Source organism: Acinonyx jubatus, chromosome A1 (genome assembly GCF_027475565.1).
Source record: "Acinonyx jubatus isolate Ajub_Pintada_27869175 chromosome A1, VMU_Ajub_asm_v1.0, whole genome shotgun sequence".
Classification (NCBI taxonomy): domain Eukaryota; kingdom Metazoa; phylum Chordata; class Mammalia; order Carnivora; family Felidae; genus Acinonyx; species Acinonyx jubatus.
In genome coordinates this window covers 231,124,938-231,186,714 of record NC_069380.1, presented here as the reverse complement: position 1 = coordinate 231,186,714, position 61,777 = coordinate 231,124,938, and the positions used below count along the sequence as shown (strand labels likewise).

Genomic DNA, 61,777 nt, shown 5'->3' with positions numbered 1-61,777 from the left:
TTTTGTCCTTTCTCTAAAAGAGCGGCCTATCCGCGGTCCTTGCTGGCCTGGCCCACACGCACGGCCAGCGGGCAGCCCCAGGGCATGGCACGGGGCGGGATCCCCGACCCCGCCCGGCGGCGCGGAAACTTCCACCCAGCCGCGGCGGCGGCGGCGGCGGCGGCGGCGGCGTCTCGTCCTTGCGCACGCGCAACGTGACCGGGCGGCTGCCGGGGACCCCGGCCACATCGCGCATGTCTCCACGCCTCGGCCTTCTCGCGGCGGCGGGAGGTGGGGCCGGCAGACGTAGCCCGGCCAAAGGCGACGCAGCGACCTCCTCGTTTCTCCCTCGCTCACCGCAGCCAAGTCTAGTCTAGGGAGACCCACGCCACCGCCGCCACCGCCCGTTCAGCCCCTCCCAGTCGCGTCTCCTTCCGATGCGTTGCTCTCCCCACCCTCACGGAGGAGCGCCCTCGTGCGCAGGCGCGGTAACCAAGGCGGCGGTGTCTAGTGAGGATTTGAAATCAGCCGCGCGTGCGCACTGACGTCTCGGCCCCGACGAGGGAGGCCGCGCTTCCTCCCCGCCCCGCTCCCTCCCCGCCCCTCATTGGAGCGGAGGCGGCGGCGCCCCCTCCTTCCCCCGCGCCCTGTCGCCGCCGAGAGTGTCTTTTCGCCGCCGCCGCCACCGCTGCAGGAGCACGGAGCGAGCGGCGCGAGCGTGACCGAGGGCCCGGCGCACGGCGGCGGCCCTCCCGCGGGTCCCGGGCCGCGCGGCGCCTGGGCCCGCCCCCTCGGCCCGGCCGCCCGCCCCTCTCCGATGGCCTCTCCCCCCGGCCCGAGTGGAACGCCGCCGCCGCCGCGGCCCCCGCGCCCGCCCCGCGCCGCGTGAAGGGAGCCCGACAGGCCCGAGCCGCCCGCCGCGGCCTGCCCGGGCCCGCCCCGCGCCGCGCCGGGACCCCGACGGGAGACGCCGCCGCCGCCGCCGCCGCCGCGAGCCGGCCGGAACCGGGGCACAGGCCCGCGCGCCCGTCTTCCCGTCCGCCCGCGGCCCGTCCGTCCGTCCGTGCGCGGCCGGGGCTCGGGGCGCGGCGGGGGCGGGGCCGCGGCGGGGCGGGCGGGCGCGCGGGCCCGCGGGGCGGCGCGTGGATGGATCCGCGCGTGGCCTGGATCCAGCCCGAGCAGAAGGGGCCGGCCAATGCCCTGTGGATGCAGATCTGGGAGACCTCGCAGGGCGTGGGCCGCGGCGGCTCGGGCTTCGCGTCCTACTTCTGCCTCAACTCGCCCGCGCTGGACACGGCGGCCGCGGCGGGGGCGGCGGGGCTGGGCGGCGGCGGCGGCCTGGCCGGGCCCGCGCTGCCCGCCGCGTCGCCCCCGTCGCCCGTGCCCGGCCCCACCGCACTGCCCCCCGCGTTGCTGACGGCGCTGGGGCCCGCGGCCGAGGGCGCCCGGCGCCTGCACAAGTCGCCGTCGCTGTCGTCGTCGTCGTCGTCCTCGTCCAACGCCGAGTCGGGCACCGAGAGCCCCGGCTGCTCGTCGTCGTCCTCGAGCAGCGCCTCGCTCGGCCGGGCGGGCGGCGGCCGCGGCGGCGGCGCCTTCTTCCACTTCGCCGACGGCCCGCCGAGCGCCCCGGGCGCGGCCAACGGGCACCCGGGGCCGCGCGGTCCCGCGCCCGCCGGCTCCCCGCCGCAGCACCAGTTCCACCCGGGCCGCCGGAAACGCGAGAACAAGGCCAGCACCTACGGCCTCAACTACCTGCTGTCGGGCAGCCGCGCGGCCGCACTGAGCGGAGGGGGCGGCCCCGGGCCCCAGGCGCCGCGGCCCGGCACGCCGTGGAAGAGCCGCGCGTACAGCCCGGGCATCCAGGGGTGAGTGCGGAGCCGGCGGGGACCGGGACCGGGGCTGGGGGGGGGGGGAGGGGAGAGGAGGGGAGGGGGGCCCGCTTTGTCCGGAGGGTGGCTGTGGGAGGCCCGGGTTCCACTCTGTGCCCCGAGGTGTTTAGTTCTATTAACAATTAAATTCCTCTTGTAAACGAGGGCTCTGCTCGGGCCCTAAAACTGACAAGCGCGAGGAAGGGGCCCCCGAACCCGACTTGTGCAGAGGTTTTCCTTTTCAGCCTCTTGAGTGCCCCTGGAAGGGGGTACGGATACTTCTTTCGTCCTCTCCCCAACGCATGTTAGGTACTCTTGGTCAAAGCGGCGTGCATGCAGATAGCTGTGGAGTTTTACGTCAGTTGCAGACGGTGTCAGCATTGCCAGGAACTTGAATCAAGTTGAAGGCAAATACTGGTTAAATACTAACTTTTTTTCCTGAGAAAATCTTTTTGAGGGATGATTGGTTTCTTTGGTAGTGATACAATGTAACCAACAGTGAGTTTACAAGTGACTTTTTTGGATAAGGACTTGCCTGTTGTGATTTAATTTTATGCAGAAAATAACATAAAAGTTCTTTTGTAGTTTTTAAAAGCCAGTTAATAGCATTTGAGGGGAATAAAAACATTTGTAGCACATATTCTTTGGAAGATGCCATCTTTTCTTGAAATATTTTCTTCTCAACTTGGAGAGGAGGAGAAGTTCTAAGTTTAGTGCAATTACAGATGGCAAGGTCTGGTTAAAAACAAACAAACAAGCAAAAAACAAAAAACAGCGTGGGCGGGGGTGGGAGTGTGGGTTGAAGCAGTCCCAGGTGAGGCTGCTCAGGTGGAAACACCACTTACCCTGCTCCTTTGCCTTTCTGTGCTCTTCTGAGCACCTAGAAATGAGGTATTTGTACCCAGGTTTTATGTCAGTATTTCAAGACTTAACTCATCAACTTTCCTTGCATATCGCATCCTGATTTAAAAAGGCGCTCAGTCAAGGATCTTCTAGGCTGTTAGGGTATTCACAGATATTAGAGTTCTATAAATCTTGCAATGGCTAGATACTGAGGCTACTTCTTAAGAAATTCTCTTTTTTCTTGCTGCTGCTTTTTTTAACAAATCTGTTCATTCAAGTTGGAAAACACTTAAGCTGGTGCTCGTTTAAAGCTGTGAGGTGCCCACGGTAAAAGCTCCATGCCCAGCAGCCTGTTTCACCTGGTTGGGGTTAGAAGTGTTACTTTCGTAAATTGGCCGAAGCCGGAGCATGCGCCTCAGCCCCGAGTAGGAGCCCTTGTGGAGCTGTCCAAGAAGAGGTGTCGCGCAGTGGGTTCTTGATGTTGGCGTTTGACCTGAGTTGTTGGGGTGGGGTTGGGGACAGGAACCACAGGTTTCCAGCCTGTCCTGTCGCTGGAACCGACTCCGACTCTGTGTCTTAGCCCCAGGAAAGTAGGAAGACACGTGTTTTTCACTGGGAGAGCATTTGGGGGCCCAGACAGTCCCAAGTCCCACGTCTTCCTTCCGTGAGCTTCTAGTGCTGGTGGCGCCAGGCCCTTCTGCAAATTTTTCAGGCCCCAGAACCCCTTTCCTCACCCCTAGGTTTCCAGTGAGCTGCAGTATGTACGTTGGTGTTGCTTTTCTTTACAAACGAGCCCACTGTGTACCGGGTTCTTTGCTAGGATCTGGGGGCAGGGTCGGCCTGGGAGACCCCCGTCTCTAGATCCTGACTCTGAAACCAGGCCCTCCGTGAGTGCCGCTGGCCAGCACACAGCAGTACGGGCTGTCCAGGCGTGCGGGTCCTCCTTCTCGTCTGTGTCCCCAGTGTTGTCTTTCAGTAGATCCTCTGCGCCTTCTTCTCTGTACCCTTTGCAGAGTGGTCCCCTCTCCTCGAGATTGCTCCAGCAGCCCGTGGCCATCTGACACGCACTTGCTGGCCTCTGGGCCTCTCCCAGAACTGCCAGTGGGATAATGGCCTCTGTCAGCAGCTTTGGTCAGCTCCCATCCGCGTAGAACCGGGTGATGGCACCTCCCGCGTCCTCAGCCTGAGCCCTCAGCATGCCTCCCGGGCCCTGCTGCTCGGTGCCCTGTCTGGGGGCCTGCTGACGGTCCTGCCCCTTCACCCCTGCTGGCCCTGTTGGACCTGTGCAGAGGCCACGTGTAGGGTTGAAGAGTAGGCCCCGGGGCCCCCGGGAACTCTGCATTCTAACTTGCTTAAACGGGAGCCACTGCAGCAACGTGTGGGGTCACGCTCCCGTTTTCTGTTTTGCTGGCCCCCCTTCCTTGCCTGCCTCTGTGGGTCGCGTGCCCCACTCTGGGTCTCCCCACTTCCTGCCATCTGTGCCTGGAGGGAGGACCCTGTGGGATTGCCTGCCAGGCGCCTGGAAGGGCCGGTGCCCCTGCTTGCTCTGCTACTCTGCACGCTTCCAGCAGACCCCGTTTCAGGAGGGACAGAGGAGAGGAATGGGAAACCTTGGGAGCACTTGAGCTGTGCCTGCAGTGAGGTTTCCGCCGAGGCCCGCTGGGCCTACGCGACAGAACTTTTTGGCATCGAGAAGTAGCGCTGGTCGAGAACTTGGCTCTGGGAGCCGGCTTCCTCCAAGCGACGATGAAGGTCACCACGACGTGGTTCTTCTGTAGCTCAGAAAGAGAGCCCTTGGCCTAGTCAGTAGCAAGGAGCCTTGGTGATGAGGAGCTGCTCAGGCTTCCTGTGAGTACCCAGGACAGGCATTGCTGGAAAGATCGTGTCTGCGGCCCCGAGAACGGGTGAGCAGGAGCCCGGTGCTGCAGGAGCCAGAGTAGCATCAGCCAAGGCTGTTCGGGCCTTTGCGTGGTAGCCCGTGTGGCAGGCAGCCTGCACTGCTCGTTCCTTTCTGGGGAGGGGGCTCTGCCCTTAGGAACCTGACCTGGTGGCCCAGCACTGGGGGCGTTTCCGGTCTGCTTTCCTCCTGGAGTGAGGTGAAGAAAGAGAGTGGAGGAGGGCACGGGGATCAGTACAGGAACTTCCGAAGTGGGGAAGGCAAAACGCTGGTTCCGGAGAGCTCCGGATCGCTCTAGTTTGTGTTCTGCGTTTTGGTTGAACCGTCCAGCTTTTTGTTTTGGGAGCGGTGTGAGTTGTGCCCTCTACCCAGGCTTCTGACTCGGAGATGTGGGTGGTGGACAGGCTCACGGGCCCTGCGCATCCCAGCCTCTGCCCCTGCCCCTTCCTTTTCCCCATGCCCTCCCCTCCTCACCCCCGGCCCAGCAGTGCGTTGTTACTTTGCCTGGCTTGGTCCTGAATCCTTCAGAAACCTCCTTGAAGGCAAAGAGAAGGCCCGGGTGAGAGGGCGGGAGCGTGGATCGCAGAACTTGGCCATGTCCTGACAGGTGCCCTGGGAAGTCCCGGGAAGAGCGCAGGGGAACGAGGCAAAGCCTCCAGCTCCTGGCAGGCACCTGCAGGCCTGCGCCCCGCCCAGGCTTCCCAAGGGCTTTGGCCCTCGGCAGGTCTTCTCTGGCGTGCCTCGCTCGGGCCACATCCTCTCTGCGGGGTACTCGGCAATGTTTAATTTTTTGACATCTATTCACTCAGAGAAAGACCGCTCTCGATCTGAAGTTGGTGAGAGACGGACACATGTCGCTCAGAGGACGTGGTCAGCCACGCTGGCCTTGTTACTCTACGTGTGCTCTCTTCGCTCTGTTCTGAGAGCCAGCCTGGAGGCACGCCCGGCATCCCTCGTCCCCCTCTGTGCTTGCAGCCTGACTTGGCATGCCGAACGTAGTGCCCGGCACTCCCTCCCACAGCATGGCCCTGTGGGGACCCGGTGGGAGGGCACAGGTGAGACCCGCGGGGCCGCCGCAGACCCCAGCGTGCCTTGCCCGCACACCCCGAGCGATGCATGGCAGAGCTTAGTGCAAGACCTTCCTCAGAAGGTGATGGGTGCGTGGGGGGGGCCTCAGTGGCTCAGTTGGTTAAGCATTTGATTTTGATTTGATTTTCTTGATTTTGGCTCAGGTCATGATCTCAGGGTTCCTGGGTTCCAGCCCCATGTCAGGCTGTGCGCTGACAGCGTGGAGCCTGCTTGGGATTCTCTCGCGTGCCCTCTGCCCCGCCCCCCCATAAATAAAGTTAACAAAAATTTTTAGAAGGTGATGGGGGTGCACATGGGCCTCCCTTCCTCATGCTTGTCCCCTGTGACCCCAAAAGTGTAGGGCCATAGATGGAAATAGGAGCGACCACATGGTGCACACGTTCCTGCTGCACCGGCCACATGAGATGAGCCCCCACCCCGGGATTCCTCCCCGCTTGCTAATAGCATTGCCTGGTCCAGCCCATCCTGCTGGCGGCTGTCACTGCACAGTGATGTCGGGAAGCTCGTGCAGGGTGCCGCTCTGGTGAGGTTAGACACACTTCCACCTGCTCCCTGATAAATGCCCATGGGCAGGGTGAGGACTGCGGACACGGGAGAGGGGCACCCAGGAGGAGGTGGAGGGCAGGACGGGTGCCCCCAGGGAAGGATGGGGCAGTCTTGTGGGAAGATCGAGCCCACAAATGCTTTCTGCAAAAACTGGCCTTGGTAATGCTCCTGCTGAGGACGTCTGAGTGGGGAAACGGGGACCCCGTGTTGCTGCTGTGAGCTTGTGACCAGAAAGCAATGACACAGTGCCGTTCGTGCCTTAGAAATAATGTGGCCTGGACCGAATGCCTTCAATGATGGTTTGTAAGTCAGTGTTTTAAAGTATTGGGTTCTCATAATTTTAAGATTTGTACTTCAAGGTTAGGCCTCAAACCTCCTTTTGGTTGCTATTTGATAGGAAATTTGGGTTCCTGTTTTAAAGAGAGTCCCATACCTCCGATGGAAGGAGGGATGATCGTTATCCTTGGGAAATGAGGATTTTCTATACCTTGGTATACTCTGGTATTGTTTAGGATCTAGGTTTTGAGTTATGCAATGAAAGCGGGTTGTGAAAAATACAACAAACCGAAACACCCTGTGATGCAGAGGTTGGGAAACCGGATTTCGACGCTGCCGTCACAACACAGGCTAACAGGTGAGGGGTAACTGCCTCGTGCTAACTACGTCCATAGGACATTGTGTAGCTACAGTGCCACCTGGAAGTTGCTGCTGGCTGTGGCTCTGGAGGGGCCCCTCCAGAAGGCTCTGGGCAGCCCGTCAGGGGGTTCTCTTTTCCTAAGGCTGCTGAGGGAGCGGGGCGGCCGAATAAAGGCAGACAGGTGATCTTGGTAACGGGGACAGTTGCCCCCCGTGCAGGTATACGTCTCAAGCGGGGTGGTCAGGGGCGCATCGTCCCTACGGTGTGGGATTTGCCCTGCAAAGTAAGTGTCTTATTTTAAGAATCCTGTGCGCAGGGTTGTTTTTTTTCCTGCGTAACAAATGACCACAGACTTAGCGGCTTACACCAGTACTCGTTTGCTGTGCCTCAGACTCTGCGTGTCAGAGGTTGGGATGGCTGGGCTGGGTTCTTGCTCAGGCTCTGCCCAGGCTGAAGGCAGACTGCTGTATTCTCAGCTGGAGCGCAGGGACCTCTTGCAGACTTATTCCTGATACAGGCAGAATTCAGTTCCTTGCTGTTGTAGGACAGAGGTCCCCGATTCCTTACTAGCTGCCAGCTGGGGACCTATCTCAGCTCCTTGAAGCCATCTGCCTTCCTTGACTCGAGGTCCCTCCGTCTTCCAACTGGCAACAGTGCCTTGAATCTCTCTGGCCAGGTCTCTGCCTGCCGGAGGAAGCCCTGTGCTTCAAGGGCTCGTGTGCTCAGATCAGGCCCACCCAGGCTATTGTCTCTTTTCAGGGCATGTACTAATACAGTGGGACCACGGGAGTGATGGCGATGTCGTCTTAGCCACGGGTTCTGGGGGTTGGGGTCCGGAATCTTCTGGAGGCCGACTGCCACGTGTGGAGGCGTGCTCCTGTAGGTAGACTTCCCTGCCTTAGGTGACAAGGAGGTTGTGGTTTTCTTTGCCAGCTCTTCTCTCCCTTAACTGGACTCCAGCCCATCATGATGACTCTGGTAGATTTCTGGTCCCTGTCCTCAGGCTTGGTTGTCACAACTGAACTCGGACAACCAGAGTGACTAGCTCTGAGTGCCTTTCTGTGCCTCTCTCACGTGAACTTCTCTTAAAATCTGTCATCAGAGAAAAGTGTACGTGGAAGCCGTGTGACTGAACACACGAGAGCTGTAGTGACTGACGGACCATTCAGGAGGCATCCTGCGTGGGCCCGCTTAGGAAGGCTGTCCTTCCTGCGGTGGGGTCGGTGGGGGGGAGGTCAGGGGTGCTAGGTCATCCATCAAGCTGTCTCCGGAACTTCTAAATACATAGCAGTCCGTCTTTGCTTTGAGAAGACGCCACACCACTTAGACGGCGGCCCAAGTTCGTGGGGGTGACCCTGGCTTCAGAGCCCTGTGCCGCCTCCAGGCGGAGCATGAAAACCCCACACGGTGCTTCCCTGGTCCCTTCCTGCGATTCCCTCTGCTCTGACACTGCTGACCTCTGTCCTCCTGCAGCCCCGGGTCTCAGCCTGCCTTCCCAGTGCCAGTACCCGCTGGCGGCCACCTCCCAGTGAGCGCCTGGTGACCGAGGGAGGGAATGAATGGTAGGATCTGCCCGCTTAGGTGAACAGATGAGGAGGGGCAGGGCTGTATAGTTGAAGTCAAATGCTGAAGGTAACTCGTATGGTTTGTCTTAGAACTTTTGAAGATTTGATGGCCAACCTGAAGTTATATTAATGCAGAACATTAAAATAAAATTGATTGCAGTTTATCCGCTCATCATCCCAAAGAGCGTGGTTAAACCAGTTTAATACCTTGCAACGTAGAACACAAAGCAGAAAGCTTTAAAAAAAAATCCTGTATTTGAAAGGCATCCATTTAGATTTAGCCAGTTTCTCTTTGTCATTGTAAAGTTAATACCTAACCCTGAAAAGTTAGGAAACACTAAGAGTATAAAGACAGCTTGCCCATCCTTTGGCCACCTGTCGCGTGCCCGGTGATCAACGTAGGGGGTCCTGAGCTCCCGAGGCCTGCTTCCCGTGTGTCGGTGGCCGGTGGCAAGGCGGGGCTGGGTCTCCAGGCTCAGCAGGCCTCTGCACAGGTTAGCCACTGACAGGGAAGCCTCGATGGCAGTGTCTTGGAGGTGCCCAGGTTCCCGTTGGCAAGGAACGTCTTTCACTGTCAGCGACGTGCCCTTTTATGGTGGGTCTGTGCTCGTTTTTAATTCCTAAACCAGCCGCTCCGTGGAACCGTTTAGGCTCCCCTGTGGTTTAAGACTGGAGTTCATTTCCTAAGTGATAACATGTGGATGTAGGTAGTTTTTATCTTTCCGTGTGTGATCCTCCTGTTTCTGCGGTCCCGTGGATCCGAAGGAGTGTCTGGGATGCAGGAGTCCAAGGGAAATGCAGAATCACATCGTTTCCTTCTTGCTTTGAACCCTTTGGCGGGAGTCTGTCTCCCACCGCTGAGGCGGGCCTGTGGCCTGGAGCTCGGTTAGCCTGCGTCCCGCACCCCAGGGCCTCGTTCCCAGGTTGGGTTTTGACCTCTGAGCCTCAGTTTCCCCATCTCTGGAGTGCAGTCTGCCACATCGCCCTCGCAGGACGGACCGAATAAAGGGGACTTGGAAGAGCCATGTGAGCTGTCACGTGGAGGACGGGGACGGCCGCTCCTTCCCTCCCCTTTTCTTCTCTCTGAGGAAATGGAAACCAAAAATTAGGCGGTGCTTGTTGCCAACTGGACAGAAAAAGCCTTTCGCTCCGGGTTTGAGAATACAAGTTTCCCCCTCCGGCCAAAGCTTTTCTCGGAGAAATTGCTAAAGCCTGAAGTTCCAAGTCCTCTGGGGCCCCTGCCATGCTGTGAAGATGCTTCTCCCTTTGAAGGAATTCTTCTCCGAGCTTAAAAATTTAAACTGTGCCTAAGTAATGCGTTCTGCAGTTGTTAAATAAGCGTCTTTCCGGAGCTTTAAGGGCACTCCTGATCTCTTAGGTCTGTCTCCGCATGTCACCTGTTTGAAGTCCTTGAGGGTTTTTTGTCCTGTGTGCATGGTAGGAGTGGCTGTTGTGTTATTTCTGTGAGCTCCTTGCAGCTTCTAACTTCCGTTCTGGTGTGGTGGTGCACACAGCAGGAAGGGGCAGGGAACTTGCGACTTAGAGCAGACTGTCCGGCGGAATGTTCTGGGGAGATGGAGGAGTTCTGTGTCTGTGTGGTCCAGTACGGTAGCCACCAGCCACACGTGACCCTCGAGCGCTTGCAATGTGGCTGATGGAACTGTGGGACTGAGTTTTAGTTGCATTTAATTTTAATGAAAACTTAGATAGCCTTGTGTTTGGACGGCACCGAACTAGGGTAACTTTAGATTCTTTATTCGAAACACAAAGTTTGATTCAGTAGCTGCTGCCTAAACGAGCCCAAACCTGAACAACAGCAAAAGCTGTGGTGCTCGGCCGGTCCCCACTGGGAAAGCTCTAGAAATTGCGTTTTGGAATTCCTAGCGTATATCCTCTTCAAAGGGCTGCTGTTTCGGTGGCACACGAAGCCTGGGCTCCGTCCGTGGCAGGGTACCAGACGGAACGACTGCGTGTGGCTCAGAGCATCCAGTCTGGCCCGTGGGCGGTGGTGTCAAACCCCCTCTGCCGGGCGCGTGCCGGAACCTGGACGGTCCCGTCTTCCCTGTCACGCAGCGGCCACGGAGGCTCCGTGGGGCTCGGCTCTCTGCGCGAGCCTCCTCCCAGTGTTCTGAGAGCAGGCCCAGGAAATGGGAAATACCACCCCTGTCTTGCAGACAGAAAAGTAACTAACGCCTAGACAGGCGAACACGATCGTTCCAGTGTCGACGTCAGGAGCTCCAAGCAACGCTGAATGACGGAGACGTCTTTGTCTTCGCGGGCGACGGTTCGCAGCTCACCCTGCAGATCTGGCTCCAATGTGTTTGCTTTCCTGAAGAGCGAGATGGCACGGGGGAGAGGGAGGGTGAGGTCCTCCTGTGGGGGCTGTGAGACACGGCAGATGATGACAAAGATGCTGTGGGGGAGGCTCGGGGACAGGGAGCCAGTCCTGCGGCCCTGGGAGCTGCAGTGCCTGCCTTCTGCAGACATTCCAGAACCGACCTGGAGGGAGCAGGGCTCCTCCCATCTGGAGCTTCCTTACGAGCTGCCGTCTAGGAAAAGTGGAGCCTGTGATGAGTTGCTGTTTTAGCTGAACACAACTGAAGGCCAAGAGCAGGACCCGTGAGCGTTTTGGGACTGCCTCCTCCCGGTTCTTCTTGACAAGAGCTCGTTTTAAAGAGAGAATAAGCTTTAGTAGATGAGGCACCTTGTCCAGGGTGCACCTAGAAAACCAGAAGAGCTGCAGCCCCATGGCGGGCCCGCTTGACCACAGAGCCCCCGGGCCTCGCCCCTGCCCCTCCGGGAGCAGAACTGGTGTGCTCGGGTTAGGAGCAAGACGTGAAGACTTGGTGAATTGGCAGAGAAGGGAGCCATAGGGCAACGCAGTGGAGTATCTTGGTTGTAGACATTGTCTCTAAGTTTAAGCAGAGATTTCTAAAACTTGAAGGACAACTCTGAGTGATCCAAAATACAGAAGAGGATACCTTACATGGTTTGTGAAATGCAGACATCCCGAGGTCTTGCTATAAGTGAGCTCCTGGGAAAAAGCTGATGATGAGTCTGTCTAGAGAGTTTGTGGCTCTATCAGAGACCGACTCACAAGAGATGCGAGGTCTGCATACAAGCACAACGTAAACGAGCATGGAACGGAGACCAATTCCAGGTGAGAATTTGTCACAGGTTAAAGTTTGGAATGAACTGAAGCTTGCAAAATTGGTAAGAGTGAAAATGGCCTTTTAGGATTGTGTTTGGGTAAAGATGGGCAGAAGTGAGAAGCTTGTGGTTGGGGAAGATGGCTCACTGTTCTCCAGTCTTCCTTCACAGGCGAGCACTCCAGTCTTCCCTTTGCTCCCGTCTAGCCAATGGCCTACCGCACCTGTCACTGTAATGATTATCACTGGCCCTGCTGACTCTCACCCCTTTGTGTAGCGGCTCCTGTGGCCCTCGGCCAGGAGAGGAGGAGGGTATGGCTCCGGGCAGGGCGGCCCCTGGCTCACACAGCTGGCAGGTGCCATGCTGCTTTTGGGTCCCAGGCAGTCTGAGTCCACAGTGCGTCGTGTCAACCGCGAGACGTGCAGAGCAAAGAGGGAATTGTTCGAAGAGGTACAGCAATAGGAAGAAAATGATTGCGTTGAATTCCGGTCTCTCGGCTTGCAGGTGGCAGCGTGAAGTTCTGCCCAGGCTCCGAACGAGGCAGGGACCCCGAAGGTGGGCTTCTGTGCCTTGATCTCCCCAGAAGGAGCCCAAAGTAGTTTCGGACAAACCCAAGTGTGAGGTCCTGGTGCCGTCACCCGGCATTTTGAAGTGACTCCTGTAAGCGGCCATTGAAGCCACTGCCACATGTGATGCTGTGCCTCTTACAGTTCTGTGTGCTGATTGCTTTTTTTTCTTTTTGATATTTTTTTAACATGTATTTTTGAGAGAGACAGAGCACGAGTTGGGTAGGGGCAGAGAGAGAGAGAGAGAGAGAGAGAGAGAGACACAGAATCCGAAGCAGGCTCCAGGCTCAGCTGTCAGCACAGAGCCCGGCACAGGGCTTGAACTCAGGGACCATGAGATCATGAGCTGAGCGGAAGTTGGATGCCCAACCGACTGAGCCACCCAGGTGCCCCTGTGCCCTAATTGCTTTAGAGAGCATTTCCAAGAGTGCTTTCTGCTGATTTTTAAATAAGTGTATTATTTTATTAAACGGATTTGTGTGTGTTTGTGTTTTCTTAAAAAAAAGAAAGCTTGAAAAGCATTCCTTTCACCACCTGGAGAAAAGCAAAGTGCAATTAGGTGACTGCCATTGGGGACCTCTCTCTCTCTCTCAGCCCACGCACAGGTGGACACGTGGATTGACCAACAGAAGTAGTTGCATTACCACTCACGTCTCTTTAAATACACTCACTACATTATTAATTTTGCCTGAAAGTGAAAGTAATATTGAGCATCAGATAGAAATACTAGCTTCTGAGAGGTATTGTGAAGACCAAGAACATAAAAAAAAGATGGAAACCTTAAGTGGCTAAGTGCAAAAAGATCAGAGTAAAACTTTTAATGAAATCATAGCAGTTTGCTTCCTGCTTAACATAGAGATGTTAAGCCCCTGCTTTGGACTGAATCACGTCCCCCTTGAATTCCTACATTGTCGAAGCTCCAAGCTCCAAACCCCAGTGTGGTGGTATTTGGGGAAGGGGCCCTTGAGGGGGTGATTAGGTTTAGATGAGGTCATGAGGGTGGGGGTCTCACCCTGGGATTAGTGCCTGTGAGACAAGAGGCCAGAGAGCTCCGAGGCCCTGTCCGTGAGAAGGCAGCCGTGTGCACCCCGGGAAAAGGGCTCTCGCCGGAACCTGCCCACGCCGGCGCCCTGATCTTGGACTTGCAGCCTCCAGAACTGTGAGAAATACATTTCTCTTGTTGAAATTGCCTGGTCTGTGGTGCCCTGTTACCGCAGCCTGAGCAGACTAAAAGAGCCCTTTTATAATCTTTACCTCCTGATTTGCATTACATTATTTGTCATCATGAGTTAAGCGTTTGTATTTTGTTCTGTAATTAGAATCGCTACCATTTACTGAGCCTGTACTGAGTGCCAGATCCTATTCTAAGTGCTTCGTCTGGATTCATTAAATCTTCATGACAGTGACGTGGGGGGGGGGGGGTGGGCACCGTGCGCATCCTCGTGTCTCACGTGGAACAGCGCAGGGCCCCGCGAGGTCTCCCAGCCGGAAAGCAGCAGGGCCTCTGACCCCAGGCCTTCTGGATGCCTGGTGACTCTGCAGTGCTGCCTGGACACCGGAAACCACAGTTTACAATCGATTAGTCTTGGTTTTGTGTTTATGTCAACTCGGTGCTCACCACCAGGACTCTTACGGGGTTCCTGAAGATTTCCGAGTTCTCGGCGGGGTCGCTGTTTCCAGTGGGCCTCACCGAGGGTGCGGCTTCGCTGGCAGAGCTCTCAGGAGCCGTGCCTTCTTGCCTTCAGGTGCTGTCGTCGGCGTCGCAGGAGCAGATCCTGCTCCTCTGGCCGTGACCCTGGCCTTGCTCTGCTCTGGCCGGGGCGCCCCTGGTCCTCGCAGCGAGCTCCGCTTGAGCACCGGGGGCCCCCGGCAGCCCTTGTGCGTACTCAGCAGCTCTGCATGCAGAAGCCTCTGGTGTCTCTCGGGTATGTGCCTGCACTCAGGTCTCTAAAGGGGAGCTAACTGGGGCCACGTTCCCGGAGGCCCGCTGCGGGCCCCGGTGCCAGTCTCCCTGCCTCAACCTGGCCGTGTGTCTGGCTGTGGATGCTGTCCGAGATCGGAGGCAGTTCGGACTCCCCCGTGGGTGAGGGTGGTTCGCATTGGTCGGTTTGTCAGTCGCCTGTCCCAAGCCTTCCCCTCGCCTAGGCACGGTCCTCTGTGCCGCGGCTGTCCCAGCGTCAGTCGCACCCGCACAGCGGGCTCTGCCCTCACTTTAGGGAGACCGGCTGTGCCGCGAACGCCTTGTCCTCCTGTTAATGGGGTGTCTTTTCCCTCCGGAACCTTTTCCCCTCGGATGACTGCAGTCATTTCCTTCTATCCTGTGCTCGTTTTGTGGAACGAGGCTCCCGTTGCTTCGGCTCCCAGTCTGTGTGCTTAGCACTGACCACTCCCTCCCCTCACTCTGCTGTTTGTCAGCAGAAGTCGGGTAACCCCGACTTCCTGGGCACGTTCTTACCGAGGTTTCTTCTCTGTAGAACAAGGCTCCAGAGCACACTTGTCCTGATCTCCGCTTGTGCCTGCCTCCCGACTGACTTCCTTGCTTCCGTTGCGTACTGGGTTCCTCTCTTTTCTTTGTGTTGTGTTTCATTTCGTTTCTTTTAGCTTTTCTTTTCGCTGTGTTCTGTTTCTTTTCTCTTTTCTCTTTTCTCTTCCTCCCCCCCCCCCCCCCCTCCTCACAGGCCACCTTTGTGCCCACGTGGCACAAGTGTGTTCCTGCTGTACCCTTCCCACCTCACTGAGAAGCTTCAGCTCAGGCTTGAAAGGCCGTGTCCGAGGCCGGCCTCTCCGGGACCTAGCAGCCCTGCGGGTCTAGAGGAGAGGCTTGGGGGACTCGGCGGGCACCCTTGTGGGGGCTGGAGTCTTCCTGAATGACTCCGGCTTCTGCAGGCCTCTTGGGCCCTCTTCCTTCTGGCCATGGGGTGTCTTCACATGCCCACAGTCTGGTTTGCTCGGGAGTCAGCCCAGGGGAGCTGCCCCTGTGTCCCGGGCTTGGGCTTCCTCCGCTTCCCCAGGCCTCCCGAGTTCACCCTTGCCGCGGGGACCCTGCCGCACGTCCTTCTCCCGGAACGTTTCCCCCTGAGCTGTGGGGTCTGGCTGCTGCTGGCCCTGCGAGCCCAGCACCAGCCCCGGCCCCTCGGCACCCAGCCTCCGGCAGGACGGGCACGGCCGGGCTGTGCGTGTGGTTATTGCCTCCCCTCTCCGCGCTGCCCTCTCTGCTCTCCCAGACTTTGAGCAAGGGCCTTACTTACTTCGTTGTGCTCCCTACTCAGAGCCAGCAGCAGGGTAGTGCCTGCTGTCTCGTAGGTCTACGGGAGGAAACTGGAGAGAGAGGACTTGTGTCTGCTTTCTGCACTTCGTGTTGCCTTAAACCTTTGGATCCGTTAAGCCCTCCCCCTCCTCCTCTCCCCTCCCCAACAATTTTCCAGTCCTGTTGTGCTTTTTCTTTCTTTTTTTTTTTTAATTTTTTTTAATGTTTATTTTTGAGACAGGGACAGAGCATGAGCGGGGGAGGGTCAGAGAGAGAGGGAGACACAGAATCCGAAGCAGGCTCCAGGCTCTGAGCTGTCAGCACAGAGCCCGACGCGGGGCTCGAACTCACGGACCCGTCAGATCATGCATGACCTGAGCCGGAGTCGGACGCTTAACCGACTGAGCCCCCCGGGCGCCCCTTGTTGTGCTTTTTCTTAAAAACATTTTCAGTCCTCTTGGAGGGACCTTGGGAGGTTGCTGAGTGCTGAACCCTCTCCCGAGCCTTAAAGAGGCTGTGGTGTCCCGTGTGAGCCCCTGACAGTCGGTCCTGTAAACTGGATGGGAGCAGTCGTGGCTGGCTGAAGAGTACGCATATGGTAAGTGAAAGTCCCGGGAGCTTTTCTCCTTTGGGGAACGGACGTTGAACTGTGACACATGTGGTACCGGACGTGGCCAGGTCCCGGGGAGGCGAACGCGCCAGCGTGTGGGGTGGATGGGGGCTCGCGGCCCTGGCGCCGGGCAGGTGATGAGCGCCTGCCGTGTGCCTGTCTGGGGGGGCCACTTGGAACCGGATGTAGGCCTTACCCAGTGCCTTTCCGGTCTTGGTGACAGGGAAGGTGACCTCACGTCCTCCGTCAGGGGCGTCGGGACGACTTGTCTCCTTAGAACAGCACCGGCAGTGAGACTGTGCGTGCCTCTGGTCCTGCTGAGTGGTCAAGGCCAGGCAAGCAGCGGGTGGGGGTGGAGGTGGAGGGTGGGGGTCCCAGATTCTGCAGGAAGCACACGGGAGGGCGGCTGAGTGGGAGGCTCCAGGGAGCACTTTGCGCAGCGGGAGCAGAGGCCACCGGGGCGCTGACCGGCCTCAGCTCTTTGTGCAGGAGCACACCCCCGGTGCGGTGTTGAACTGCCGAGCCTCCCGTCGGACGGGGTGATGCTGGTGGTTACCCGGGTCGCGCTCAGGAAGCGTGTCCCGCGGTGCCTGCACAGAGCAAGCCGGTGGTACATGTCAGCTGATGATACGCGTGTGGCCGGGGAGTTGTGGGGTTTTTCTCGCGAGTCCACGTGTAGCCTTCAGACCTCCCTCCACACGCAGCCCTTGGGCAGCAGTACCTTTGATGAGCTGGCCCAGCAGAGCGGGCCTGTCAGCCGTGCCTGGTGTGGGGTGGCCAGAGAGCCTCGCACACGTCTCCTCTGGGTTCATCCTTCCACACCTGCGGAGGATTTTCTGGGAACGTGAGGGTAGTGTTTCCAGGAGCCCTGTCCTTGGGTGGGCATTGCGGAGGCGGGGGGTGAACGCGGTAGCTTCCTGAACCAGTGGCTTGGCTGGCTCCAGAACCAGAACGTTAGCGATGAAGGGGCCTCGGAGCTGAGTGGGCGTGGAGTCTCCTCGAGAGTCGCGGTGCTGGGCACGGCTCTCTCGTGGGCTGACAGGGCCAGAGGACGCGCCCTTGCTGGTGTGCCTGAGATGTAGGGGCAGGAGACCAGGGTCTTAGAGAAGACTTACCACAGGTACAGGGATGTCTGCCCTGGAACCTTCGGAGGTAGAGAGGTGTCAGTTCACGAAGCTGATGGGATGGTTTTTTGGTGGGTTATGGTTATGAGAGCAGTAATGTACTTGTTGAAGAGGCCTGGACAATAGGGAAGAGGAGTCACCCATGATTTTCCTGCTGGCACTCAAGTGTGTTTCTCTGCTGTTTTTAGTGCTACTTTAAATACACTGCACAGGTGTCATTTTGTATTTGTTCAAATCTAATTCGCGATCAGTGCTTCCTCGGTCATTGGAAAGAAAGCTCTTTTAAACAATTTAAAAACGTTATGTGGATGTACGTTACTCCCCGAGTAGAGTTATAGTCATGACTTTGCATTCTTTATAAAGGGACCCACGTTGCAGAAGTTTCTGCACAGGTTTCTGTATGTCGGGTCACCTCCTGAGTGTGGCTTCCCAGCTTTGTGGCTAAATGCTGAAGTTCAAATTACACAGCTCTGGGTCTGAGTCTTGGTTGCATGATCCTGGGCTGGCTACCACCTGCCTAACGAATAGTTTTCTCATTTGTAAAGAGAAGACAGTATTTGCTTTCAGGACTGGGAGGCTCATGAAAATGCTGGTAACGTAGACGATACTGTGTAGCATTCCGGAATATTAACGTTTTCAGACTCTTACTAATCTTCCTCAAACGATGATTGTCTTCATGGAGGGTCGGGATCTCTGGAAAGAGGACAGAACGTGTAGCTGTGTTCATTTCAAAAATGGTGCAGCAACTCGAGCTGGCAAACAGGGCTCGGGATCTGGGCTTTTAGACGCAGCCATACGGTTCCCCCTGAGCACCCTACAGGTGGCCACGGTGCTTCCTGATTGTGCCGTGGCTGCTGTGCAAGTCTTGGTGGCAATGGCCTGAGCCAGCGCAGGAGAAAGCCAGCATATGTGGCTCAGCAGGGTACCTTCTTAGCTTGTCCTTGCCCCCCAGCAGCTCTCCTGGCTGTGAGCTAGTCCTTAGACTTGTAGGTCGTGGATTGCACTGTGGGCTCTGTAGGGCACCAGTGTCAGGAGACTGAGCCCTTTGGTCATTTTTGCCCCTGATGGATTGTGGACGTGCTAATAAGCAAACGGGTTTTCTCCAGCTGGTACCCGTGGCATGGGATAGGTTCTCGGGGGTAATAATACAAAATGGTTCTGAGTAGCACTAACCCCACCACTGGACTTTCTATTGACTCAGCTTGTGAAATGCTGGGTTAGATTCACTCTGGTCTGTAGGAAGCTCCCGGGTGCCTCACTAGAGTTCTCTTTCTAGAAGCCATGTCAGAATATCCTTTTTCTCTAGCAGTGAGTTCAGGAGAAATGCGTTAAATTAAGTACTTTTGTCATGGATTAGTTATGAGCTTCTGGTATCTGAGTTCTTGCTTTCTGTTGTGAGGGGCAGAGAAGACTGCTGTGGATCTGTGGTGTCTGAGTGGCCCCAGGGCCTTTGCTTGGCATGTGCAGTGTGCTTGGGTTTGCTTTGCTAAGGTAGAAGAGTGTCATTTCCTTTGCTGGCCTTCAGCTTAGGTTCTGAAAGGCCCTCAGACATCTGCCTGCACCAGGACTCACTGTCGGCCGAACAATCCCAGGAGGGGTCTTGGACGGAAGGGGATAGAAAGCGCACTTTTGTTGGGAGCTGAATGTGCATGGGACCAGAGTTACAGCATTGATGATTCCAAAGCTGCAGCGCCCTTCTGACCTGGCTGTTTTGTGAATGCTAGCTGGGTTTAGCCTCTTCAACCTGGGTTGGCCGTGGCCTGCCCCACGGCAGCTGTGCCCTCCCAGCCCATCCTGCCTGCCCTCCCCCAGGGAGGTACCTCCTCTTCCTCTCTGTTGCTCTCAACCCCCTCCCTTTGTAGCAGCTTCCCAAGGGCCTCGCTCTTCTACTCACATGTTACACCACGTGCAGGTCAGCTTTGTTCAAAGCCCTTCTGCGGAGAGACGGGGACGCAGGTGGGTCTCTGGAGCAGGAGTGCTGGGGTGCAGGCCCTTCACGCAGGCTGACGGGAGCCTGGCGTGGAGCTGCCGCGCCAACAGCAGAAGTAGAGGAACGCCCTGGAAGCACTGGGTTCTGATCTGCAGTTCCGGTGGTTTTCCTTTCACTTCTGAGCTTGTGTTTTTATTTTATTCTATTTTTATTCTATTTTATTTATCTTATTTTATTTTATCTTATTTTGTCTTGTTTTATCTTATTTATTTTTTTAAATTTTTTAATGTTTATTTCTGAGACAGCAACAGAGCATGGTGGGGGAGGGGCAGAGAGAGAGAGGGAGACCCGGAATCCGAAGCAGGCTCCCGGCTCCGAGCTGTCAGCACAGAGCCCGACGCGGGGCTCGAACCCACGGACCGTGAGATCGTGACCTGAGCCAAGGTCAGTCACTCAACTGACTGAGCCCCCCGGGCACCCCAGTGAGCTTGTATTTTAAAAAACAAATAAATTTTTGAAAGCCTTCTTCAAGGTTTTCTAAATACTTGGTGCAGATGTTAATTGCCTTGTAATATAATTAAGAATAAATAAAAATGATTCATAATTAGTTCATTAACCGTATCCGTACATGGGTAATTTAAAGAGGATCATTCACCCCCGAAAATAGAAATGATTCAGCCTTTCCCTCGTGGAAGTCTGCACTTGCCATTGGCTTAGCAGCCCATTCTTTTCGGTTCGGATCTGAGTCAGCACCTCCCTCTCTGCCGTCTGTGCAGTGGGGTGGAGTCTGAGTCCTTCGTCCCCCTGCAGGTTCATTGGCGCGTGCTTCAAAATGGACAGACTCCAGTGGTTAACTCCAGATAGTTTCATCAAGGCAGTGGTTTTGGCAAAAGTGTCGACAGTGAACATGTGGAGTCAAGGGGAAGGAGCTCCAGTTTATGAGAAACCACTGGCTTTTTAAGGCTTTTGAAAGGTTTTTTGTTTTGCTACAGTTTAAGTTTATGTATTTATTTTGAGAGAGAGCATTTGCTGGTGCACAGTGGGGGGGGGGGGGGCGGCAGAGAGTCCCACGCGGGCTCCGCGCTCAGCGCAGAGCCTGATGCAGGACTTGAGCCCAGGAGCTGTGAGATCATGATCTGAGCCAAAATCAAGATTCAGACGCTTAACCGATGGAGCCACTCAGGTGCTCTGACGCTTTTGAAAGGTTTTAAGAAGAGTTGGAGGAAGTGGGGGAGAGGAGGGAATAAGTTAACAGTCGAACGCAATTTCTGGTGTTTTCTATTGCATTTTCCTTTGTAATGGAAAGCGTGCTTCTCCCCCAGCATTTGGAATTGACCAGGCTCGTGGGGCATATGGTGAAGGTGTACTGGAACGCGTGGCTAACAGGACTGACAGGGACCATGGGGACCAGGGAGGGGTCTGGGGACCAGTGTTTAGGGTTTGAGACTTCAGTGAGCCAGGAACATCCACCCTGGTGGCCCTGTGGAGCACAGCTCGTATTTAGGGAGGCGGGTGCTTAAATCGGGGCTGCGTCCGAGGCCCTGTGCACGTTCGTTGGCATCCCTTTTCCCTTAAGGAGATGGTGACCAAACCCTCACCTCTGGCCATCGCTTTCCTTGGAAGAAACCGCGGGATTTGAAATCTAGGGGGGACAGGCAAACCCACCTGTGCTTCCCGCCTCCCGGGCCAGCATCGTTACCTGTTCAGCACGTTTCCTTTGCCACTTTTCTTCCCGTGTGTCTTGCTTGCAATACGTTTGATCGTCTTCGCTTCTGGCCCCTGTGTCTTTGTGTCCGTTACCTGCTGAAGCACCCCTACCTGTCCTGCGTGGTGGGTACAGAGAAGCCACCTTTGGGTCACTTGGCAGAGGGTGCCGGGGCTGGGAGGGGGGTAAGAGCTGGCTCTGCCTGGGGCTGGGCACCAAGTCGCGCCCCCCCCCCCCCCCGGGGGAGGGGGGTGCTCGCCCTGCAGCACCTTCGGGACCAGCCAGCCCTCCTCGCTGGCTTCGGTGCAGATTAGACGAAGTTGGGAACCGTGTAAGCCCGCCAGCTCAGCTTCTAAAATCAGACGTCCTCCCGCAGTGGTCGTCTGTGTTCATCAGTAGCCCCAGGAGCTGCTACATCAGATGGTTGGGTTTGCTAACCAAATAGTACATTTCACCCTCCAAGTAGCTCACGGAGTTGGGCTTCATAGATATTTACAGCAACCATACACCAGGTGCTAAGATAGATACTGAAACATTACTCATCTTCATATTTGGTACTAAAAGCAGAATTTGCAAAACCGACTAGAAATTGAGCAGTCATTACCTTTTGAATGGGGTTGGACTCTTGGAAGAGAGCAAACTGTGGATGAAAAGTGTCTTGTTTTTGAAAGAACTGTATTTTCTAATCCTTAGTTTAAGAGTACGCTGGGAAATGGTGCTTCAGGAAGTCGAGTACTTTCATGATTAAAACTGAAATTTACTGAAAACTCTGCTCTCACCATTCCCGTCTTTCTTAAAATACCAGAAAATGCATCGTTCAGGGCTCTCTGCAGCGAGTGCCACATGCAAAGGTGAGATCTTCCACATGGGACCTCAGAGCGCACCCGACCCGAATGGGCCGGGCGCCTTGCTGGAGCACCTGCGTTCCACCGCCCAGAGACGCACACGCTGCTCGCGGCCTCCTTTCCCACCGCGCCTGCCCAAATTGGTGATCCGCTTCCGATGAGGCTGCGACACCACCACTGAGCAGTCAGAAGAGCAGTGTCACGGCCCCCAGCAGCACGTACACCTGGCTTCTCTGCTTAGTAGGAAGTTTGCGCTGCGCAGAGGCTCCAGGGTTTGCGCACGGCTCTGAGGCTGGAGAGTGTGGCGGGGAAGGCGTCACGTTCCCGGGGGTCCTTGCTGTTACTCTTGTTGCCTCCCCGGGACTGGACGCCTTGTGGTCAGCTTCTAGTTCCTGCATTTCTTTGGGTCCTGGTGCCATTGTATGCAAAACCCTGACCCATTTGAAGTTGTTTTCGTGGGTCAGAAATATAAACTTCATATAGACAACTTCCTGGAGAGATCAGCTGACCCGAAAAAGATGCACCATTGTGAAATGTACCATGAAGGAAGAAAAGTGTTTAATTTTAAAATTGATCTGATGCCCGGGCATTGATTGAAAACTGCATCCCAGTTCCAGGCATGTTAGAACGTTGGGGGAAAAGAGTGCCTTCCAGTGAGACTGGAAGAATAGTCTGCCCAGTTCTGTAATTAGATCAGCGTCTTTGGAAAATGCCATAATCAGGCACCATTGTTACTAACATCTTGTTAAGTCGTTAAACCACAGTTTTGTAAATGTAACGGTAAGTATGTGTCTAAATTCTATCAAGAACTGTAATGTTTAGTTTTGACGGACATGACTCTCTCTTACCCACTTTTAGCCCTGAGATTTAAGAACATCTGTTTTGGAGAAAGTTGGGAAAAGAGAGTCCCAAGACCTGTTAGAAGTTGCCTTGTCTTGTTTGTTTTTAATTGAGGTAGAGTGGGTATGCAGTGTTAGTTTCAGGTGCACAACATTGGTTCACCAGTTCCCTACATTACTCAGATGTGGCCACCATCTGTCACCGTGCAGTTATTACGGTACCGTTGACTCTGGTCCCGTGGTGTACTGTTCCTTTATCTCCGTGACCAATTTTATAATTGGAAGTCTTCCTCTTTTCATCCTTTTCACTTATCTGCCCATCCCCGCACCCCCCTCCCTTCTGGCAACCACCGGGTTTTTCTGTGTGTTTATGAGTCCACTTCTGTTTTTTGCTTGCTTGCTTGTTTTATTTTTTAGATTCTACATATAAGTGAAATCATATGCTGTTTGTCTTTATCTGACTCACTTCACATAACATGCCCTTCAGGTCCATCCTGTGGTCACAGATGGCAAGATGTCGCTCTTTTCTGTGGCCGAGTAATATTCCGTTGTGTAGGTCCGCCACATGTTTGTCCATTGGTCTGTCAGAGGACACTTGAGCTGCCTCCACGTGTTGTCTGTACAGACGGCCAACAGACATGCGAAGAGGTGCCCAAATGCAAATCAAAACCATGATGAGATACCACGTGTCAGAATGGCTGGTACCAAAAGCACAAGAAATAACCAGTGTTGGCGCGAACGTGGAGGGAAGGGAACCCTGTGCACCGTCGCTGGGAACGTCAGTTGGTGCAGCCACTGTGGAGAGCAGCGTGGGGGCTCCTTAAATGCGTACAGAACTACCCTCTGATCCAGCAATCCCTCTGCCGGGTATTTGCCCAAAGGAAACGAGGACGGTGCTGTGAAAAGATCTGTGCCTCCCTGTGTTCTTTTGCAGCATTATTTACCACAGTGTGTTTTTGTCCACTTGGGCTCTGGTTGGAGGGTTGTGTGCGCCTGGTGGAGCCCCGCAAGCAAGACCGATCCTTGGGTGGGGGGGTCACTTCTGCTTTCGGGGGCTGCCAGGTCCTCCAAGGGCGAGAAGAGGGAGGATCTGGGGGATGAGACGGAGCCCGTGCGTGCAGTTCTGGGAAAGCTCGACAAGTGTGCCCTAAGTGGGGCTGCCCCTGCCTGCCCCGTGTCTCATTTAGCCTGTCTTGGGGGGAGTCAGGAAGCGGCCGCCAGGGCCGCGCAAGAGGCCCTCTAGTTCGCGTGTGGCTGTTTAGATTTACATTCAGGCAGATTAGAGCCCCGGGTCCGCGGTTGTGCACGTGCAGTACTACGTCCCGGGTGCTCAGTGGCCCTCGCACAGCACGTGCCATCCCCACGGCCAACCGTGTGGGGAGCAGGTACCCCTCCTTCCCTGGAGGCGGCCTTGGTACCTGTGCGCCCCTCGCCGGTCTGCTCTGGGAGACCTCTCCCGGAGTCCACTGCCTCGTGTGGGGCAGATGGGAGGCTTGACTCGATACCCTCTTTTTTTTTCAGGGCATCTATATTCATCGTTAGAAAATGCACAAGGCAAAGAGAACTTAAAAATCACACTCTGGTCATCTAAAATGCAGTTGACTCTTTTGTGTTCATTTTTTAATTTGTATGATGAGCACGTTCTTGAAAAAAAAAAAAAAACCCAATCTGCATAGAAGTCTTGAGATTCAAAAGTGGACTGTTCTCAGGCCAGCCCATCTGAGTCTCCTGGGTGGGAAACGCTGTGAGCGTCAGCAGGTGGCCTTTTAGACCTTGTCCTGTGCTTAGTGCTGCACACAGGGAGGGGCCGGGCACTCAGACGCAAGTGGGGCCGGGTCTGTTATCAGTCTTTGTACCAGCAGGCTGTCGTGGGATCTTCCTCACCGGGGCACTCACGTCTTGTCTTCCGTGTTCTTAATGAGTGGACAGCGTCTCCTGTGGGACCAGACCTGATGGCCCCAGTCCTGCACTGAGCAGGCCCTGCAGATTCTGGGGGTGGTTCAGGGTCTCAGCACAGGTTTCCGGAAGTGGAGTGACTGGGCTCAGCCTTTTGATAAATTGTCAGCTTACCCCAGAGTATGCCAGGGCCTGGTCTTTCTGCAGAGTCGATTCGTCCTATTTCTGCCATGTGCAGTTGCCGGTCGCTTTTTAATTTGTTTACTGTCAGCATGTTTTTGGAGAGAAGTTCTTCAGTCTCTGTGTTGTGATTGTTGTCGTTTTGTATGAGGGCGTAGAAAGGCCGTCTTCAAGTCCAAGCTGCTGATGGTTCCTTGTGGGTTTTTCCTTCTCATGTTTGGCTTTTTTCACTTAAAAAGTTCCACTCTGCATCTGTATTACATTCTCAAGTGTCGAACAAGGCGGGACTCGTACACCGTTGTTTTTAGGCTCCTGTTCAGGATTCAGTTTGGCTACAGAGAACAGAAGTAATGGAGTGTTGGTGGTCTAGTCTAGATCATGGGGTTGGCCCACTGCATTCACCTGCCCTCCTTGTTCCATACCTGGGGCCTTTCTCGCAACCGATCACGTGGGCCTCTCTTCCCTTAAGAAACCTTGCCAGGAAAACTCATTAAATAATCGTAGTGTCCTGGTGGTTTTGAGATGCCCCCTCTGTGATCCGTTATAGAGGAGATTTTTCTATGATGGTCACAGCACAGAAATTTCCATGGAAGATTTGGAGACCGAATGCTGGTGGCTGACATTGAGCCCTAAGAGATCATGACTAATCGTAGATATGGAGACTTCAGTGTGGTTTTATGTAGATGTCTTGTCAGAGGTGCAATGCCTTTGAGGTTTTGATGTGTGAAAAGAGTGAGCCTCCTCGCTTTTGTTGCTGTGTGGAAATGATCACGTGGACATAAATGATGACGGACGAAACTCTGAACCACTTTGGAGAATTGAGTGTGCCGGTGGATTCAGGGTCGGGAGTAACAGACTAATAAATTGACCTGTGGGGTGTCTGATGCCGGCAATTGGGCCTGTGGCTGATAACACTTCACTGTGAAAGTGTATCGTCGACAACATAAGATGCAGTTTCTTAAAGTGATGAAAACTACGCGTAATGTTAGGCGTGAATAAAATAATTCAAACTTGTATTTAGCCCTGTTTGGAATGTTAAGTTTGGGTGTATTTCATGGGGAATGTAGATGTTAAATGACAAGGTCCTAAGCAAAGCATTCATTTAATCAGAGCTTGCTTTGATTCATCCCACACACTCCAGTCAGATGCTCCCCAGGAACCAGCACTGTTCGGGCGCTGGAGGCCAGGCAGTGAGCGGGGAGGCCCTCGCCACGCTGTGGGAAGGACGCAGGGGGCAGTGAAGGCGGGGGGGGGGGGGGTGGGTGGGAGGGCAGAGGCGTGCTGCCCCCCTTGTCTTGTGTTTTTTGTTTTTTTCTTTTCATGTTTATTTTTGAGAGAGAGTGGGGGAGGGGCAGAGGGAATGAGGGAGAGAGGATCTGAGCGGGCTCCGAGCTGTCAGCACAGAGCCCGACTCGGGGCTCCATCTCATAAACCGTGAGATCACCACCTGAGCCGAAGTCGGACGCTTAACCGACTGAGCCACCCAGGCGCCTGTCCTGTGGTGTCTGTTGAATTGCTCTGATGGCACAGTCCTTTTCGGGTTGGGGTTGGGCGGTCGTCCCCTCCCTGCTCAATTCCCCCACCCTCCTCACCCAGTCCTGGGTGCCTCCTCAGCTGAGGGAGGGCTCTGCAAGGATCCTGCTGAGTAAGAGCAAGCAGCCGAGGGGGCTCTTGGGGTCTGCCCACTTGTGGTGATGGCTAGAGTTCCTGTCTGTCTGGCCCACGGTGCCATCGCAGCCCAGAGCACCGTGGTCCCCGCAGCTGGAGGAGTCGCACTGTAGCTCGCCGACCCTGCTCGCCTGCAGAAAGGGCCAGCGGGGGCTTCTCATCCAGTCCCTGCGTGCGCCGGGAGTGCCCTTCTTATTCCCAGAAGGCAAAGCAGGAGTCCTCTTGCTGTCTGGTCTCTGTCACAGCTGTTACCGGTTAGGCCCAACGAAAGCCGCATTTCAGGTCGGTGCGTTGTCAGCGCGTCTTCTCTTCTCGGCAGAACGCGACCCTGAAACCGGGAGGCCTTGTGTTGCACTTGGCACCGCTTCAAGCTCTGGGAACGTGGGCCTGCCCCGACCTCATTGTTCGTCTCTCCTGAAATGTGGGCGGGGGTGGGAGGGGAGACGCCAGGCAGCCCCGTCTTCTGTCTCCAGCCCGTCAGCGGACCTGCGATAAAAGGACACGGTGTGACGCTCGCTGGTGGTGTCTGTGCAGACGACAGCGAGGGGTCCCTCCTGCTCCTTCCTTTTCTGGAGCCTTGAGGGTGATGAGGGCAGAGGCCTGGGACGTCGGGGGCTGAAAGTCTTAGGTTGTCACTTGAGTTGCACGCGGCTTAGAAGGAAGTTGATGGTCCTGGTACCTTCTACCCTGCAGGTGCCGGCCTGCAGTGACGTTTTGGGAAAGTGGCACGCCCCGTTTGCTAGATGTTTTCATGGGTTAGGCGTGTGGGATGTGGATAGAATTCCAGATGCTAGCTTGGGTATTCCCCCTTCTGCGACTTGGGTCGGTCAGCTGTTTAACTTCTCTAGATCTGTGTCTTTATAATTTTGCCTCCAAATTTCATACCTCTGTCATCAGAGGGGTCCTAAGAGGCCCTGGAGCCCGTGTGCTCTTGTGCTGGCTCAGGCAGCAGCGTGCTTGGGTGGGATTTTCTTTTTTTGATTTCCTACGAAGCTGAACATGATAGACGTGATTTTAAGCTCCAGTGGTGGCCTGAATCTAACTGGCCTACATCCAGTGCAGACGTACCCAGGGCAGAGGTGTGGGGGATCGCCGACTGCCAGCTAGAGCCCCCAGCGAGCTTTCAGCGGCCTCCAGGAGCCTGTCAGCCGGCTGCTGAGTGTTAGGAACGGTCGCTGCACAGGGATTTCGGGGGTGCCGGGGCAGAGCTCCAGGCGAGGGAGTGGAGGGCCGATGTGACTCGTGAGGGGATGTGATGCCCCTTGCCTTTGTCACTTGGCACTAACAGGTCCTGTTGAGAAGTGTCGCCGTCTGTCACGCGGACTGTTCCGCTAGCTGTCGCGCTAACGTTATGTTGTTATCGAGCAGATTCTATCTTGTCATTTCTTTCTTCACTGATCAGACTTAGAGAGGAAGTAGGTGAATTGGATTTGTTTTGCTTCCCAGGATTAGATCACCTGCCCCATAATTTAATCCCTGAAAGTGACTGAGGATGACCGTATCTCCCTCCTGCAGGAGGAGGCTTCCGTGTAGATCCTTGGCCCTGAAACCAAGCTCCATGAGCCAGGGTCTGCCACGGGATGGGCTTTTCCGGCCGCTACTTAAGGAGATCTCTGTTAAGGGAGAGAGGGCCTCGCACTGGCACCGCACCCGCGTCTGCTTGTGGGCCTCCTGGTCAGCCGGCGCCTTTGGGGGGTGTACCCCCAAGTGTGGTGGCAAGGGCGAGGGGGCTCTCGTCCCCGGGGTGCGGTGGGATCGGAGGCCTGGATGCCAGGCCGGCCCCGCTCTGTGCTCTGTGGACGGGCTTCCCTCGGCTTCTGAACGTGGTCCCCGCGGGGATTGTTCTGGAGGGTCCTGCAGGGCCAAGAGGAAGCCTCTGTGTCCTGGCAGACTTCCCCGAGTCTGCCCGTGGCGGCCAGGCGTGCCGGGCCGCCGTCGCCCACGGCGTGTTCATTCCGTCCTGTGCTTGCCGAGGGGAGAAGAGCTGGGGTGCTCTGGGCCCAACGGCTGTTCCAGAGTCCTGTTGATCGAACAGCAGAGCGGACGTGGTTGACTTTCAGAGCAATAACGCGTGTGTTTTCTCTTTTGTCCACCAGACTTCATGAGGAAATAATTGACTTTTATAACTTCATGTCCCCTTGTCCTGAAGAAGCAGCCATGAGACGGGAGGTGGTGAAACGGATCGAAACGGTGGTTAAGGACCTCTGGCCAGCAGCTGATGTGGGTGCCCTGTTCACTGTGCTTCTGTGTCAGGCCGGGGCCTGGGCTCTCCTTGCCCGGGGCCGTGCTTCCCCAGGGGCGGCCCTGGGGGGGCGGGCAGCAGGCATCACCCAGGAGTTTGTTAGAAATGCACGTTCCCAGGCCCCCGCCTTGCACCTTCCGGACTCCGAAATCCGACCCCTTGCCCTCACTCCGCAAGCGTCCTGTGCCCACAGCACCCATCCTGATGTGGGCCCCCCTCCTGATGGCTGGGCTGGTGGAGGGCGCAGCGGGGTGGGGGGGTCCCCATGGGCACGGGCGGCCACTGCATTCCCTTCCTCTTGGAAGATGACCTCCCACACGGTTGTCTTTCAACCTCTGCGCCCTGGGGTTGGAGGGTTTGAAAGCAGCTCTGAAAAGTCCTCTGCTCTGAGCACTTGTGGGAAAGGCCAGTAATTGTTTCATCTCTCAATTTTGAGCTTTAAAAAATTCTTCTGCAGGGGGGTATGGGGGGGGTGGAGGGCTGCCTGCTCGCACTGGCCTGTGCTGTAAGACGACCACTCTTTTCTTTCAGGTACAGATATTCGGCAGCTTTAGTACAGGCCTCTATCTTCCCACGAGGTGAGTACCAGGCTGCCCTGCACAGGCCGGCCCGACGGCCACTCAGCTGGGGCAGGCGACATCTGAGTGTGCAGTCAGGGCTAAATGCAGGCTCCTCATATTCAGATCCCAGGCTAGAAACGTAAGCTAAAGGAAGAGACGGCAGCACAGAGGGAACAGGGCAGGAAATAACGTTTAATCTAGTGTTATAATAACTGATTGTATTTCCCCTCTTGCGCTTGATTTGGGGTGTCGCAGAAATGCTGGCCATTAGGAATGTAAAGATGAGCGGGAGGGCCATGGGAAGACAACGCAGTAGAGAAAACTGAAAGTTTGGGTGTGTTTTTGAAAACTGATCTGATGTTTCAATGAAGATTCCAGCAGAATTCTATTCAAGCAGTATTTTGTATTTGTATTTAATTGAAAAGCAGCCAACGAGGTAGCCTCCTAAAGTTGTGCTTCAGTATTTCCTCGTCAAGAACTATCTTGATACCCAGATCAGTTTTATGTGCAGTGTTTCGTTAACAGCTTATTTTCTCCGAACCCACTGTTAACACTTGGAGACTAAACAGGGCCGTAATCCCAGGATTTGGGGTAGCCGTGGCAGGGCCCGGAGGGAACAGAACAGATCCTGGGTACCCAGGAGCCACAGGTCAGCCAGAGTGGTGCAGTGTAGACAACAGTGTAGACGGAGGGCCAGGAAACCTCCGAGGAGCGTTTCAACCTCCTTACTTACCTGAGGATGCTGGGAGGTTCTTCCCGCCTCTCGGCTCTCTGCCCACACGTTACCAGCAGCTGCACACCGCGTTTTCTCTCCCTCAGAGGGATGTGCTCGGTGGGGGTGGGTGTGCCCCTTGAAGGAGTTGTGAGCGTGTGCCCCACGTGCGCGTGTTACTGCACAGTGATGTGAGCGGGTGGCTCATGGTCACGTGTTCTTCTGTCCAGCGACATCGACTTAGTGGTCTTTGGGAAATGGGAGCGCCCTCCTCTGCAGCTGTTGGAGCAGGCCCTGCGGAAGCACAACGTGGCTGAGCCGTGCTCCATCAAAGTCCTTGACAAAGCGACGGTAAGTGCGGGTGGCTCGGGCCCCTCAGCCCCGGTTGGCGCTTTCGCACACCTGCCAGCTGCGGTGACTCTCCTGTGTCTGAGCTCACGCTGTTTCCGGGGGTCACCGCGTAGGGTTCTGAAGAGTTCTCTACTTCCGGTGTAAATGTAGCCGTGTTCGAGTAGTTAGGACTACCAGCTGAGCACGTATCTCATGGCACGTTGTGAGAGCATCACACGGTACTTGGCGCTGAAGTGCATGCTTGGGCCAGGGCCAGCCTCTGTCCGGATGCGTGAGGAACCGATGCGTTCCTGTGCTGCCCAGTCTCGCTCCCGTAGCCCAGTGATTAAAACACGGCGTTTGTTACACAGAAGACAATGACCGTTTGCCGGCTTCTAGTTAAGCAAGAACCTGCCCATTCCTTTCATCGTTCAGACACGTACCTGTGGAGACCTTTTATCTCGGGGACAAGTTGCAAGATGCAGGTGCTCTGACGTGCACTCATCCAGGTTTACCCAAGTCCAGGTCTGGGGCACGCACTGCTCGGGCCCTCGACTCTCACTGGCCCCTCGCGTGGTGCCTCTCAGAGCCCCCCCGCCCTGCCCTCTGGGGCTCTGCCGTTTGTCCTTGACGGGAACGAGATGGCGGTGGTCTCTGACCAGTGTCCAGGTTAGATGCAGAGGAGCTGAAGAAGGCCCTGGTTGCCCTTGGCTCGGAGCACGGGGCGGACAGACGGTCCAGTCGGTGTCACAGGAGCTGCTGTGCACACCTCTCCCTCCGCTGCCAGGGGCCCGGTGTAGACTTCAGGGGAACCGAGCCACGTGGGTCCGGCACTGCTCGGTTCTCTAAGCATGAGCTGACGCCGGGCCGCCTTTTCTGCTGGTGGCCTCACCTGCTTCTCGTCCCAGGCTCCGGAGGCCAGCCTGAGAGTGGTGTTTAAGAAGGAAGCTTGTCTGTATTGAGCGACCGAGAAATAAGTATGGTGGTATTGTCGCTAATCTCTAGAATCTGTGAGTGTGTAGGAGGGTGTGTGTGTGTGGGGGGTGGGTGGGTGTGGGTGTGTGTGTGTAAGCCAGGCGAGCACCGGGAGGGGTTTTGGGAAAGCGTCCCGTGAGTGTAGACAAGGAGGTGCCATGCCCAGCGGTGATGGGGAGCAGGGATTGTTCATGAGGAATTGACTGTGCTGTGGACACGTGGGCTCCTTCTGAAACACCGTCTGGGAAGTTCTTTGGGAAAGCATTTTGTTTTTCTGCCCTCTTGGACCACACTCGCTGCAGCTGCCCGTGCTTGCTGGTCTTGCTGGTCTCCAGGAGTCACAGTCACCACCCGCTGGCCCATCCCTGTCACATCCCTGTGTGGCCTTGGCAGTTTCCTGCCAGGTGTGTTTCAGGGCCCAGAAGAGGTGCGCACCCTGTATCCAGACCTTTAATTAGACCAGTCGTTTTGGTGAGGGAAAGTGCTTTTTTGTTGCTTCCAGGCTGCCTTTTGTTCTGGAAGTACACAATTCATTTTCTGTGGGGGGTGGGGTGGGGAGGGGTGTGGTCAGTATGGCTGCTTGGGCAGCCCTCACGAGGCAGGTTTTGAGCACCTTTATGATGAGAACCTTTCCAGTCTAGCTTCTTAACTCTGGGTTTTCAGGAAAGTGTTTTTTTGTGTTTTGTTTGTTTTGCTTTTTTGTTTTGCTTTGGTTTTGTTTTTTAGTTAAATTGTCTTAGTGAAAACCCAAAGTAGGATTGTTTGGAGAAACATCAGCACGAAACATAATTTAAAAGCTGGCTTTGGAGTTCCTTTGAGCGTTTGCAAAAATTCTCGCAAACATAATTTGGGGACCTGGAGTGTCGCCCCATCACCAGGTGCCCCCGGGGGCGGGACAAGAACTTAGCCAGCTTCTCCGTGTGGAGCCCAAGCCTTCTCGCAGGTAGTGGCCATGACTGATGCTGAGTCCGGCCAAGAGGGCCGGGCAGAGGTGAGCACCGGCTGTTGTCGGGGGGTTTGGAGGAGGGTCTGGGGCTCCAGGGACCCATGAGGTCAAGGTTCACACTGCAAAATCTCTTTTCTTCTTTAAAGCCTGGGACTCATGATCTCTCAGCTCTTTTGTGAGTTAGAAAAGAAAACCCCTCTGTACAAGTTCGGAAACATTTTGATATCAGACTGTGGTGAATGTTGGCCAGTAGAACCTAGTTGTTTTTTTAAAATTCAATCTCTGCAGGTACCGATAATAAAGCTCACAGACCAGGAGACTGAAGTTAAAGTCGACATCAGCTTTAACATGGAGACTGGGGTCCGGGCAGCGGAGCTCATCAAGAATTACATGAAGGTGCTGTCGTCCGCGTTAGCGCTGTAAAAACGGGCCTTGTTACATCAGCATCTCACTTTAAACTCTGTGATAGTCTTCATGATAAAGGCAATACAGTTGAATTACTTATCTCCGATATTATTTCTAGAGATGCTTTGAAATTGTGTAGCTCTTTTGTAAGTTTTTACTTTCCACGCTGACCAGGAAGTAGAGTGTTATTTTAGAGAGCTTGGTTAAAATGTTCTTTCTCATTATTACAAACTGACCATCCCTGGAGCTCAGTGTGCCTGATTTGCAAGGGTAGTTTACCGGAAGTGGAAGACGTCCTGATGTAGTTTGCTTACTTTGGATTGTCTCAGTGCCTGAGGGCGGGGTAGCCGACTTGTTCACTGAGCCCAGCAGGTGTGGGGGGGTCCAATGCGACAGGCGGTCTTTCCCTCCTGTTACAGGGAAAGAGGTGAAGCCCCTCACAGAGGCAACCCCAGTGTCACCGTCTGGACGCTGCCTCTTCCTGCAGGCCCAGGGACTCTGGTCCTTCAGTTGTTCCCTTTCCTCTGCCACAGCAGAACGTGAAAAACAACAGCAGCTTCCACACTGTCTCCCCACTACCCCCACCCCTCACCCCCCCACCCCCCACCCCCCTGCTTCTCCAGCCTCTGCATTTCCTTGTTCCCTTCACCCTGCTCTCCGTGGCCCTCTGCTCCTGTCCTCCCGACTCATGAGCTGCACACACACACCCCACTTGGTCCTCTCTGGGTGCCTCGGGTGTTGTTTCCGGGTTCTTCTGGCTCACTGCCACATCCCTCCTCTCCGCCTCCTCGCCCCCTACCCTGCACCTGTCACAGGGCAAGCCGGGCCATGGGAAATCATTTGAAGGAATACACTCATTGTTCCCTGACCTCCTCTTTGGGGATTGTTCATGCAAGTGTCCCTACCTCATCCCTGCAGAACCATAACCCGGGATGTGGCTCTTGGTGGGGGGTGGGGTATGTCTTAATAAGCCCCTCACATAATGAATTCTCAGGCCCCTAAAGTTTGAGGATGACGGGCCCAGAGCCTTCCAAGTGGCAAGAGGATTAAGCTTTTCTTCCTACTATGTGAAATTGGCTATGTGAAATCTTTAAAGGTATATTAACTAACCAATATTTTCTCTCTCCCTCTTTTTTTTTTTTTTTTTTTTTTTTGGAATTTACAGAAATATTCATTGCTGCCTTACTTGATTTTAGTATTGAAACAGTTCCTCCTGCAGAGGGACCTGAATGAAGTTTTTACAGGTGGAATTAGCTCATACAGCCTAATTTTAATGGCCATTAGCTTTCTACAGGTGAGTGTGTGTTCTCTCTAGAGACCTTGACACTGAGACTTTGTAGGAGTAGATGCTTCCGTGATGTTCCAGAGTCCCTGCTCCATGCTCCCACGGTCCTTGCTGCCCTTTACTCCTCTGTGTTCCCGTCCAGGAGAAATGAACCTCTGATTGTCAAGACAAAATTATTTTGATGAATGCTTCTTTCATTTCTGTCCTTTATAGGTTATTTTTTTAATTGATTGAGCTGCTACAGGGAGGGCAGGCTTGTCTGGTCAGAGCAGTCAGGCGTGCATCAGTCTGAACTCGAGGACTCCGTACATGTGGATGCTCTCGTGCCTCGATAGACCATAAAAAGCTGGTTTTCTTGGTTACTAACTGTGGCTTATTAAAAATTTGTCGCAGAAAAAAATTGGGTACCATATACAATTGAAAAAGTTGCTGAAAAGAGAGTCTTTTTTCTCAGATTGACAAGACACAAATACTTGGTCTTGAATTTTACATTGCCCTTGTTTTGTTGAGGACCGTGGAGCAGCCTGTCAGTAGAAAACCTCCCCGAGTGTTCAATGCTGGGACGTTGATAAACTGTGCTTACACTTGTTACCATGTAAGACGGTTTCTAAGTGAATGGAAACCTAGATGACCCCGTTTACATTTTCTTGAAGGATTCTCTGTTCATCACACAAACCTTGCGTGTGTATTTTAGCTGTGCCGGGCTACTCCTCCGTGTTTACCGTTAATTTTTGTACTTGTGATCGTGCTTGGGATTTGATATCCAAGGTTTGACCCCTTTTTCTCTTTATTGTTCATACTGCTGGCTCAAGGCATGGTCACACCGCCTTTCATTAGTCTGACTCCTCTGACTCCGGGGCGCGTCTCTGCTGGAGATGCATTAAGAAGAGCGAGACTGGGATTCCACACCTGTTTTCTTACAGTTTCTTACAGTTTGCTCCCAGCGCTTTGCCTCCACTTTGGCCTCCGTGATGCTGCCCTTGGACCCATTCTTCCCATTATTTTGAACTAAGTACAACCTACTGTTCTGATTCCCTCCCGTTTTCCTGATTGGAATTATTTCAGTCGCCTTGTCGTCATGGCTACTGCCTGTTTTTATGGTGCCGGGCACTGGGCTCGGTGCCTCCTGGCACATTCCCCACGGGGTCCCGGGCGCAGTCCTGTGACCCTGCAGAAGGCCACACGCGGTGTGCGTGGGATTGCCACTGGCCTCGTGCCCCCTGCTGCCCGGTGCATCGTGCCGCGAACCTGGGCCCCTAGCAGCATCTGAGTCCATTTCGCGGCCCACAGAGGTGAGAGCCCCAACCTTGCACTGGGTGGCGCTCAGGTACTTGGTTTTGACTGGAGGGCAGGAGCACGAATGCTGCCCTTGTGCCGTTGGCACGTGCACATCCTCAGTTCTTGTGAGCCCCAGAAACACCTGTCGGTGCCAGGAGCTGTCTGTCCTCAGGGACCTGTGTGAGTTTTCAGGAACTGTGGCTTTTACCCGGACGTGGCCGTCATTCTCCAGGCCCGCCCTGGCCGGCGTGATGCCCCGTGTGTCCCGCGGTGGCGCCATGAGCACACGTGCCCACTGAGCCCTCGCAGCCTGGCCAGCAAGGCTGACGGAGTTTTCAATTAATCTGTTTTAATTAATTTAACTATGAATGGCCACACATGGCTTGTGGCTGTCACTGTGGGCAGCGTAGGCCTGCCTCCCGAGCCTCTTAAACCAGGAGGGTATCGAGAGGCTGTGTCCTAGGTTCAGAATAAGTCCGTCACCCGCTTACAGAAAATGGGGCACCAAACTGAGGCTGGCACTAATCCGTGTGACGAGCAGGGATGTAAATTTGGTGTAACTGTTATGACACAGTACTAATCACCTGTACACAGTTAAAATTAATCTCACATTCTGGTTGTATGTCACGCTGTGACACTCTCCGGTCTGATACTGCCCTCTATGGGTTGTATTTTGGAATAACGGAATTAAGGTTGGATGGAGTCTGTAACGTTGCATTCACTGGCCAGAGGACTCTACGTTGTGGAGAAGACGTTCTGCGTATTTATCGGTATTTGCTAATCTGTGGTTAATCACATGTCTGCGTTAGTAGGAAGACGCTCTGTGGGTCACGAATTTCGGAGAATTAAACTGTAATAAAAAAACAGAGATGAGAAGCTTTTATTTCTTCTGAACTCTCTCTGTTGACGAAGGCTCTCCAGGCTCGGTTAGGGCCTCCCCTCTGCTGCTCGGAGCGTCCTCACAGAACTGGTGAGAGCAGGTGCCCCGGAGGGTGTTTCCTTGGAGAGACCTGTAGGTCTCCTGATTTCATGCCATCTATTTAGAAAGTGACTTGAATCCAAATTGTGGATATATTGCTTTTACAGTTGCATCCAAGAATTGATGCCCGGAGAGCTGATGAAAACCTTGGAATGCTTCTTGTAGAATTTTTTGAACTCTACGGAAGAAATTTTAATTACTTGAAAACTGGTATTAGAATAAAAGAAGGAGGTGCCTATATCGCCAAAGAAGAGATCATGAAAGCCATGACCAGTGGGTACAGACCATCGATGCTGTGCATTGAGGACCCTCTGCTGCCAGGTAAGGGCACCTTGCTCCGAGTTAGCTGGTATCTCCAGTGCACGCCGTGGCCGTGGCCGTGGCAGGGCCGGGAGGGGGCATGTCTACAGTCCCTGCAGCCAAGGGCAGTGCACTGGGTTCCAGGCGGGTTCCTACTGTGCTAACAGTTAAGCGGGATACCTTCAGAACTCTTTCGTTTAATGCTTCTAGTTCTTACAACGTCTGAGTTTTGTTTCCATTCCTTGATTAACCAGAAAAATGTAGAAAGTGAAAATTAAGAAAAGTGTATTTTTTATGATTAGTAAAGTATAACATATCCACATATCCATCGTAGACCATTCACTTCTGAGAAGCAGGTCACACAGAAAATGAAAGTGTGCCGCAATCCCCTTCTGTTTTGGCGTGTTATCTCTCCAGGTTTTTCCTACATGGATATTAACATTTATTTTTGTAATCTTACTAATTAAGTGGCCCCCATAATGCACACAGCTTTACAACTCGTCGTTCTAGTTAACAGCGCATCCCAGGCCCCTTTCCTCTGTGCGTAGGCGTGTTCTGCTACAAGGATTGCTGCGCAGACGGTCCTGAGGCGGCCTCCTCTTTCTCCACTTTTATTCCCACGAGCGGATTTGATGGCGCTCATGTCCCCATTAGTGTAGGGACAGTCTTCTTAATCTTTGCTGGTCTAACAGAACCACGTAGTATAAATTTTCATTGAGTTTAGATTTCTTTTTCTTTCTTTTTTTTTTTTTTTTTTTTTACATTATTTATTTTTTGAGAGACATAGAGCACAAGTTAGGGAGGGGCAGAGAGAGAAGGAGACACAGAATCCGAAGCAGGCTCCAGGCTCCAGGCTCCGAGCTGTCAACACAGAGCGTGACGCGGGGCTCAGACTCATGAACCGTGAGATCATGACCTGAGCCGAAATCGGACACCCACCTGACTGAGCCACCCAGGTGCTCCGAATTTAGATTTCTTTCGTGGTTTAGTGAGGTTGACCCAATTTTTATCTATCGATTCCACAAATGTTTATTGAGCATCTATTAGGTGAGACACTGTTCTTACTGTTGGTGATAAAATCAGTGACGGACAGGTGACAGAGAAGGTGGGGGGGCGGGATGTCAGCTCCAGGTACACTGCCCTTCACCTGAGTGGTTCTGGGAGATCCCGCACGAGTGTTAGGGAAGCTTTCCTTGTCATTATGCTGTCCTTTATTTCTCCCCAGCTTGTCTTTCACATCTGTATTTGGCATTTCTTGTTCAGTTACTATATATTTTTTAATGTCCTCAAGTGTAACAGTTTTTTTGTTTTGTTTTGTTTCGGGGCTGCTGGAGTGTGGAATTTACTTCTTAACAGCCTCTTGAAAGGAAATGTGCTGACTGTTCTGTCGTTCATAAATGACGTGACTTAACGCCGTGCTTTTTCTGTAGTGATTCCCCAGCAGTGTAGGAACACGTTTCACGTCTGTTTGTCTGTGTCCAATCAGTTAAGTTGGAGGTATTTCCAGTGTCTTCACTATCTGCTTAAATGTACTTAAAAGAGGAAAGCTCACGTTATCACTGGATTGTATTACCAAATATGGAAAAGGAAAAATCCCAATACTTAGAATGTCTCCTAAAAAAGTCCTGCTTACTTGCATTGTGAAGGATGCTGATTGAAATTCAAAACTGTCCTGTGACAAAAGTTCCTCGACTGTGGCTCACTTGGTGACTTCCCTGTTGGCTCCATGTACCCCGCGCCCGGCCGGTCCTCACCGTGGGAGAGTCTGGGCCTGCGGCCTTCCGCCCCGAAGGGCGGGCTTCCCCGCGGGCCCTGGCGGTGCTGACGGGATTGCTGTGTCTCGGGCCAGCCGCCCGCCTCGTGCACGCCTGGCCAGCACCACCGTGGTCGGTCACAGTCGCTGCCTTGACTCTCTGGTGTCTTTGCCACCTGGGGAGCTGCCTTTTTCACGGACTGTCACTCTGTCTCTGAATGACATTGCACAGAGGTAGACCCGGATCTTAGTCCGCGAACGTCAGGAGATGGCGCCAGTGACGGGCAGCGTGTTGGCAGGCGCCTGGCTCAGCCTTCCTGGTGCGTCCGGAAGTGGGGAGGGCCCGCTGCAGAGTGACTCACGGGAGAAGACGGGAAACATCTGGATCAAGGGCCGGATGTTGGGCAGGGTTTGACAGCTGCCTCTCTCTTTCAGGAAATGACGTGGGCCGCAGTTCCTATGGGGCCATGCAGGTGAAGCAGGTGTTTGACTATGCCTACATTGTTCTCAGTCATGCCGTGTCGCCCCTCGCGAGGTCCTATCCAAACAGAGACTCGGAAAGGTAACGCAAGTCCCCTGTCGCTGTCCTGGGCTCTCGGCCCCAGCGGTGTGGCGGCCACACACCTCGGCCTCCGCGGAGCCGGCCCCGCCTGCCCCGCCTGCCCCGCCTGCCCCTGTCATTGCTTCCGTGAAGTTACTGGCAGATGTGCCCCCGCCTTGTAGCCCAGAAAGATGCTGATGAGGAAGGCCGGGCGGGAGTTCAGGGTGGCTCGACACCGAAACTTTCTTGTTTGGGGACTTGGCGGTTTCTTCAGGGCGTTTGATTTTGGGGAAGTGATTTCTGGCTTTTTAAAACTTGGGAACGTGATGCATTCCCTTGAGGCTGTCTTCAAAATGCACATACTGAGTTCTGAGTGAGTGCGTCTGGGCCTCTGGGCGCACAGGCCCCAGCCCTCCTCCCTGTGCGTGCTCGTTCTTGAGTCTCCATTTCAGAGGACTCTTACGGGTTGTGAGACGTGCCTGCGGCATGGCTGGGAGAGCGGACGGAGTGAGGGGGCGGTGGGAAGGAAGAACAATGAGGTGGTGGCCAGTGCTCGTGGAAACTGTGCCGGACGGGGAGTTTGAGGCCCGGCACTACCGGTGATCGGCTTGTCGAGGGTTTCGAGCCTCATTCCGCGCATGGTGCTCTCCGGCAGGGCTTTCGGCCCGGTGCTGGGTGCTGGGAGCCTCGGCCCTGGCTGCCTCCACAGGGGATAACGCCATGTCCGACCTTCGTGAGTGCTGGGCGGGGACGGGGGGCACTCCCCTGCTTAGACACCTCCTGGAAACCGTCTTTTGTAGGTAGCTGTTGGCCCCGGGACGTCTGTATAAGCGAGCCCACCATTTCTATGCTATGATCTCAAAGCACATCTGGGCTCAAGCATCAGAATTCATATATACTTTGTAAACTTACTTTAGCTTTCTTCTTACTATCTTTCACTTAGCAAAGGGATACGTTGTTAAAAATAGAGAATAGCCGGTCGGAAGGGCTTGTGGGCTCATAGTAGCTGCTGCCCTCCGCTGACCACCCCCCGCCGTGTCCTCCTGCAGCACTCTGGGAAGAATCATCAAGGTCACTCAGGAGGTGATTGACTACCGGAGGTGGATCAAGGAGAAGTGGGGCGGCAAGGCTCCCCCCGCGCCCGAGCCTGGTGAGACTTCTCTGCTTGCATCTGTCACTCGCGCACTTTGGCACCTCGTGTGGCAGTGCCTCTCGGTCCCTCCGTGGTAACTGTCAGACTAAGTGCCTCGTCTTCTGTAACGTAAGAGTTTGCAGCCATGAGATTTAGGCCCCTGGACGTACGACGTGTGCCACACGTGGACTTGTAGCGTCTCTTCTAGTAACTGCACTAAAAATGTGAAAAGAAACAGGTGAAACTCATTTTCATGTATTTTATTCAACTTCTGTTCAACACGCGACGTGTATAAAACATTTTTGAGAGATTTTACTCCCGTGCTGCTGGGCCCGTGAGACCCTGCGTGCACACCGCACACTCCCCAGACACGGGCTGCGTGTTCAGATTTCGTAAGGTTTACAGCTGGAAACTGTTCCCGTAGCCACCTTGTTCTAAGCACAGTTGAAGGTGTCCCAGTGCTGAAACACACAGCTTTAAAAACTAAGAAAATTGAATAAAATTAGGAATTGAATTGGTTGGTCTTGTTCGCACCGGGTCGGGGCCCAGCGGCACCTGTGGCCCTCCACCCCCACCCCCCCCCCACCCTCTCAGTGAGGTCACTCAGGCCTGTCTCCCCCGCAGACGACAGAATTAAGATAAAGGAGCGAATCAGCGCGTGTGACGGGGACCAGCCGCAGCGCCGGGACCCAGAGTCCGCCTACAGCCAGCGCCTGACCCTGTCTCTGCCCAGCCCCCAGCTGCTCTCGTCCGGCTCCTCCACCTCCTCCGTGTCCTCGCTGTCGGGAAGCGACATTGTGAGTGCGCCGGCCGGGAGACGTCTCTGGCTGGCCTTTGAACTCTAGCAGCCCGGGGGTCCTCTCCCCTCTGTGCATGTGTGGGTGGGGGGCACCCCAAGACCGCACCGACGGGTCCCCGCTCTGCCGCGGGCCTCTGCCGACATTCGGGGACCCCGGTCTCCGCGGGCCCCAGGAGCCGGCGTGCTGTCCACACGTCGCTAGGGCGGACGCCCTCGAGTGGTTTTTCAAAGGCTGTCTGGAGACGAAACGTTGACGCGAGGGGTCTCCTGCACGGCTCGAATGCCGTTCCGTCCGGAGACGACTGGAGGCCCCGTTGGGCAGCCTCGGGCTCCTGTGGCGGGGGCCGATGGGCACGTGGGCTCCCGACGTTCGCGTCGGCGCACCCGTCTTCAGCTCCCCGCCGTTGTTCCTGCTTACAGGATTCCGACACGCCGCCCTGCGTGACGCCCAGCGTCTACCAGTTCAGCCTGCAGGCGCCCACCCCCCTGCTGGCCAGCCTGCCCACCGCCTTGCCGATGACGAGCGGCAAAGCCCAGCCCGCCACCTCCAGGACGCTGGTCGTGACAACTAACACTCAGGTACGTGGCCGGCCGGCGCCCGTCCTGGGGGCGGGCCCTGGGACCGGCCGATGCTGTTGAGGCGTAAACGACTCCTGAACTCTGCGGCAGGCACGTTTCTGCCTCGCAGGAAACCCTCGTCTTTCGCGGATTGGTGGGCTGTGACTTGGGTCGTTCTGTGGGAGAGCGCGTCCCCGAGGCCCACTCTACTCTGGGCAGGCGTGCGCTGGGGGGACAGCTGGCCTCCCACCCTGACAGGGCTCTTGACGGGGAGCGGGCCGACCGTCTGTCTCAAGACGCCTCTGAGCCCCGTGTGCGACTGTTGTCGTTGGCGGGTCTGGCGCTGCCCCTGGGCAGGGAGGGGCCGTGGTCTCGGCGTCCTCTCCCGGTCTCCAAAAACTTCGACTCTCTCATGTCACTCATTAGGCAGTATTTATAGGGCTTTTTCTGTTAGAATATGTTTCCTGTTGTTGTTGTTTTTTAATTTAGACAAAACTAGATGTCTGAAAGGTAATCTCAAAAAACACTAAATCTGGTGGCTCTTCCCAATTACACACAATTGAGTACGTGTGTGGAGAAACCCAACACGTGGATTTGCCTTTCAAGAAAGGTCATCTCTACAGTGCGGGTTATGAGGTGAGCGTAGAGGGACGTGGGTGCAAACGTACGGGCTCGTTTCTCTGTGGCTTGGAGCTTTGCCCCGGGAGGGTGTCCTCACAGGACGCGCCCCAGACCGCAGGCCGAGGGCAGCGTGCCGTGACACAGGGTGGCGACGGTGGCAGGCGGGAGGGCCCCGCTAGAGCTCCTGGGAACTGCGTGTGGGTGTAATGCTGAGGCGGCTTCCTGTGCTATGGCGCCTGGGGGGCTCAGTCGGTTAAACGTCCGACTTTTGATTGCAGCTCAGGTCATGATCTCACGGTTCATGAGTTGGAGCCCCACGTCGGCCTCCACACTGTCCACGTGGAGCCTGCTTGGGATTCTCTCTCCCTCCCTTCTCTCTGGCCCTCCCCTGTTCGTACTCTCTCTCTCGATAAATAAACTTAAAAAAAAAATTAAAAACAAAATATATTCTGCCACGAACTCTGGGGGTGGTAGTGGCCACGGTCTTCCTGGATCAGTCATCGGGTCTGACCTTGCCTGAGGCCCCCGGTCCCCCAAAGGCCAGTGCGGCCGCTGCGTGGTGGTCCAGCCAATGCCGACCATGTGATTCTGGCAGGAAGTGCAGGAATGTTTGGGGGATAGGTCGAAGGCCGGGTGCTGGTGCCGTGGTCTGCTCTGTCACTCGTGCTGACAGTGAGTGAGCCTAAAGCTGCGGTGGTTCAGATTTGAAGCCACGGCTTGAGGCCCACTTCGTTTTCTTTCTGAACTTCAGACATTACTTCTAGCAGAGTAACTGAGTAAACCACTCCTGTCTGCAATATCTCGTGCGTGCGGTCTCCATGGAGGTGTCCCCCGCTCGAGACGAAATGGGCACGTGGAGCTGGGGCATGAGTCTGTCAGACCCAGTGGGCTCTTCCCGGTGATGCCAGCTCCTGGGCAGGGCAGAGCGCCCACTGACAAGAGAGAGGGCCCGTGTGCGCTGCAGGCCCCGGTGGGGAGCTTCGTTTGGTAGAGCGTAAGGAAGGGCCACTGCCTGTGTCCGGTGCCCTTGTCGCCCTGCGGCTGCAGGTGTCACAGCCTCAGAGTGCCATCTGGGACACCCCAGCACCTGTCCCGGCAACCTGTTCCAGGCGCTGTTCAGGGTGGGGGCTGCAGTCCCCAGGGGTCTGTGGGGCACACGGAGGATTCTAAGATGTGGGCAGTGCCTTTCTCAACGGTCTGAGAGAGTTCCCAGGGGCACCCTGTGCAGAAACAGAAGCAGTCCAGGGGCCGGAGAGGACGGGGAGGGGCCAGCCTTCCCCAGCACCCCTTCACAGGCCAGCGCGCGGCCTCTGAGCCTGTGTTGGGGCGGGGACTATGCTTCAGCTCTTTCCAGAGATGCGAGGGGTGGTTGTCACTCTGATGACTCATTTGTTACATTGGTGTTTGGTCTTCCAGGAAGAGCAAAAGCTTTTATGACTTGGCCTCCCGGGCAGACTTCATACTGCAAATGCTGTTTCAGAATGTGAAGTATTCTTGCGGCAAAACAAAGTCTTGTCAGGTGATAGGAAAACACAAACAATGTTCGTGAACCTGTTTGCCAAGTGCTGTTCCAAAGTAGCGCCCTCCCTTCTCGGGCTCAGCATGACAACTGGGACCGTGACCTCTGTCGGCTTGCTGCCTCGCTGATGTCTCTGCTCCTTCTGTTCCTAGACCAGGTTCACGATACCTCCACCGACCCTCGGGGTGGCCCCTGTCGCTTGCAGACAGGTTGGCGTCGAAGGAGCTCCAGCGTTGAAAGCCGTTCACCACATGTCTTCCCCGGCCATTCCGTCCGCGTCTCCCAACCCGCTCTCGAGTCCTCACCTGTATCACAAGGTAGGCCACCCCCCTTGCTGGTGGTGCCCACCCACGCAGGTCTGTGACAGGCCGGGGCTCCATGCTTTCTCCGCCTGAGACAGGGCTCCACAGAGATGCTCTTTACTATTTATTTACTCTTATGATTCTTTTAAGTTTGATTATTTTGAGAGACAGAGGGAGAACGAGTGGGGGGGAGGGGCAGAGAGAGAGGAAGACAGAATTCGAGGCAGGCTCCAGGCTCTGAGCTGTCAGCACAGAGTCCAACGGTTGGGCTCGAACTCATGAACTGCCAGATCATGACCTGCGCTCAAGTTGGATGTTTAACTGCCCCACAGAGACGTTCTTTAAGGTGGAATTGTTTTCTGATAATCCATAACAAAATGCATGTTTGCTTTTGTTTGTAATGAAAGAAAAGTATTAAGATATTTCAAGTGTGATATAGTTTTAAGCATCTCCCATAATTCTTTGATTGAACCTGTTAGCATAAAACTGAAGTTGGAAAGAAGGTTGAAAGTGGGGAATATTTTGTTTTCATGTTCATTTGTTAATTATATGCCAAATGCTTTGGATTTCAAGAAGCCAGTGGTACAATCCAGAACAAATGCTGGCGTGGCCCAGTGCAAGGTGTCGCCCTGTGATCTCACCCCCCTTCTTTGTGTGTGCGCCCTGGGGTGGAGAGGGGCCGGGGCGCGCTGGGAGGGCCTGCATCTGACCTGGTTTCACTGGGGTCCCTGCGAATGCTCATGTCCGTTCCCCTGTGGCTTCTCCAGATGCTGCACGTGAGAAACTTGGGTGATGGGAAAACAGGGCATCATCAACTTCGCATGCTCTCAGAGCGCCGGAGTGTTTCCGAGAGCAGGCGTCTGCCCGTGGGAATGAGGGTGCAGTGTCCCCAGGCGAATGTCCCCTGTCTCTGAGGATACGGGGACACTCCCCTCGATTACTCCAGTCAGTTCCTCTGATGCTTATCTGATCGTATTTTGCCAGTGAATTTTTGATGCTTAAGGTCTGGCTCTTTGGAGCTAGGTCATTAAGTCCTGACTGGTTTTTCTATTTGGGGCCGAGTAATAGACATTCCTTCCTGGATTTACCCATCCTGTCACAAGGGGTGTTCATGGCACCCCACGGGCATCACGCTGCCCTGCTAGAAACAGGGTGAAGGGACGACTTCGAGAAGGGAGGCACCTTCGTGAGCCTTTGCTTTGCTTGGCTTTACTTCCCACCCCCTGCTGCTTGTTTGCTGCGACACTCCTGACCGCGGGCATGTTTCCTCCGCTCTGCTTTGCGTGGAGCTTCGGGCGTAGGAGCGCCAAGCGCCGGCCACGGTGTGTCCAGCGTCACACCCCCGGGGGCTCAAGCCCCCAGCCTGCTGGGCACAGAGCTCGTGCACGTGTTCCAGAATTTCAGAGCCAAAGCGGAGGAAAAAAGCCGAGGGGCCCCTTAGTTCTGTGGACACATAGGACCAGTTGGAAGTGTGGTGCTAACATCTTTGGGCGGGAATGTGTGTGGTTTGACCCGGGTGGGTCGCCGAGTGGGCATGGGACTTCCCGCCTCACATGTAGTGGCCGACGTGACCTGGAAGAGGCGACTTTCTCTCAGCTCCTCCACATTTAGTGTCATGGGGACGCTGTGCGTGCAGCGGGGACCAGACTGCTGCGTGGCCGCCACGGGCAGCCTGTGTGCGCCATCCCCGTGCACGGGCCGGGCCGGGTCTCCAGCCGGGGCGGGGGGGGGGGTGGGGGGGAACGTGGCTTGGGGGACGCTCCGCGGCAGCCGGGTGGGGGGCGTCCCGTGGCCGTGGCGCCCGGTGACTCCGGGGCGGCCTGTGACCCTGCTGTCGTCCCCTCTGTCTCTCCAGCAGCACAGTGGCATGAAACTGTCCATGAAAGGCTCGCACAGCCACGGCCAGGGCGGCACGTACGGCTCCGTGGGCAGCGGAGGCGTGCGGCCCCCTGTGGGCAACCGGGGCCACCACCAGTACAACCGCACCGGCTGGAGGAGGAAAAAACACACACACACGAGGGACAGCCTGCCTGTCAGTCTGAGCAGATAATGGCCCCGACGGCGCCTCCCGGCCCCTGCTCTCCGCAGACTCACGCCGGGCGGCCTCGCGCCCGGCCGGGAACTGAGACCAGCATCCAGCACGTGGGCCGGGCCCCTCGGGGCGCCCGCCGCCGCTCACTCTGCATGTTCCTCGTGTGGTGGTCGCGTCCATCTTCAAGAACAGCTCCCTGTGCTCGTCTGTGAAGCCTTACTCGGCGCGGACGCTGTCCTCCGCCTGCCCGGGCGTCTCCCTCGGCGCCTGGGCGGGCCTGGACGGGGCCTGCAGGACACGACGTCGGCCTCGGCGCTCCTCGGCAGCGGGTCTGGCTCCCTCGCGGTGCGGCTGTTTTCGTGGTGCGTCTGTCGGAGCGACAGAGGCTGACCCCGGTCTCGTGTCCTCCTCGGCGGGCGGGGCGGGGAGGCCGCCATCGTCTCACTGCCCTCACGCTTCGTGTCCCGTGTCAGAACTGTTTTTCTATGTAAATACTGAAAAGTTATGATTTGTGCAATAACTCAGATATTTTTATTTAATTCATATTTTCACATAAGTTATATTTAAGGGAGGAGGTTTTTTTTAAACAAGCTTAGGTCCTTTCCCGAGTCGCATTTTCTAAGTTGGGTTCATCGTGTCGGCTGGTTGTCTGATGAGCTCCGTTACCAACACCGCGAGTGAGGGGCTCGGGGTTTGTTTTCGTGTTTTCCTTTTGGTCAGACGCGGGCGAGGCCTCTCAGCGCCCAGCGGGGGAGCCGAGTGGCCCCGGCGGTTCTCGGAAGCGGCTCGGCCCCCAAGCCCTCTGACCAGCTGCCCGCCGGCCCTGCCCTCCGGCCCGTCTGTTGTCTCGCTCTGACCGCAGAGCTTAACGTTTTGGTTTTTGGTTCTTTTAAAGTAGACAACAAATCCAGCATTTAAAGTGCCAGAACTTTCTAGGGGGAGAAAGGGTTGTCACATTATAAAATCCTAAAAAAACAAATGTGAACTTTGAGATGCTTCCGTCAGTTTTAGTAACGTGGCCTGTAAGGATGGGTCTGGTGAATATCAGTACGGACAATGGTACCCAGTTTTAGGAATGTGGAGAAAGGAATTATGTTGATTCCATTGAGGAATCTGTATAGCAGTATGCCTTCGTTCTGTTAAGAGCAAACCTATGAGGAGTCCTTCAGCTGCTCAGTGCACCGTGGGGAGTATTTTTAACGTATTGCAGGAGAGCACAGCCCAGGGGTGGGGCCGGGGGCGGCTGGCGCCCGACTGGAGAAGCCTACAGGCGTAGTACGCGGGCGCAGTCTGCCGCGGCGGCCACTGTCCTTGGCCTTGTTCTCAACAAGAATATGTCCATCCTGCCTAACCCTGAGTTTTCGGAGCACCACAGTTGTCCTGGGTGTTGTTGGCTGCATCTCAGAGGCCGTCTGAACCCCCAGTTCTAAAATGGGGGTTCCGGCCCTGCTGAACACTACAGGTAGGCTGGTCTTTGAAGTCCACTAGTGGAGAACGTCGAGTCGCGAGACTTACTGCCATGACACCTGATCGATGTGCCGAGTGGGCGCTCTGGAGTGCGGCCTGGTGGTGGGGCCCCAGGGAGGGCGGCTCCGCATTGTTGCGGCCGGCCTCGGACCCAGGACTGGCTCACAGCACCGTCGAGAGCTGGGGCTGTGGGCTGTCGGGGTGGTGGGGGGGGTGGGGGGGCGGCGTTCCAGAACAGAGTAGCACATGTCTGCAGTTCTTGTTGATCGAAAGTTATCAAAAATATTTAAAGATATTTAAATTGTGAATCTATTGATAAAGAAATATTTATAAAAACTGGTACGTAGGCCTGTACTAATCTCCGCACATTAGCAATATTGACTGTAACCCTATATCAAGGAGCCACCGCGGGGCGAGGGCCCCGGGGGGTGTGCATTTTAAAGCTCGATTCGTAGACACAGGCGCCACACCCCGTCCCCGTCATGGTGAACCGAATGAATTGGCCTGGCTACCACTGTGGTCACGCGCTACAGGTTGAACAAAACGATATCATGTTTCGATTTTTTTTTGTGTGTGGACAACAATGTGGAAGCTAAAATTGACATATTTTTATGTAAAGTTTTTCTATTCTTTGATTTTTAATAAACTTTGGAAACCAGGTGGTGTCTGTGTTTGAACGTTTGCTTTCCTTTCAAGAGGAGGGGGAGCTTCTCTAAGTTCATATCCCTGAACTTTCTAAATAGAGCAGCGAAAAATTATTTTATCACTGGTTCAGGAAATCGGAATCCAGCCGACGTGCCAGGCTGTGCGCAGAAGAAATGGGGCGGAAAGGCAGTCTGCGCTCGCATTCCACGCCAGCCCGGCGGGTTCAGGAACGCCACTCAAACGACGCTATTTACGTGCCGTTTCTGACAAGGGGATGTGGGATACCACTGCGTACTGATAAGACTTTCCAGTGAAACGCGTCCGTCTCCGTCTCTCGTAGGTCAAATTATATCACTCAGAAATAACACATTTGAAACAGCCAAACAGAATGTAACTTAAAATGTGACACATTTAGAACTTACAAGGAAGTATCTAAAAATTGTTACAGAGCAGCGAGTGTCAGCTGCAGCCCCCCCCCCCCGCCCCCCCGCCGCCCCCCTGCGTGGAGTGCGCGTGCCAGAATCCTCAGCCACAGCCTGGTACAACCCTCATCCGCTCCTCCCTTCCACAGAGGTTTCGAGGGTGCTCCAAGCAGGTGCACCTGAGTTCCAGCAAGGCTGCAGAAACCCCCAGAAAGCAACTGATGTGCCAGATGTCACTGTTGTGGCTGGAGGCAGAGTGACAGGTGTGTCTGCGAACAGGACCGACCAGGAGAGGGCTTGAGCTGGGTTAGGGTTAGGGTTAAGGAGCTGGCGCGTTGGTGGCACCGTAAGAGGCCGGTGGCCGGGAGCAGGTGCAGAAGCGGAGGCTAGAGGGAGGTGAGCCGGGACGGACGGGAAGTGGGAGGGCTTCTAAGTCACTGTGGCCGCTCATTGGAGAGTGGGCAGGAGGAGGACGTTGAGGTGGCCCGGGTGAGCAGGGGTGGCCGCGGGCAGCTACGGGCAGGTGGGATGGGACCGGCAAGGCCACCTGATGGACTGGGCAGGGTGGGAGGGCAGTGGCCCCACACCCCTGGTGGGTTTCTGCCCACGGTTCTCTGAAAGGCGCGATCTGCAGGAGCCCCCGGCCTCTGGGAGAAGCCCGCTCGATTGGTGGGTCATGCCTGTGAGCCCGGGGCCTCGGGGAAGGGGATGGGGAGACTGCAGTTACCTGAAACGTAAGCACCCCCACCCCACCCCAGTTGGGGATACCTGCATCCACTGTCCTGTGACGGCTTCAGGTCGGTCACCTGCAGGTCACGACAGTGACTCCGTCCGCGGGACATCCCACGATTCCAAATTAGCTCCCTTGTGGCCACTGCTCCGTGACCGCCTCTTGGAGTTGCTTGGGGCCTCGTGTCCTCGCTGTCTCTCTCCCAGGTTCCTGGCGTTCCGTGTGCAGCGCGGGAGGTGGGACCTCTGCCATGCAGACAGACCAGCCCACGTGCGCACGGTTTGTTGCCCTCGCCCTGTGATGATCTTCCTGAAACTTGGGAGAGGAGAAGGGTGTGCTATCGGTATTTGCTAAGTGGCAGAGTCCTGGCCTGTCGTGGGGTAACTTACATGACCAGAGGAGGCTGCCTGAGAAAGGATGAAACACAACAGCCCAAACACCCCACAGTTGGGGCTAATTCGTGTCAAGAATGGCTTGAAACTCGGTTTCCTCGCTGTGCTTCCACAGCTCCGTGGGGGTGGGGCAGTTCAGAAGTCATTTGTCACGAGGCACCGTGGACAAAGCTGGCAGTTCCACACACCTTTAGTCTCCGGGCTTCAGTGGGTCCCGGGCAAGGGCCAGCCCACGACTTACGAGGCCCTGGAGTGAACTGCGGGCAAGATCAATAGACACAACTTGGGTTCTTGCAGATGCTGCGCTCTCTGTCCGTGACCTCTGAACCCGGGTATTTGAGGCACTGACAAGTGTTACAGGTCACACGAAGGTTCTCTTGTGGGTCCTTTAAAGTTTTGGTAAGAAGCGGGTGGCTCGCAGATTTCAGTTCTTCCTGCCTGAATCTCCCAAAGTCCCGAGTGTCTCCACGGTGATGGGTGTGGACGGCTGTGGCCAAATGCAAGCCTACTCAGCAGATGTGTGCTCGGCTCCAGGGGAATCACGAGAGGGTTGTGAAGACGGAAGGGCTCTGGAGCCTAGCCGGGGCAGCTCTGCCCTAGGTGAGGACACTGAAGCCCGGCCCTGGGAGCGGGGTCTCGGGGCCACAAGGCAGACCTGAGGTGGGACCGAAGTGATGGCACATCCTGACTGCGGCGGGCGGGGGGATGGGGGGGTCTTCACAAGCAGCGCGGCCACCCTTCTGGTCCTCCGGTGAGCTTAGAGCCGCTGCCCGGTTTGGGCAGAAAAACCTCCACTTCCATCATTGAGTCCCGTGAGCTTCCAGACTGTGGCCTGATCTGTGGCTCCCTGTGGACAGCTGGCCCGGACGGTGGAAATTCTCATCACGCAGCAGCAACCAGTGATGAGAGCCGCCCGGCTTGATGTGTTTCGATGGTGAGCCTAAAGCCTCCTGGCTCGTGAAATGTGGAGGTTTGCCGTCGGCCTTGGCCTTCGCGGTCGGCGTTTACGCTTACCGTGCGGGTCCTCGCCAAGGCGGGCTCTGGAAAAGCACGCTCCAAACCCAGCCGGTAGTTGTAGCTCCATCTTGACTCGCCCGGCTTCTGGCAGCTTCTGCCGTCTTCCTCTGTCCCTGGCGCCTCCTCCCCTCCCTCGGCCCCTCTCCTGGTACACGCAGGTGTGGGACACTGGGGCCTCCGGCCAAGGCCACACAGGTGGGCCTGACGCTGAGAGGAGGCCGACGTCATGAGCACTTGGTGGGTCGGCATGGCTGGGGCACTGGGCCTGGACCATTCATGGACGTGAGCTAATGACTTCAGGGGCCTGGCACGCCGTCACCACCCCCGCCGCCAGGGCGCAGGGGTCCTTCCCACCTCCAGAGGAACAAACCGTGGCACAGACAGGTTAAGCGCCCTATGTGCCGCTTTTCGAGAAACTCAGATGGGCGGGGTCCACAGAGATCAAGGTATAATGAATGGTGCTGAACTCTGTCTGGAGTACAGATCAAAGCAGTTGGGGTGTTCGGGGCTGGCCTCCCTCGCTCTTCGTGTCCTGGATTTTTAGCTCGTTGCGAAGTTTCAGAAGACCCCAGGGATAGGTCTGGTGCCGGGAAGGGGGTCCTGCCTGAGTTTGGGAGGCCCTGACACCCTCGGTCTCCACCTGTGTGTCCCATGTCTCTTGGAGCGCCGAGCGAACGTCGGCGTCCTCGGGGGCAACCTCGTCCTCCATGATCTCTGTCCACCCTTTCTGCGATGCGCCCCTTCGCCCACGTCACGTGGGTCCCTTCTCCCCCCAGAACCACCTGAAGGGGTCCAGAAGGATTGTTTTTGTCTCTTCTGGTGTTCAGTCCTGGAATCATCACTGGCCAGTTGATCTTCTCTTCCTTTTGACATCTGCTATATCATGGCAAGAAAGTGGCATTTCCTTTTCAATTTCATCTTCCTAATAGATCACGAGCCTTCTGGAGGCGGGGGGGAGGGGGGGGGTTGTACGCGCACGTGCGAGCATGTTGCTCCCAGAAGGCGCCACCCAGAAGTTGCCTGAGATGCTCACTGGTTTATTATGAGGACGTAGCTTTGCGCAGTGGCAGTATCGTAGCCAATGGGGTTTATCCGAGGCGCGATTATCGCTAATTGAAAACTATTATGGGGACGTGGTCACGCTTCCCTTGCTTCCGTTATTACATACCAAAGAAAGTCTGGAACAAACAGACAGCAAAGCTTTAGTGAGTGAAAATGTTTTTCACGTTACCAAAAGCAGCAGCAACTAGATTTAGGACTCAAGGTGCTTTTTTTTTTTTTTCTTTTATGGAAAATTGGAATCCAAATATGAACCAGGATTTTTATTCTAATTTTTTTTAATGTTTATTTTTGAGAGAGACAGATAGAGCCTGAGCAGGGGAGGGGCAGAGAGAGAGAGAGGGAGACCCAGAATCCGAAGCAGGCTCCAGGCTCTGAGCTGTCAGCACAAGGGGCTCGAACTCACAGACCCTGAGATCGTGACCGGAGCCGAAGTCGGACGCCCAACCGACTGAGCCTCTCAGGGGCCCCTGAACCAGGATTTTTAAAATACCAAGTCCTCCTTTTAGCTGTGACCGGAGGGTGGAGTTCGGTGTTTCGACAGTGTGCCTGCCGCCATCTGCCCTGGAAGAAGGAAAGCTGAAGCCAGGAGGGAGCCACATAACGGCCGACGCTTTGTTTTGGCTTTATCGGGTTCCTGGATGGGCTGTGTCCGCCGACAGGTGTCCCCCACTGCCCGCTGCTGCCTGCTAGGGGGGCGAGGGGGTGTCAGGTGGGCATCGCGGTCTCCCCCCCCCTCCTGCCCCCTCCCCACTGCCGCGGCCTTCCAGAAGCTCTGGCTGCTGTCTCCCTGCAGGGAAGAGAGAGGGCGCCCTTGCCTCACTGGTAGGCTCCCTCAGCCCTGCAAACCTCCACACCCCTCCCTCCCTCCCTGGCCACAGGGCTCACTCACCCCTGGCCAAAGGGTCCCCTGAGGGTGGGTGGGTGCCCCCCCCCCAGGTGGGCTGTGAAATAAGTTAATATTGGAAAGGAAACCATGTGCTGTGGTGAAAAACAAGTACAGGGAAATCAGGCTGCCACTTTTTTTCTAGAACTGAAAAAAGGAAAAAGGATCTGCAAAATCCTAAGAGTGAGGAATTTCTGAGGACTCCAAATCCACTCTACCACTCAAACCAGCAAACTCCGCCCTGGAGGGCGGTGGGTTTTATGGCCACAGCTTCACAGATTCATTATGCCGCCCTTATATTTATTATCAAAATCTATAACTGATTTGTTATAAATACTGAAGAAATTACAAGAGTTATGAAGCCAATTCCCTTTTTGCTCCTTGTGCTACTGCTCTTCAAGGCCCTAAAAATGGGGCCTGTGGACTCGGATGTGGAGACCTTGGCGGGAAAGGGCTTCTCTTCCAACTGGAGGAAGGGATCTGGTGAGATTCCCTCAGGTTAGCAGTGCAGTCATTGACTCACGTCCACAGACGGTTACATCTGGCGAGATCCAGGCATGGAGTCTTGTCCGGGCGGCTGGATTCAGAGGTGCGCAGAAGGAATCTGCCTGCCAGGGCCTCCCGGCGTGACCAGCAGGGACTGGGCTTGGAGCAGCATGCGGGGAAGCGTTAAGAGACGCGCGCGGTCCTTAACCATTCCCAGGGGTCACCTCTAAGCCCCTGTGATGTCCTGCCCGACAAGGGCGTCTCTGTTTATCCGGGGCTCTGGGCCCTGACAGCTGTCAGGCGGGCAACGTGATTCACGGGGGCCGCGGGGCCCACTGCCTCGGTTTGACCTGCAGAGGGGCTGAAGCCTGAGAATTGAGGTCGGCCACGCACAAAATCCCTGGACCCAAGGCTCTGGGTGAGCTTCCCCGTCTGGCAGTGCTCCACCTGTGTGGCCACGCGTCCCTGCTGTGAGAATTCAGGGCCGTCCGCACAGCTCCCCGGAACGGGCCCTTGGAAGCTTGTGCGCCGTCTGTCCTGGGCTCGCCCCTCGAGGCTTTGCTGGTTACGGCCCGTATCCTGCTGCCGTCGTAAACCCCAGTATCTCAGCATTTCCGAGTGCTCTGAGTCTTTCTAGCAAACCACGGAAACCGAGGGGGATTTGAGGACCCCAACAATACTCCGGGGGCTGCTATTCGCAGACGGGGCTTGAGGATGAGGGCAACAGAGGGTATTCAGCACGGAACACGTTCCTGCGTCGCGTTCCTGGTCCCGCTGCTGCTGGGGGGCAGGGCCAGGCTCCAGGGACGGGGGGCGACGGAGGGGATGTGCGGGGTCCCACTGTCCTCAAGAGCCATCCACGGGCTTCCTTTGTAGTGACGGGCATGCGCACAGGAACTTCCTGGGTGGGGGTCTCTCATTTGCGGTGCTGACAGCAGGTGACCAGGTGGGTGGGGTGCAGTTTGTGGACTCAGAGGTTGGGGTGCACGGCTCTTGCTCCTCATCTTTGGAGGAAAAACTGGAGAGCAAGGTGGCCTCGTGCCCCCCTCACCTCCCCCTGCCTCACCTCCCCCCGCCTCACCTCTCCCCCCCGCCCCGTCTCACCTCCCCCCACCCCACCTGGGCCCCATCTCACTTCCCCCACCTCACCTGACCCCACTTCCCCTGGGCCCCACCTCAGGTCACCACATAGGCCACCCGCTCGGCTGCTGGCCTGAGTCCTGCCCCCAAGATGTTAGGTCAGTTTCCTGGGGCCACTGTAACAAAATATCACAGACCGGGCGGCCTGGACGACAGACCTTCATTGTCTCACGGTTCTGGAGGCCTGAAGTCCACGGTCAAGGGGTCAGTGGGCTATTTCCTTCTAAGGCGCCTGGGGAGAATGCGTTCCAGGCTACTCCCCTAGTCTCTGAGGGTTTCCTGGCCATCTCTGGCACCCCTTGGCTTGTGGACACTTCACCCTGTCTGCCCGCACCTGCACATGGCCTTCTCCCTGTGTGTGCGAGTCTGTGTCCACATTTCCCCTTTTTATAAGGACACCCGTCAGATGAGGGGCCTCCCCTGCTCCAGGGTGACGTCCTATCAGCTAGTTACATCCACAACAGCTCTATTTCCAAATAAGGTCATGGTCCAAGGTACTGGTTAGAGCTTCAGTGGGAGATTTTGGGGGGGATTTGTGGGGGCAGGTTCAGGCCCGTAGCAGCTGCCCGTGTCCTCATCCCCCAAGCCTGTGACGTTGCCGTGTGCAGCAAGGGAGACTTTGCAGATGTCATCAGTTAAGGAGCTTAAAATGGGGAGACTGCCTGGGATGACGTGGGTGAGCCCTGACTATAATTACAAGTATCCTACGGGGTGGGGGGAGGTAGGGGGAGGTCTGACGACAGAGAAAGAGAAGCCAACGCAGTGATAGAAGCGGAGATCAGAGTGACGTGGCCACAGGCCAAGGAATGACAGCAGCCACGTGCAGCTGGAAGGGTCGAGGGGCAGGTGTGACCTCCGGCCCCTCAGAAGGAGCCGGCCCTGCCTCAGCGCTAACCTGCGAACTGAGTTTGGACTTCCGGCCTGCAAAACCGTGTGGGGAAAGATCGGTGTCATTTTGAGCCACCACGTCTGTGACCATCTTTTACGGCAGCTGCGGGCTGACACGTCACCCCTCGGGCTTCCTGAGGCGGGAGGAAGGGCCCTGGGCCTGGCACTTGTGCCCTTAAGTCCTTTTGCTCGCGCTCTTGGTTCACAGGGAGACGCGGGGGCCTCCCGGAGGGGAGAAAGTGCTGACGTGCGCTTCCTTAAATTAGGTGAACGTGGCACCCTGTTGTGCAGGGCAGTGAGGCCAAAGCCCTGGGGACAAAAATCACTCACAGCTCCGAGCACCTAACTGGCCTGGCCTGCCGTCACAAGGAGGTCAACCCAGCACGCGTCCTCCTTTGGGAGGGCCAGGCTTCAGGGGGCTCTGAGGTGACAGAAGGGACACGGCCCAGCTCCTGCCTCACTTCCAGGCCTCCGGGGGCGTCGCCCTCACACACGCAGATGTCCCACATGGTGACATCTGCGACCTCTCTCAGCACGCGCATGGGGACAGACACCAGAGGGGCTCGGAGGGGAGTGAGCCTCTGGCCGCCACTCACACCGTGTCAGGAGGCGGTCCTGGTGCCCCCCGCGGCCTGGACGCGGGAGTCACCCACGTGTCCAGAATAGCTGTTCAAGCCGAGGTCTTGGAAATGCTTTTGCGTGGTGACAGGGCGCATGCTACTGGTCAGCATTCCTAACACGCGCTCCCCAAGAAACAGACCACGGCGCACGTCCCCTCCAAGGGCTGGACTCTGCTGTGGGGGGGTACCATCTTGCTTTTCCCTCTGTTACTCTTGGTTGGTGCCCACATGCATGGGCAGGGGGCTCGGCATGGCAGGGTCAGGGTCAGGGTCAGGGTCCGGGGTTGCTTGCACTGGGGACGGCTGCCGGAGGCTGAGCCCCACGTGACTTTGGCCCACCTCACTTTGGTCAGTGTGCAGCCTGACGCTGGGGGCTACAGGCTCATGGGTACGTTCTGCTCCGCTGCCGTGGGCCCCGGATACTTGATGTTCGCGTGGGGTTTGGTGGGGTTTGTGGTGGGGGGTTCACAAGCCCCGTCCTGGGAGGGCCCCGGCTATCTGGGGGCGGCGTCTCCCTTTGCGGCGTTGGAGGTGAGCTGTGCCTGGTTCCCCGGCTGCTCCTGTGTCTCTGGTGCAGCTACAACATTAAGGCCTCCAGGGACAGCTGCCGGGGCTCTCAGAGCTTTTCCTCAGCCAGCCTGGGGAGGGATGGGCACAGTCCCTGGTGTTCCCAAGGGTGGTGACTGGAGGGAGCCCCAGCTTGCTGAGAGGGCCAAGCATGGCGGTGTGCTGTGGCCGTGAGAGCTGGTGATGTGACTGGCCTGTGCCTACACTGGTCCGGGCAGGGCTGTGGGGATGCTGGCATCCACCCCACCCCCAGGCCCGTGGTCTCTCCACGATAGCTGGGAGCTCTTGTCTTTGTCCACCTGGAAGCACTAATGAATCTCCAAGACCCATCCAATGTCACCTGCATGAAGCCCACCTGCCCCCAGCCTGACTCTTGCAGGCAGATTGATGACTTAGAAGAACTGCACAGGGGGCGCCTGGGGGGCTCCGTCGGTTGGGCGTCCGACTTCGGCTCAGGTCATGATCTCACGGTTCGTGGGTTCAAGCCCCGCGTCACGCTCTGTGCTGACAGTTTGGAGCCCGGAGCCTGCTTCACGTTCTGTGTCTCCCTCTCTCTCTGCCCTTCCCCTGCTCGCACTCTGTCTCTGTATCTCTCAAAAATAAATAAACGTTAGAAAATTTTTTTAAAAATTAAAAAAAAAAAAAAAAGAATTGCATGCTTGTTTCCCAGCCCAACACCCTCCCCGCCCCAGGACAACATCCTGCTTCAGAGACTGCATCTGGGAAAGGCTCGTATGATGTAATTTGATGGAATGAGTGTTAGTGGTCAGTGACGTGTATGGACGTGTGCACTCACCTCTACGGGTGAGTGTGCGTGTGCACCCACGTATATGTACGTGTGTGTGCACACCTATGTGGGTGAGTGTGTGGGGGGCAGGAAAACACACAGTCAAACTCAACGCAGAGCCTGTCAAATAATCACCCGGCGGCTTGTGATCGGGCCCCGTTGGTTCTATCTTCTTCTAATTGCATTTTCTCCCTGAAACAATTTCAGCTAAATTTCTGTTTGACAGGATTTCAAGTGGAACCCACCTGACCTAGAAAATGACAGGAACGCTGATGACCTTTCCAACTTAACCTTTTCATCCTGACTTGACCTTTCCCTTCTTGACGTGAAGGAAGAGAGTAGGCCCCTGGCTGGTATTGATTGAAGGCGATTACACAGGCCCGGCTCTGGAGGACGAGCTCCTTGGTGGCTGAAAGGAGGCGGCCGTGTGTGGGCTCTCGGGCCCCTGAGAAGAGGCTGTCCAGCCAGAAGCACATACATACATACACACAACACACTAGCGGTCCACACGGGGCTCACTGTGCCCCAGGCACCGCTCTGAGCATTTGGCTCCTCCTGATGTGTTTAAATGCCCGTCACGCCCCAGGACATAGCGATGGTAATATCAGCAGGTTGGTGAGGAGGGGGAGGAGGTAGGAGACGTACGTGACCCCCCTTCGCCGAGACCCTCACCTGCAGCTCAGCGGCCTATGCCCCCAGGCCTCCTGGCTTGCCTCTTCTGTCCCTTTAGCACAGCAGGTGCACAGGGCTGGGAGGGGTGCTGTGGGCCCAGCCGGGGCTCCGTAAGCGCTGAAGCCCCAGGGCCTGAAAAGCCCAGACACACATGGCTGTCCTGCATAGAAACTCACCAGAGGTTGTCCTAGTGTCCCCAGGCCGCCCTAACAAAGTGCCACACACTGGGAGGCCATGGTCTTTCAGAAGTTTCCGGGGGAGCGCCCTGCCTGGACTCTTCCAGCCCGTCACAGCGGCTGGCAGTCCCTGGCGGGCCCTGACTTGTGGCCACCTCGCTGCGATCACTGCCTTCGTCTCCCCATGGCCGCCTTCCCTCTGCGTCCGTGTCTGTGTCCATTTCCCTCCTCTTCTCAAAACACTGGTTTGGGGTTAGGGCCCACCCTAATCCAGTTAAGACCTCATTTTAATTTACCCAATGACATCCGCAAAGACCCTATTTCCAGTCAACATCCTACTCTGAGGTTCCTGGTGGATGTGAATTTTTGGAGGACACAGTTCAGCCCCACACCCCAACCCACTGCTTTCTCTCCCCAGTCCTCATCAGCTTGGCCACTGTGACAGATGCCACGGGCTGGGCGGCTTCCATGGCAGACAGTTACTGCTCACGGTTCTGGAGGCTGGAGGTCCACGGTCAGGGCGCCAGCAGGTTTGGTTCCTGGCTGGTGCCTGGCTGCCTTCTCACTGTCCTCATGGGGCTTTTCCTTGGTGCATGCCTGCGAAGGGAGAGATCGGTCTCCCTCTTCTACAGAAAGGACACTAATCCTCCACCCTCCACCAAAGGGGGCTGGACCTTTGGAGGGGGCTCCACCCTCCTCCAAACCTAACCACCTGCCACAGGCCCCACTCCTAATGCCATCCCACTGGAGGTTAGGGCTTTGACACAGGAGCTTTGGGGGACACAAACATACAGCCATAATGCTCCCTCCCTTCCTCCCTCCCTCCTTCAGATGAGGTAAGCAGTGGCTTGTTGGTGGACGTGGTCATGGTCCCAGCTTCTGTAGACGTTGCCCCCTCATGCCGGCAAAGAAGGGACCGCACAGCGGCGAGGGCTTACCATGGGGAAGACACAGGGCGCTGTGGGGCAGCGAGGGAGAAGGGGGTCACGTCTTCAGCAGCGCATCCCTCTGGGCACCAGTGATGCTAAGGCTGTGATGTGTCATCGGCCTCGTGGGGAGCAGGACAATGGGCCTGCGTCTTCAGGGTAGGACTCAAGCTCAGGGACCATTCCCCTGCCCCTGCGGGGGTCCGGTGCTCCTACTCTCTGAGAGGGAGTTCACGGTGGATGTCAGATGCAGCCTGGTGACTGGCCTGGTGTTTGAGGGCAGACACTGAGGGCAAGGGTGAAGGGGCTCCTTTCCCATCTCCTCGGCAGCAGGCGGAGCCCTCACTCGGGCTCCTGCTTGGGAAGGGCTTGAGTTCTGGAGCCCGCCAGCCCGCTGGGGGTCCACCGTGTCTCCTAGGTGAGGTCTCAGCCTGGGACCTTTCTCGTCTGTAAAATGGAGATAAAATAATATCTGCCTTGTGGGTTGTGGTGAGGATGGCGAGGCAATTCCTGTGCAGAGTAAGTGTTCACTGTGGCTCTTTCTGCTGTTCCTACTTACCCACTGGGTCCCCTCACTCTTCTCCTGCTGATGTCTTTTTTTAAAATTATTTTTTTAATGTTTATTTTTGAGAGAGAGAGAGAAAGAGAGAGAGAGAGAGAGACGGACTATGAGCGGGAGAGGGGCAGAGAGAGAGAGGGAGACACAGAATCCGAAGGACACTCCAGACTGTCAGCACAGAGCCGGACATGGGGCTCAACCCCACGAACTGCGAGATTGTGACCTGAGCCGAAGTCGGACGCTCAACCCGCTGAGCCCCCCAGGCTCCCTTTCACCTGCTAACGTCTTATTCCTATTCATGGAATCATGCAGTGACGTCACCTTCTGTGTCTGCCCTATTTCACTGAGCAGAAGGGAGAAGTAATTCATTCCTTTTCCTGGTGGAGCGACACTGGACTGTGTGGATGTACATTTCATTTATCTCTTCATTGGCTGATGGATATTTGGGCTATGCCCACTTTTTTTAGCCATTTTGAACAACGCTGCCATGAACATTCCCGTGCAAGTTTCTGTCTGGACGCCGGCTTCCATTTCTCCTGTGTATACACCTGGGAGTGAAATGCTGCGTCATATGATGACTCGGTGTGTAACTCACCGAGGAACGGCCAAGCTGCTTTCCAAACTGTCTTTACCATTTGACGTTCCCACCAGCGATGTGGGAGGGGCTGGCTCTCCCCCATCCTCACCGGTACTTGTGATTACTTGAATTTTCAATTCTAGCCACCCTAGGGGGTATGAAGCCTTGTCTCATTGTGGTTTAGGTTTGCGCTTCCCTTATATGCAAATCCGTAGACATAAAGCAGAGCAGTGGCTGCAGGTGGGGAGAGGGGGAGAATGTTTGGGAATTGGATGGTTGGGGTGTTTGCACAACAACACGGCCAGTATCAAAACCACTGAACTGTGTGCTTTAAGATGGTGAATTTTATCTTGATGACAAAACGTCTTATTCCTCCTTTGAGACACAGCTCTCACGCCATCACCCCCAAGAACCTTGGAGGGTCTTCCTCCTCCTTACTTACATCATTCGTGCTGCGACCCTCCTCTCATCGTGCTGTGGTGTGGACAACGGATCCTTCTCACGTGTAAATTTACTGCCAATGACTTAACTCTTCACTGCCGTCCACAGCACATAGCAGTTGGGAAGTTTCTTGAAGCACGATCCTTGGGTCACGAGTGTGGGAGCAGCTGGCTGGTTTGTGAGGTGGGTCCCCCTGCACCCAGTGGGTCCCCCTGCACCCAGTGGGTCCTTGCCACAACTCCTCCAAAAAGGATCGAGTACCTACCTAGAGGTAATGGAATTCGGGCTTCTTTGTAAGAAGAGTGCTGACGGAAACCAGTCACTTGCGACCATGTTGGATGCAAGATAGAGAGTGATGGGGGCACCCGGGGGGATCAGGTTAAGCATCTGACTGTTGATCTAGCTCAGGTCAGGATGCTATGGTCCAAGGGATCGAGCCCCATGTCGGGCTCTGTGCTGACAGCTCGGAGCCTGGAGCCTGCTTGGGATTCTCGGTCTCCCTCTCTCTGTGCCCCTCCCCTGCTCGCTATCTCGCTCTCTCTCAAAAATAAATAAATAAACATTTGAAAGAGAGAGAGAGAGAACAACGCTTGTTGGCTGCAGAATAGAAGTTTCGGAAAAATGAAGCTGACGTGTCCAGTCGACAGGCGGCTTCGGGCCAGGAATGTAGGACTGCTCGGGACTCCTGTACAGAGTGTGTAAACGCAGCATCACTTGTGAAATCCTCCCAGGAGTGTCCCTTTGTTTGTTTACTTGAGAGGTAAAGCTTTTCACGAACTAAAAGGTTGGCAAACGTTGAGTGGAGCACAGACACAGGAAATACCCATCCGACGGAATGGGGGTCCAGGAAGAAGCCGGAGCAAACGCCTGCGTGAGGCGCTGGGGGGCCGGGGGCTGGGCTGCAGCTTTCAAGGGCCCTGCCTTCAGTGCAGACGGCGGGAGGTCTTTCTCTGCAGGTGCCGCCCCCCCACCCCCGGGTGGATCCGGGAGGGGTACAGAGCCACCTGCGCCGGGGCGGACTTGCCCCTCCCAAAGCCAGGAAGCAAGGGCGCCACCCAGTGGCCGGGGCGGTTCCGTGGCCGATCCTCCTGCGTTGCAAACTGGAAAACCCTGGAACCAACCTAAAGGCGCCTCCAGGGGGCAGTGGTGAGATAAGCTGAGGTGCAGCCAGCCCCGGAAATACTTCCCGGCCCCTAGAGACGAGGAAAAGTACACAGGACGCGTTTAGTGCGTGCGTGTGTGTGTGTGTGTGTGTGTGACCCCAAAGCACAGAACAGGACGGGGCGGGCGCAGCCCACCATGGATGCCTCCACCACCCCAGACAGTGGGCGTGGCTGGATGCTTTATTTTTTAAGTCATGTGAACGTATTCTTGTATTATTCCTGCAACAAAACCACAGTGTTAAGGACAGCCATGCGCTTACGTGCTTTCCCTCCGCGCCATAAGGTTTTATTTATCTCGCTACCAACAGTATGTTTGTGTATGAAGAGTGAGCAGCCCCACCCCCCATTGCCCTCAGGGAGTCACCGAAGCCCCTTCTTCCCTTTCTAGAGCGCAGGCTGGGTCTGACTGCCCAGAGAGGCCTCCGCCTTCCCCCCAGAACGCACAGCAAAGGAGGGAGAGGGGTAGAGGAAGGGGACCGGGTGGGCGGGCAGCTCCGCACCTTCTGGAGTCCTCCCGCACGGGGGGACCTGCTCCCAGCTGCCGGGCAGGTGGCACCCTCCATCTGCCCCTTGTCCCGAAGCTTCCACACCAGCCCCGCCAGCCCCATAGGCAGGAGCAGGGTGGCCGGGAGCGAAAACCACGAGGATCGATGGCCCCGTGACACATTTACTGGGGTCCAGGGTCTGCCCCCAACCCTGGCCCC

General features: G+C 55.8%; 1 protein-coding gene and 1 pseudogene across 2 annotated transcripts; both read left to right on the top strand.

The window, feature by feature from the left end:
- The first annotated feature begins 1,071 nt into the window (after window positions 1-1,071).
- TENT4A (terminal nucleotidyltransferase 4A) lies at window positions 1,072-45,802 on the top strand. Of its 2 annotated transcripts, none has more exons than XM_053202272.1 (13): window positions 1,072-1,844; window positions 28,281-28,404; window positions 28,958-29,004; window positions 29,929-30,049; window positions 32,238-32,345; window positions 33,520-33,648; window positions 36,004-36,217; window positions 38,385-38,511; window positions 39,540-39,640; window positions 40,247-40,419; window positions 40,842-41,000; window positions 43,272-43,436; window positions 45,280-45,802. In XM_053202272.1, exons 1-13 carry the CDS (start codon window positions 1,126-1,128, stop codon window positions 45,469-45,471), a joined length of 2,379 nt encoding a protein of 792 aa, XP_053058247.1. In that variant the 5' UTR covers window positions 1,072-1,125; the 3' UTR covers window positions 45,472-45,802. The 2 variants fall into 2 exon arrangements, with proteins under 2 accessions (XP_053058247.1, XP_026928992.2); XM_027073191.2 differs by having other exon boundaries at window positions 1,074-1,844; window positions 45,277-45,802.
- A 5,376-nt stretch (window positions 45,803-51,178) lies between these two features.
- Window positions 51,179-51,364, top strand: LOC113594947 (uncharacterized; annotated as a pseudogene).
- The last annotated feature ends 10,413 nt before the right edge of the window (window positions 51,365-61,777 follow it).

Coding starts and splice junctions, on each gene's coding strand:
- TENT4A (XM_027073191.2), top strand. CDS start 1,126: ATGGATCCGCGCGTGGCCTGGATCCAGCCCGAGCAGAAGGGGCCGGCC. Junction 1,845..28,280: donor TACAGCCCGGGCATCCAGGG/GTGAGTGCGGAG, acceptor TTTGTCCACCAG/ACTTCATGAGGAAATAATTG. Junction 29,005..29,928: donor GGCCTCTATCTTCCCACGAG/GTGAGTACCAGG, acceptor TCTTCTGTCCAG/CGACATCGACTTAGTGGTCT.